Below are 72,089 nucleotides of genomic sequence, written 5' to 3' on the forward strand. Positions count from 1 at the left end.
TCCAAAACAACCGTGAAGCTAAAGGTTATAGTGCCAACAAACAAAGACAACTTCCCACAAAGACAAGTGGGAAAAAGGGCTACCTAAGTATGGTTCTCAATCAGAGACAACTGATAGACAGCTGTCCTGATTGAGAACCCTACCCGGCCAAAATATAGAAATACAAATAATAGAACATTGAATACCCAAATCACACCCTGACCAAACCAAAATAGAGACATAAACAGGATCTCTAAGGTCAGGGCATGACAGGGTCACTTAGAAATGTACTTGTTTTAGAAAGAAAAGCACATTTTTTGTCCATTAAAATTGATCGGAAATACAGTGTAGACATTGTTAATGTTGTAAATGACTATTGTAGATGGAAATGGCATGTTTTTAATGGAATATCTACATAGGGAGTACAGAGGCCCATTATCAGCAACCATCACTCCTGTGTTCCAATGGCACGTTGTGTTAGCTAATTGTAACGGTTTTCTTGTGTCGAAGGAGAGGCGGACCAATACGCAGCGTGGTTGAAGTTCATGGTTTTTTAATAAGAAAAACTATACATGAAGAAACTACAAAACAATAACTGTGAAAACCCGAAACCAGTCCCGTGTGGTAGAAACACTGACACAGGAAACAATCACCCACAAAACCCAACACCAAACAGGCTACCTAAATATGGTTCCCAATCAGAGACAATGACTAACACCTGCCTCTGATTGAGAACCATATCAGGCCCAAACATAGAAATAGACAAACTAGACACACAACATAGAATGCCCACTCAGATCACACCCTGACCAAACAAAACATAGAAACATACAAAGCAAACTATGGTCAGGGTGTGACACTAATCCAAGTTTATCATTTTAAAAGGCTAATTGATCATTAGAAAATAATTTTGCAATTATGCTAGCACAGCTGAAAACAGTTACAGATACAACTGGCCTTCTTTAGACTAGTTGAGTATCTGGAGCATCAGCATTTGTGGTTTCGATTACAGGCTCAAAATGGCAAAAAACAAAGACCTTTCTTCTGAAACTTGTCAGTCTATTCTAGTTCTGAAAAATGAAGGCTATTATTCCATGCAAGAAATTGCCAAGAAAATTACGATCTTGTACAATGCCGTGTTCTACTCCCTTCACAGAACAGCGCAAACTGTCTCTAACCAGAATAGAAAGAGGAGTGGCCCTGCTGCACAACTGAGCAAGAGGACAAGTACATTAGAGTGTCTAGTTTGAGAAACAGACGCCTCACAAGTCCTCAACTGGTAGCTTCATTAAATAGTACCCGCAAAACACCAGTCTCAACGTCAACAGTGAAGAGCGACTCCAGGATACTGGCTTTCTAGGCAGAGTTCCTCTGTCCAGTGTCTGTGTTCTTTTGCCCATCTTAATCTTTTATTTTTATTGGCCCGTCTGAGATATGGCTTTTTCTTTGCAGCTCTGTCTGGAAGGCCAGCATCCCGGAGTCCCCTCTTCACTGTTGACGTTGAGACTGGTATTTTGCAGGAGCAAGACGTCAGTGTCCGTGGCGTGGCTGGTTTTCCCTTTGTAACCCGTGATTGTCTGGAGTCCCTGTCACATACGTCTCATGTCTGAGCCAATGAATTGCGACTCCACTTTGTCTCCATACTGACGTTTTGCCTGGTTGATTGCCTTACGGAGGGAATAACTGGACTGTTTGTTTTTCGGCCATATTCCCAGTCACCTTGCCGTGGTTAAATGAGGTGCTTCTCGCTTTCGGTTTTGTACGAATGCTGCCATCTCCTATACACTTCCTGATGAACTCAGTCACCGTGCGAGTGTATATGTCAATGTTAATCCCAGAGCCAACCCGGAACATATCCCAGTCCGCATGACCAAAACAATCTTGAAGCATGGATTCCGATTGGTCAGACCAGCGTTGAATAGACCTTAGCATGGGTACTTCCTGTTTAAGTTTCTGCCTATAGGAAGGGAGGACTTTAGTTCCTGTACATTACCACAATCACACCATGAGTAGTTAATCATGAAACATACACCTCTGCCTTTTTTCTTCCTGGAGAGTTCTTTATTTCTGTCTGCGCGATGTGTTGTGAATCCAGCTGGCTGTATGGACAGGGACAGTATATTTGGAGAGAGCCAGGATTACGTGAAATAGAGTATGTTACAGTCCCTGATGTCTCTCTTGAAGGAGATCCTCGCCCTGAGCTCGTCTACGTTATTGTCCAGTGACTGAACATTAGCGAGTAATGTACTTGTAAGTGGTGGATGGTGTGCATGCCTCCTTACTCGGACTAAAAGTCCACTCCGAATACCCCTTCTCGGCAGAGTCTTGGAGCAGCCTCTGGGATAAGTTCAATTGCCTTGGGGGGGGTGTACGAACAAAGGATAGAATTCCGGAAAGTTGTATTTCTGGTCAAAATACTGGTGAATTACCACCGCTCTGATATCCAAAAGTTATTTCCGGCTGTATGTAATAATGCAAAAAACGATCTGGGCTAATAATGTAAGAGATAACACACAAAAAAAACGAAATACCGCAAAGTTGCTTAGGAGCGGAGCGGCCATGTCTGCTCAGTTAGTGGACCGTTTGAACATCTACAGATCATCTTTAGGACACAGTCTAAAAAAAAAAGTGGTATTCGGTGTTGGAAGAGAAGATATTTAAGGTAGGTCTCAAACCACACACACGCATTTTAATTATAAAACAACATACACGCGTGTATAAAACAATAGAATTCAGCGCAATAAACAAAAAAAATAAACATTTTAGAAAATAAATCAAATTCAACCACATAGAGGTTCTCAACACACACACACACACACACACACACACACACACACACACACACACACACACACACACACACACACACACAAACACACACACACATACACACACACACACACACACACACACACACACACAATATATATATATATATACGGGTTGATGAATGACCAGTAGGAGGGGCAGTCTGAGGACTACCAAAAGACCAATGGGGAGTTTGTGTGACTAAAAGTGAAACTGGATAGAGCCTATAAGGACAGGGAGGTAGTGTAATCACAAAGCAGAGCTAATAGCAGGGTAGGAACCATCACACAACAGGGAAATCCTTACTTACATAGCATCAATAACAGACAAAATCTACACTTCACACACTTCCCTTCTCCAGAAGCCATCCTCACTCACGCATACACACACATATATATCTTCAGACACACAGCTTGAGTCCAGTCCAGACCCCTCAGTACAGCTCAGGTTATCGGTGACCAGTCATGATGCCTACCGTGGGCATTGCCAAGATCCTCTTCTGTGTTCTGTTCCTCTACAGCTGCTGCCGAGGTAAGTCCTCTCAGTTACTGGACGGCTTGGTTACTTAATCATCATGACGGGATGTAGATATGTCTTTATTAGTGGGTTTATTACTTTACAACAACATAAACAGATACTCACGAGGCACACACTCACAGACAGACAGACAGACAGACAGACAGACAGACAGACAGACAGACAGACTGTAAAAATATAGTTGATTCAATTAATTATTATTTAGCAACTGGTTCCCGTCTTTTTTTTGTTTACTTAACTTTTCGATCAAAGTGTTACCTGAACATAACATTTTTAGTTGGCCTGAACTTTAGTTGGCCTGAACTTTAGTTGGCCCGAGCTCCTATTTGGAAAAGGTAGATTAGGGACATTCAAATAGTGCTTATAACATACAACATTTTCAGATTACATATTTGACACACGTTGACTTTGTGCATGTAACATTAACCTAATAAAAATGAGGTTTGTGCAGTAGGTCTAATACATTATCACATCATATTGGCTATATGTCTGGCCTGCCAATACTGTTCTTCTCTGACCATATTATATTTCAAAACTCGAGCTTTGATAACAAAATAGATCAGTTGGTGTAGCACTTGCGAAGCACAGCCGAGCATAAATTTAAATAATTAGCTTTTTTATTTTTGCTGGACTGATGGTACCTACATCTGATGGGCATGGTGGGTTCAATGCCGCGTTCAAAACAACTGGGAACTTGGAAATCTTAAGAGTTCCGACTGGGGAAAAAAATCGCTTTTCCAACTCGGAATTCCAAGTTAGGAACTTGCGCCTCTTTGTAGATCTCCAACTTTTTGACCTGAAGACCAAGGGCATCATGACTTGACCTCATATTTCCCAGAGTTCCCAGAGTTCCCAGAGACTGAGCAGAGAGAGGTGAGACTGACTAGAGAGAGGTGAGACTGACCAGAGAGAGGTGAGACTGACCAGAGAGAGATGAGACTGACCAGAGAGAGGTGAGACTGACCAGAGAGAGGTGAGACTGACCAGAGAGAGCTGAGACTGACCAGAGAGAGGTGAGACTGACCAGAGAGAGGTGAGACTGACCAGAGAGAGGTGAGACTGACCAGAGAGAGGTGAGACTGACCAGAGAGAGGTGAGACTGACCAGAGAGAGGGGACAATGTCGTCCACCTGATGACTAAAGTCGAGTCACACCACATCTGCTTTCAGACACAAATTCATGTTGTTCCTCTGAACAGAGAAAGTATAATATCCCTCCCTATTAAAATAGACAGGACGAGATGCTAATAATGATAGAAACACAGCGATGTCCATACACTTGGCTACTCATTCATTACAGTGTGAGTGGAAGTAGAGAGAAACAATGTTGAATAAAAACTTAAAAACTTAAACTCAGCAGCTCTTTGCTGTATTCTTTGACAGTCTCTCTCTCGCTAGATTTTTTATTACAGTGCAGGCACACACACACACACACACACACACACACACACACACACACACACACACACACACACACACACACACACACACACACACACACAAAAATACTTTGTCATCATGTGAGCTCCTTGAATCGTCAACTCATGTTATCACCTCTCCCACCAGGAAACTAAATGTTGGCACTCAGTGAATAGAATTCTGTTAACAGAAAAGGAGTGTGTGTGTGTGTGTGTGTGTGTGCGCGCCTGCAAACGTTTGTGTGTGTGTGTGTGTGTGAACGAGCTATTACCTAACACTACCATATAGTTTGACCGTCTAGTGTCTGTAGTGTTGTTAAATTACAGGGGAATTCCCAGACAGATAAAAGAGATAAACATGCATCATTTAACTATAGTGTCAAGTCAGCATGAACACTACTGATTTCTCTCGCTCTCGCTCTCTTAAAGTCTCGCTCTCTCCCTCCACTTCCTATCCTTGTCCATGTCTCTCTCCTCTCTCCCTCTCTTTCTCCCTCTCACTCACTTTCTTTCTCCCTCTCTGTGTTTGTGTATGCTCAGCTACATCCACAATAGTGTGTTGGACAGAAATAACCATGATAAATCATTGGACATGGTTCATTTCCCACAACTAAAACGACATCAATCCTGAGAAACTTAAGCCATCCCTAATCAGAGACAGTAAAGGGAGTATTATATTTCAGATCAGATTACACAATTTAAAACTGTTTTACCATATTTCTGTTTAGAGATACCTCAAAAAAGGGGACACTCAATCACTACCACAAAGACACACATTGGCAAACACACCCGCGGTCCCGCGCACACGCACACACGCACGCACACACACGCACACACTGATCTCTGTAAAGGTGTGGCCCTGTTCCCCTCAGGTTCCCTCCCCCCGTTTCCTACATCTGTTTCTCTCTCTTTCTCACACATCGTTTTTCAACCTCCATCTTTCTATTCCTCCCCTCTCTTTCTGTATTCAATAAAATGCTATCTTGTCTAATTTTCAATGGTTGCACAGTTAAACAATAGTTATTTTCTCACTTTTTGGTGTGATGCATTGTTGCTCTGTCCCAGGAACGGAAATGGTTGACTTTTCAAAACCAATGGTCAAACTCCCACGATGTGTCAATTGCCCCACGTTTGAAACCGGGACGATGCGTTGGTACACTTGTTTATTGCAGGAATGAAGGCCTCATCTGAAGATCTCAAGCCATAGTGGTTTGCTAGTTTCGGAGAAATTCCCCAAACTTTGATGAGAGATACCAATCTTTGAAATGCGCTTGATATAAAGACAACCTGGAACATGCCCCGAATTTTTGTGTTGACACTTACATCATGTCACAGTGCATTGTGAAGAATCAGGATGGATGTGGCTATGATACGTGTGTAAAGGCCAGAAGGAAGAGATTGCACAAAATAAACATTGCTCACAAGATAAAAAATGGTGACAGAGGAGAAAGGGTACATTCTCAATGCAATTTGTCTCACTTTTGGTTACAGAAGTTCTGCTGCAAAGCTAATGTTTGCTAGCACCTCTGTCCTACCTAGCTAGCTAAGAAACGTTAGCTAGCTAACTAGCTGTAGGTAAAATCTAAAACATATTTTTGAATGTAGAAATTCTGCTAGATGATTTAGCACGAGATCATCTTTGGCATTATGTAGTTAGCTAGCGAAGTAGATCATGTTTGCTGGCTAGTTTAGATTAGTACGCTAGCTAGCTAGTTATCTAACCTTTGAACTCAGGTATTGTCTTTAGCTAGGTAACGTTAGCTGGTAATTTAGCTAGCTAGCATCCTTTGTCAGCACAGTAGTAGTTCCAATTTTAAGACTAACTTACTATCTAGCTAGCTAACAGGCTGGGATAACTAGCTAACCCCTTTAATCAGTGGTAGCTGGCTATTAGTGTTAGCAAGTAATGTTAAACACTAGCTAGCTAGCTATTATTATTATTAGCTAGCAGTGGATAACATAACTAGCTAAGCCTAAATCATGATAGCAGAGATATCTGTAGCTAGAGTGTCTACGCTAAATTGACATACATTCTACATTTAACCCAACCCCTCTGAATCGGAGAGGTGCAGGGGGGTTGCCTTAATTGACTTCCACATCTCCAGTGTCCAGGGAACAGTAAATATATCAACATTTAGCTAGCTGAATGACAGATTTTTACCTTGTCAGCTCAAGGATTTGATCTAGCAACCTTTCTGGCCCAACGCTCTAACCACTAGGCTACCTGCCGCCCCTTCTAGGCTACCTGCCGCCCCTTCTAGGCTACCTGCCTCCCCTTGAGAAAAAACACAGAAGGGGACCATGAGACCCAATGTTGTATTTTAAATAGTTAAGCTGTGGTCAATTTCTATTCTGACTTGTAATGGTAAAAATGAGAAAAAAACACATCCCCCTGTTTATCTGAATTAGCTAGACTAGTCACTATACCAATGAGTCACTGAAATTACAATTATTTTCCCAATGTATCATTCTATTGAATTACATTTAGTTCTTACTCTTGTTTTGTATGTTTTAGGAGATGATATGCTGTTTTAAATGTTTGAAACTCATTCATAAACGTCCAGAATATTTCCACTTTCTTTTAAGATATATTTTTAGAAGTTATAAATATTGATAGGCCTAACTCAGGAATAAATGGTCAGTAGGTTTCCACTTTATTTAAAGGTATATTTTCAGCAGTTATAAATGTTGGTAACTCATTTGTTAATGGTCAGTGGATTGCCACTTTAGAATAAGGTATACGTTTAGCACTTATAAATGTTGATAACTCAGTTATAAATGTTCATAGGTCTGTCACTTTAGGATATGGTAAATTTTTAGCAGTTATACATCATTTATAAATGATCTGAGAGTTCACTCAGAGTGTAGACATACGTAAGGGCAGTATTGGGTACTCATCACTACATACAGTACATGACAGAAGATTCAACACTTTGTTACGGTGACCATATTACCATCTAGTGGAAGCCATAGGAACTGCAATCTTTATTTTATTTTATTTCACCTTTATTTAACCAGGTAGGCTAGTTGAGAACACCTTTATTTAACCAGGTAGGCTAGTTGAGAACACCTTTATTTAACCAGGTAGGCTAGTTGAGAACGAGTTCTCATTTACAATTGCGACCTGGCCAAGATAAAGCAAAGCAGTTCGACACATACAACGACACAGAGTTACACATGGAGTAAAACAAACATACAGTCAATAATACAGTATAAACAAGTCTATATACGATGTGAGCAAATGAGGTGAGATAAGGGAGGTAAAGGCAAAAAAGGCCATGGTGGCAAAGTAAATACAATATAGCAAGTAAAACACTGGAATGGTAGATTTGCAATGGAAGAATGTGCAAAGTAGAAATAAAAATAATGGGGTGCAAAGGAGCAAAATAAATAAATAAATTAAATACAGTAGGGAAAGAGGTAGTTGTTTGGGCTAAATTATAGGTGGGCTATGTACAGGTGCAGTCATCTGTGAGCTGCTCTGACAGTTGGTGCTTAAAGCTAGTGAGGGAGATAAGTGTTTCCAGTTTCAGAGATTTTTGTAGTTCGTTCCAGTCATTGGCAGCAGAGAACTGGAAGGAGAGGCGGCCAAAGAAATAATTGGTTTTGGGGGTGACTAGAGAGATAGGTTCCTCATCAGTGGCTTGTAGACTGTAGATGTTCTATAGGTTCCTCGTCAGTGGCTTGTAGACTGTAGAGGTTCTAAAGGTTCCTCATCAGTGGCTTGTAGACTGCGTGGAAGGCAGGAGATGCTAAACATGTTTACGTTAACTAATTACAATAACATGACTGCCACAGCCCTGGGTATCAATAACATGACTGCCACAGCCCTGGGTATCAATAACATGACTGCCACAGCCCTGGGTATCAATAACATGACTGCCACATCCCTGGGTATCAATAACATGACTGCCACAGCCCTGGGTATCAATAACATGACTGCCACAGCCCTGGGTATCAATAACATGACTGCCACAGCCCTGGGTATCAATAACATGACTGCCACAGCCCTGGGTATCAATAACATGACTGCCACAGCCCTGGGTATCAATAACATGACTGCCACAGCCCTGGGTATCAATAACAAGGATGACTCCGCCGTTGTTTCACCATCCAGTGATATTACGGTTGCCATTTCACAACAGAGCGTTCACCATACTTGGACTATCACAGAGAAGTGGTTAAGTGTGTTGATATAATCTGGTAAGGAATTAGGAATGATGATTGAATCGTGTTCTGGATGTAGACGCATCATGAAAACCAACCTCTTCTATTCCTGGGACAGAGCACCAATTACATCACACCTAAAAGGGAGAAAATAACTATTGTTCAACGGTGCAACTATTGAAAATAAGGATGCATGATGATACACAAAGGGTTCAATATTATAAGCGTTTGTAAGTTATAAAATGGTTAGTAACTGGACAGAAATATTGGCTTACTATTTGGCAAACACTGACCAGTTATTGAACTATTTTTACCAATGATTTATAACCATTTATTAATGGTTTATAATGCATTTACAAATGATCAAATAATCGATTTTAAAAAATTATAATAACCCCTTTATAAGCCCTTTACAAATGAAATCTTATTGTAAAAAGTGTTACCCATCATTTGTTGTTGAGGCAATTATCTGCTGACTGTTTGATTGTTTTAAACTTTTATTTTGAAGGTTCAATGTTTGTTTTTTTACCTTCTCTTTCTCTTCTCTCTCAGTGACTCAGGGCCAGATGGTGATGGACTGCTGTCTGACGGTCAGTCAGAGAGCGATACCTAGACACGTTGTCATAGGTTACCAGCCTCAGGTCAGAGGTCAAGGCTGCTCCATCAGCGCTGTGGTGTAAGTGAAAAACGTGCATTTCATTGGTTTGGATTTACAACGACCACCCACTGTGGAGTTGAGAGGATTGTATAGGTATTACTGCATTGTCGGAACTAGAAGCACAAGCATTTCGCCAACACTCGCATTAACATCTGCTAACCATGTGTATGTGACAAATGCAATTTGATTTGATTTGGTATAAGAAATATGGTGAAAACTCCACATGCCTTTTAAGAAAGTGAGGGCTGTTATTATACTTAACAAAAACATAAATTCAACATGGAACAATTTAAAAGATTTTACTGACTTACAGTTCATAGCAGGAAACCAGTCAATTGAAATAAATTCATTAGGCCCTAATCTATGGATGGGCCTAGGAGCCATAGGTGGGACTAGGAGGGCATTGGCCCACCCACTTAGGAGCCTGGTCCAGCCAATCAGAATTAGTTTTTCCCCACAAAAGGGCTTAATTACAGACAGAAAAACTCCTCAGCACCCACCTCGCCCCTCCTCAGACGATCCCACAGGCGAAGAAGCCGGATTTGGAGGTATCGGGCTGGCATGGTTACACGTGGTCTGCGGTGGTTGGTTGGATGTACTGCAAAATTCTCTAATATTACATTGGAGGAGGCTTATGGTAGAGAAATGAACATTCAATTCTCTGGCGACTGCTCTGTTGAACATTACTGCAGTCAGCATGCCAATTGGACGCTCCCTCAAAACTTGAGAGATCTGTGGCATTGTGTTGTGTGACAAAACTGCACATTTTAAAGTGGCCTTTTATTGTCCCCAGCACAAGGTGCACCTATGCAACGGTCATCCTGTTTAATCAGCTTATTGATGGATTATCTTGGCAAAGGAGAAATTCTTACTAACAGGAATATAAACAAATTTGAGAGAAATAAGCTTTTTTGTGCGTATGGAACATTTCTGGGACCTTTTATTTCAACACACGAAAAATGGCACCAACACTTTACATGTTGCGTTTATATATTGTTCAGTATATCTTGCTTATACCTTACCCTGTCTACTTACATAATGCTAATCAATTAAGGCGTTGTATTGTCTAGTCCGTACAGTACGTGGTAGGTCTATAGCAGCAACTTTTCTGAAGCATTGTCTAGTAGTGGTAGCACTGCCGACAAGACTACACATGCCCCCCCAGTAGCCATAGCAACGGTAGTTTGTGGGTACTGGAGGGGATTTGCTGAAGATGTCTATATATCTGTGCACTACTACAGGACTAGAAAAGTGCACCTACGTTTGTGAAAACATTTCAAACTTAAGAGTTTGATCATTATCTGTACAAAACAATTAATCTGATAATACTTATATAATACTTATATATAAGAATACTTGCTTGATATATGTTTTTCCAGGTTCTTGAAATACTTTGGCAAATGCAAACTATTTCTATGTGAAAACTAAAATGGTCTATTCCTTCCTTTTCCATTTTAGTAGACTCCCTCATATCCAGAGAAACTGCATACATGTTCATACTGGTCCCTCTTTAGGAACCGAATCGACAATCCTAGCGTTGCAAGCACCATGCCCTCTCTATCAACTGAGCCACATCATCACTAACAACTTGGTGTCTCATTGTCTCATTGTACTCAATTACTGGATTGGTCATTGTTTTTATCGTCACGGTGATGGAAAGACTACAGGTACAAACCTAGATGACTAGCCTACAGTTGAAGTCGGAAGTTAACATATACCTTAGCCAAATACATTTAAACTCAGTTTTTCACCATTTCTGACATTTAATCCTAGTAAACATTCCCTGTCTTAGGTCAGTTAGGATCACCACTTTATTTTAAGAATGTGAAATGTCAGAATAATAGTAGAGTAAATGATTTATTTCAGCTATTATTTCTTTCATCACATTTCCAGTGTGTCAGAAGTTTACATACACTCAATTAGTGTTTGGTAGCATTGCCTTTAAATTGTTTAACTCGGGTCAAATGTTTCGGGTAGCCTTCCACAAGCTTCCCACAATAAGTTGGGGGAATTTTGTCCCATTCCTCCTGACAGAGCTGGTGTAACTGAGTCAGGTTTGTAGGCATCCTTGCTCGCACACACTTTTTCAGTTCTGCCCACACATTTTCAATAGGATTAAGGTCAGGGCTTTGTGATGGCCACTCCAATACAGTGACTTCGTTGTCCTTAAGCCATTTTGCCACAACTTTGGAAGTATTCTTGGGGTCATTGACCATTTGGAATACCCATTTGCGACCAAGCTTTAACTTTCTGACTGATGTCTTGAGATGTTGCTTCAATATATCCACATAATTTTCTTTCCTCATGATGCCATCTATTTTGTGAAGTGCACCAGTTCCTCTTGCAGCAAAGCACCCCCACAACATGATGCTGCCACCCCCGTGCTTCACGGTTGGGATGGTGTTTTTCGGCTTGCAAGCATCCCCCTTTTTCCTCCAAACATAACGATGGTCGTTATGGCCAAACAATTCTATTTTTGTTTCATCAGACCAGAGGACATTTCTCCAAAAGTACGATCTTTGTCCCCATGTGCAGTTGCAAACCGTAATCTGGGTTTTTTATGGCAATTTTGGAGCAGTGGCTTCTTCCTTGCTGAGCGGCCTTTCAGGTTATGTCGCTATCGGACTCGTTTTACTGTGGATATTCAGTGCTGTGAAAAAGCATTTGCCCCCTTCCTGATTTATTTTTTCTTTCTTCACATCTGTCACACTTAAATGTTCCAGATCATCAAACTAATTTAAATATTACACAAAGATAACCCAAGTAAACACAAAATGCAGTTTTTAACCCAGTCAGAGGTGGACTTGCTGGTGTGTTTTGGATCATTGTCCTGCTGCAGAACCCAAGTGCGCTTCAGCTTGAGGTCATGAACTGATGGCCGGACAATCTCCTTCAGGATTTTTTGGTAGAGAGCAGAATTCCTGGTTCCATCGATCACAGCAAGTCGTCCAGGTCCTGAAGCAGCAAAGCATCCCCAGACCATCACACCACCACCACCATATTGGACTGTTGGTATGATGTTCTTTATCTGAAATGCTGTGTTACTTTTACGGCAGATGTAACCGGGCGCACATCTTCCAAAAAGTTCAACGTTTGTCTCATCAGTCCACAGAATATTTTCCCAAAAGTCTTGGGGATCATCAAGATGTTTTTTGCCAAAAGTGAGACAAGCCTTTATTTTTTATTTTTAGTCAGCAGTGGTTTTCGCCTTGGAACTCTGCCATGGATGCCATTTTTGCCCAGTCTCTTTCTTACGGTTGAATACTTATGGTTGAATTCTCATGAATACTGACCTTAACTGAGGCAAGTGATGCCTGCCGTTCTTTAGATGTTGTTATGGGTTCTTTTGTGACCTCTTGGATGTCGCGGCATGATGTCTTGCAGTAATGGCCTGGCAGTAATCAGGCCTGGGTGTGGCTCGTGAAATTGAACTCAGCTTTCCAAAAAATTTGATTAACCACAGTAAATTCACGATTTAACAATGGGGGGCAATTACTTTGTAACATAGGGCCACGAAGGTTCGGATAGCTTTTTTTCCTTTAATAAACTAAATGATCACTTAAAAACTGCATTTTGTGTTTTCTTGGGTTATCTTTGTGTAATATAAACATTTGTTTGATGATCTGAAACATTTAAGTGTGACAAATGTAAAAAATACTTTATACTTATACTTTTGTACCTGAAATTGCTCCCAATGATGAACCAGACTTGTGGAGGTCTACAACTTTTTTTCTGAGGTCTTGGCTGATTTATTTGGATTTTCCCATGATGTCACGCAAAGATGCGCTGAGTTTTTAAGGTATGCCTTGAAATACATCCACAGGTACACCTCCAATTGACTCAAATTATGTCAATTAGCCTATTAGAAGCTTCTACAGCCATGACATCATTTTCTGGAATTTTCCAAGCTGTTTAAAGGCACAGTCAACTTAGTGTATGTAAACTTCTGACCCACTGGATTGTGATATATTGAAATAATCTGTCTGTAAACAATTGTTGGAAAAATGACTTGTGTCATGCACAAAGTAGATGTCCTAACCGACTTGCCAAAACTATATTTTGTTTTTGTTGACTTCAACCTAAGTGTATGTAAACTTCCGACATCAACTGTATGTACAATACAGTAATGACATTTACATTAAGTGGTTTGTAAGCAGTGACGGTCAGTGAGGGAGGACAATTATTTTTCCATGAGCATTACCTTATTTCGAAAACAGCATATTAGATGACTCTCATTCATTTAATTCACTAAATTCTCCTTCATTTTGGAAGATATTAATTTGTTCAACCATTGTCTTTCTCTCTTTTTGAGTCAACTAGCTAGCTGTAGTTTATGCTTTCAGTACTAGATTCGTTTTCTGATCCTTTGATTGGGTGGACAACATGTAAATTCATGCTGCAAAGGGCTTTGATAGCTTGGAAGACGTTCTCCGGAGGTTGCCTTAATTACGGTGCAAGTCTATGGATGGGGGTGAGAACCATGAGCCTCCTAGGTTTTGAATTGAAGTCAATGTACCCAGAGGAGGATGGAAGCTAGCTGTCCTCCGGCCACACTATAGTGCTACCCTACAGAGTTCTGTTGATGCTACTGTAGACTTTAATTGCAAAATAGTGTTTTAATCAATTAAATGGTGAAATGTGATTATATTTAGTATAGTTTCATCCACAAAGGAAAACTTTTTAAATGTTTTACTTAAAAAAAAAAAATGAAATTCACTGAGGAGGATGGTCCTCCCCTTCGTCCTCTGAGGAGCCTCCACTGTTTGTATGGATGGTAAGAGTGGTGAGCAAGCTTGCAAGTTCAAACCCCCGAGCTGACAAGGTACAAATCTGTCATTCTGCCCCTGAACAGGCAGTTAACCCACTGTTCCTAGGCCGTTATTGAAAATGAGAATTTGTTCTTAACTAACTTCCCTAGTTAAATGAAGGTAAAATAAAAAAATAAAAAATTATAATAATGATGCTCAAAAAGTGGTTGTTTTCCATATTATTTGATCGATAAATATATTTAATTTGAGGTAGATGTCTTGTGTCTTTGCCCATAACTTTACACCTTTTAGATGTAAATGTTTGAGGACAGGGTTTTGTTCTGTCTGGATCCCATTAGAATGACAATAGCAGAGAAAGGGACAGGGTTGTGTTCTTTCTGGATTCCATTAGAATGACAATAGCAGAGAAAGGGACAGGGTTTTGTTCTTTCTGGATTCCATTAGAATGACATCACAGAGAAAGGGACAGGGTTGTGTTCTTTCTGGATTCCATTAGAATGACATCACAGAGAAAGGGACAGGGTTGTGTTCTTTCTGGATTCCATTAGAATGACATCACAGAGAAAGAGAGAGGGTTTTGTTCTTTCTGGATTCCATTAGAATGACATCACAGAGAAAGGGACAGGGTTTTGTTCTTTCTGGATTCCATTAGAATGACATCACAGAGAAAGGGAGAGGGTTTTATTCTTTCTGGATTCCATTAGAATGACATCACAGAGAAAGAGAGAGGGTTTTGTTCTTTCTGGATTCTATTAGAATGACATCACAGAGAAAGGGACAGGGTTTGTTCTTTCTGGATTACATTAGAATGACAATAGCAGAGAAATAGACAGGGTTTTGTTCTTTCTGGATTACATTAGAATGACATCACAGAGAAAGGGAGAGGGCAACAACTCTTACAATTACAACTATTAAATCCTGCAAGACACTGTTCTTAATTATACAGCTACCTTTTCTTTTGTCGAAGCAGAGATGATGAAAAACCGTTTTTGCCCATGCTACAGACAACTATATCGGTCTGCTAATACTAGTAAAGGCCCAGTGGACTACTTTTGGAAAAATATACATTTTTCTAAAAATACATTTTTTAAAACAATTCAGATTTTTCAGGGGGTGCTGCCGGCACCCTCAGCACCCCTACTTCCCACGGCTATGCCAGTAGCAGGAGTTTGATCCCAGCATATTCCTTACTCTCCATACCTCCCTGTAACCTTTCTCCCCTCTCATTCCTTACTCTGTACCTCCTTGTAACCTGTCTCCCCTCTCATTCCTTACTGCAGCTTCACTACCAGGAGGGGACTCAAGCTGTGTGCTCCCACTGACCCCACCTGGGTTACAGACCTGATGAATCTCATGGACCGCCTCATCAAGAAATGCCACGAAACCAACTTCAAGGTAACTTCCTTACAAGCAATGAGTATGTAGATTACATAGATTACAGTGTATAGTAGATATAGTACTGTGAAGATCACATACCGGGAATATCTGCATTGTGTCCCGCCACCCACCACCCGCCAATCCCCTCCTTTACGCTACTGCTACTCTCTGTTTATCATACATGCATAGTCACGTACATAGGTCTACTACACCTGTTGTATTCAGCATTTCACTGTAAGGTCTACTACACCTGTTGTATTCAGCATTTCACTGTAAGGTCTACTACACCTGTTGTATTCAGCATTTCACTGTGAGGTCTACTACACCTGTTGTATTCAGCATTTCACTGTAAGGTCTACTACACCTGTTGTATTCAGCATTTCACTGTAAGGGCTACTACACCTGTTGTATTCAGCATTTCACTGTAAGGTCTACTACACCTGTTGTATTCAACATTTCACTGTAAGGTCTACTACATCTGTTGTATTCGGCACACGTGACAAATAAACTTTGATTTGATTTGACATAGATTGCAGTATAGAGTAGCCGTCTTCATCGACCTGGCCAAGGCTTTCGACTCTGTCAATCACCGCATTCTTATCGGCAGACTCAACAGCCTTGATTTCTCAAATGACTGCCTGGCCTGGTTCACCAACTACTTCTCAGACAGAGTTCAGTGTGTCAAATCGGAGGGCCTGTTGTCCGGACCTCTGGCAGTCTCTATGGGGGTGCCACAGGGTTCAATTCTCGGGCCGACTCTTTTCTCTGTATATATCAACAATGTCGCTCTTGCTGTTGGTGATTCCCTGATCCACCTCTAGGCAGACGACACCATTCTGTATACATCTGGCCCTTCTTTGGACACTGTGTTAACTAACCTCCAAACGAGCTTCAATGCCATACAACACTCCTTCCGTGGCCTCCAACTGCTCCTAAACGCTAGTAAAACCAAATGCATGCTTTTCAACCGTTCGCTGCCTGCACCCGCCCGCCCGACTAGCATCACTACTCTGGACGGTTCTGCCTTAGAATATGTGGACAACTACAAATACCTAGGTGTCTGGCTAGAATGTAAATTCTACTTCCAGACTCAAATTAAACATCTCCAATCCAAAATTAAAACTAGAATTGGCTTCTTATTTCGAAACAAAGCCTCCTTCACTCACGCCGCCAAACATAACCTCGTAAAACTGACTATCCTACCGATCCTCGACTTCAGCGATGTCATTTACAAAATAGCTTCCAACACTCTACTCAGCAAACTGGATGCAGTCTATCACAGTGCCATCCGTTTTGTCACCAAAGCCCCTTATACCACCCACCAATGCGACCTGTATGCTCTATCGGCTGGCCCTCGCTACATATTCGTCGCCAGAACCACTGGCTCCAGGACATCTATAAGTCTATGCTAGGTAAAGCGCCGCCTTATCTCAGCTCACTGGTCACGATAACAACACCCACCTGTAGCACGCGCTCCAGCAGGTATATCTCACTGGTCATCCCCAAAGCCAACACCTACTTTGGCTGCCATTCCTTCCAGTTCTCTGCTGCCAATGACTGGAACGAATTGCAAAAATCGCTGAAGCTGGAGACTTATATTTCCCTCACTAACTTTAAACATCAGCTATCTGAGCAGCTAACCGATCGCTGCAGCTGTACATAGCCCATCTGTAAATAGCCCACCCAATCTACCTACCTCATCCCCATATTGTTTTTATTTACTTTTCTGCACACCAGTATCTCTACTTGCACGTCATCATCTGCTCATTTATCACTCCAGTGTTAATCTGCTAAATTGTAATTACTTCTACTACTACTATGGCCTATTTATTGCCTACCTCCTCACGCCATTTGCACACACTGTATATAGACTTTCTTTCTTTTCTTCTATTGTGTTATTGACTGTACGCTTGTTTATTCTCTGTGTAACTCTGTGTTGTTGTTTGTGTTGTACTGCTATGCTTTATCTTGGCCAGGTCACAGTTGTAAATGAGAACTTGTTCTCAACTAATTTACCTGGTTAAAGGTGAAATAATAAATAAATATTGTATAGTACTGGGTAGATTACATAGATTATAGTATATAGTACTGGGTAGATTACATAGATTATAGTATATAGTACTGGGTAGATTACATAGATTATAGTATATAGTAGATATAGTACTGGGTAGATTACATAGATTATAGTATATAGTACTGGGTAGATTACATAGATTATAGTATATAGTACTGGGTAGATTACATAGATTATAGTATATAGTACTGGGTAGATTACATAGATTATAGTATATAGTAGATATAGTACTGGGTAGATTACATAGATTATAGTATATAGTACTGGGTAGATTACATAGATTATAGTATATAGTACTGGGTAGATTACATAGATTATAGTATATAGTAGATATAGTACTGGGTAGATTACATAGATTATAGTATATAGTACTGGGTAGATTACATAGATTATAGTATATAGTACTGGGTAGATTACATAGATTATAGTATATAGTAGATATAGTACTGGGTAGATTACATAGATTATAGTATATAGTACTGGGTAGATTACATAGATTATAGTATATAGTAGATATAGTACTGGGTAGATTACATAGATTATAGTATATAGTACTGGGTAGATTACATAGATTATAGTATATAGTACTGGGTAGATTACATAGATTATAGTATATAGTACTGGGTAGATTACATAGATTACAGTATATAGTACTGGGTAGATTACATAGATTATAGTATATAGTACTGGGTAGATTACATAGATTATAGTATATAGTACTGGGTAGATTACATAGATTATAGTATATAGTACTGGGTAGATTACATAGATTATAGTATATAGTAGCTATAGTACTGGGTAGATTACATAGATTACAGTATATAGTACTGGGTAGATTACATAGATTATAGTATATAGTAGATATAGTACTGGGTAGATTACATAGATTATAGTATATAGTATATATAGTACTGGGTAGATTACATAGATTATAGTATATAGTAGATATAGTACTGGGTAGATTACATAGATTATAGTATATAGTAGATATAGTACTGGGTAGATTACATAGATTATAGTATATAGTACTGGGTAGATTACATAGATTATAGTATATAGTATATATAGTACTGGGTAGATTACATAGATTATAGTATATAGTAGATATAGTACTGGGTAGATTACATAGATTATAGTATATAGTAGATATAGTACTGGGTAGATTACATAGATTATAGTATATAGTACTGGGAAGATTACATAGATTATAGTATATAGTAGATATAGTACTGGGTAGATTACATAGATTATAGTATATAGTAGATATAGTACTGGGTAGATTACATAGATTATAGTATATAGTACTGGGTAGATTACATAGATTATAGTATATAGTAGATATAGTACTGGGTAGATTACATAGATTATAGTATATAGTACTGGGTAGATTACATAGATTATAGTATATAGTAGATATAGTACTGGGTAGATTACATAGATTATAGTATATAGTATATATAGTACTGGGTAGATTACATAGATTATAGTATATAGTACTGGGTAGATTACATAGATTATAGTATATAGTAGATATAGTACTGGGTAGATTACATAGATTATAGTATATAGTATATATAGTACTGGGTAGATTACATAGATTATAGTATATAGTAGATATAATACTGGGTAGATTACATAGATTATAGTATATAGTATATATAGTACTGGGTAGATTACATAGATTATAGTATATAGTAGATATAGTACTGGGTAGATTACATAGATTATAGTATATAGTAGATATAATACTGGGTAGATTACATAGATTATAGTATATAGTAGATATAGTACTGGGTAGATTACATAGATTATAGTATATAGTAGATATAGTACTGGGTAGATTACATAGATTATAGTATATAGTAGATATAGTACTGGGTAGATTACATAGATTATAGTATATAGTACTGGGAAGATTACATAGATTATAGTATATAGTAGATATAGTACTGGGTAGATTACAGTATATAGTAGGTTTAGTACTGGGTAGATAACATGCTAAATTAGTCAGAATTATGATTTGGCGGTTGGCTTAATCTCTTGCAAATCCTCCAGGGGTTTTTAGCTGCAACCATTGAACCACAATGTTGTTGAGTGTTGAGTCACAAAACGAAGAAGGAAAAAAAAAACCGATGTGATTCAGCAGTTACTAAACCACTAAACTTTGGAATTCAAAAGAAACTTACTTTAGCTAGTGACCTAACTCTAAGTGTGTCTGTGTGTTTGCAGGCTAAACACTGTAAGAAGCTGATGCACAAGAGTCCCTAAGGTCCCTGTCAGAGCCCCTCCTACCACCACCACCACCACCACCACCTCCACCCCCCCCCTGGTCAAAACAACCATGACAGAGCCTGAGAAGAACCTTCCAAGTGGGTGAAGAACAGGGTGGGAGAAGTAAAACAACGACAAAAAAAGACAAATGTGATTCCTCTTACCACTAATGCACTTTTTTATTAAGTTTCCTTCTGTCTTCAGTCTTTTGTTTATCCAATAGACCATCTTGCTTAAGATACCATGCTGTTTCTCATGTAGAAGACGCTTTTTTTGTTATGTTTATGTGACAAAATATCAAATGATAATATTCAAAAAAAAAAGAGTAGACTGGCTTTGACCCTTGACCCCACATTTGAACTGACCCTTATTAAAGCTACAGTCTGTGATTTGAAAAGCAACAAAATGGCAGAAGTAATTGAAACGACCAGATTCCTAGATCCCAGACTGATTTGGTCAATCAAATAGCACTTTATTTGTCACATGCTTCGTGAACAGCTGTGTTCCAACAGTGAAATTCTTACTAACACGTCATATTCCAACAACGCAGGATAAAGATAGAAAAATATATATATAATATAAAATTAGAATCAGAAATCAGAATAAATCAGGGGTTAGAGGTCAGGGGTCAAGGTGCTGGCAGCTGGTTAGAACACCCATCTGCCTAATCGATACGTACATCTCAGAGAATTAAATATACAATGTATATGACACATTCTTATTTTTCGTGGACCTTTTGTTTTTTTCAATAAAGACTTTGCCAAATCAATATTCTGAGTGAACGTATTGCTGTTTATTTTGAGGACGATCGTGTATGGGCCAGATTCCCAGACACAGTGTATGGGTGTATTCCCAGACACAGTGTATTTTCAAGCTCTGTCAAATGGGTTGTTAGTCATAGCTTGACAATCATTTTTAGGTCTTGTGATAGATTTTCAAGCAGATTTAAGTAAAAACTGTAACCCGGCCATTCACAGGAACATTCACTGTCTTCTTGGTAAGCAACTTCAGTGTTTTAGGTTATTGTCCTGCTGAAAGGTGCACCCAGTGTCTGGTGGAAAGTAGACTGAACAAGGTTTTCCTTTAGGATTTTGAAGTTCCTTTTTTTTATCCTGAAAAACGCCCCAGTCCTTAATGATTACAAGCATACCCATGACATGATGCAGCCACCACAATGCTTGAAAATATGGAGAGTGGTATTCAGTAATGTGTTGAATTGGATTTACCTCACATATAACACTTTGTTTTAAAGTCACCGCGTATGTTTCCTTCCTCTCCGGCAACTGAGTTAGGAAGGACGCCTGTATCTTTGTAGTGACTGGGTGTATTGAAACACCATCCAAAGTGTAATTAATAACTTCACCATGCTAAAAGGGATAGTTTATGTCTGCTTTTTTTTTTTACCCATCTCCCAATAGGTGCCTTTCTTTGCGAGGCACTGTAAAACATCGCTGGTCTTTTTGGTTTAATTTGTGTTTGAAATTCACTGCTCGACTGAGGGACCTTACAGATAATTGTATGTGTGGGGTACAGAGATGAGATAGTCATTAAAAAAATCATGTTAAACACTATTATTACACACAGAGTGAGTCCAAACAACTTATGTGACTTGTTAAGCACATTTTTACTCCTGAACTTATTTAGGCTTGTCATAACAAAGGGGTTGAATACTTATTGTCTCAAGACATTTCAGCTTTTAATTTTTAATGAATGTGGAATAACGTAATTCCACTGACATTATGTGGTATTGCGTGTAGGCCAATGACAACAAATCTCAATTTAATTAATTTTAATTCAGGTTGTAACACAACAAAATGTGGAAAAAGTCAAGCGGTGTGAATTCTTTCTGAAGGCAATGTATATATTATTAATTTATAAGTCCAAAAATGATTGTAGAAACCACAGATGTCCCATTTAAGTCAACGAGTCCTGTAACGATGTACACTGAGAGTTGGGAAGCTCAGGGAGTGAGTGTTTTAATAAATAAAAGTAACAATGAACACGAAAAACAAACAACACCCGACATGAAAACAGAGTCAATAACAGCTGAGGAAAGAACCAAGGGGAGTGACAGATATAAGGAATATAATCAAGGAGGTGATGGAGTCCAGGTGAGTGTCATGAGACGCTGGTGCGCGAGACGATGGTGATAGTTGTGCGGGATAATCAGCAGCCTGATGACCGAGAGGACCGAGAGGCCGGAGAGGGAGTGTAAGTGAAAGTACCCCTTCCCCGACGCGCGGCTCCGTCCGCAGGACGCTGTCAAAGGGGACGAACCTTCTACTTGTGTTCTACTTGTAGCCCTGGTTGTCCTGAAAAGAACATGGTAAAAAACGTCATTGTGAGGCTAAATGTTAAATGAAAAGCCGATTTTTGCATTTAAAAAATGTATAAAGTCCGAGGCGCTGCGTGCATATGGTTTGTTCGCCTGTCTGTAAATCAATGTGCGTTGTTTCTCCGGAGGGATTGGATAACGTGCACTGCAGCTGTGCTCCAGATGACTTGACTACTGCCAGCCTTGATTAGAATGTGCCAAGAAGCAGTCCCGTGTGGGCACGATTAAAATCTAAACCCAAATCTCCAAATTGAAAGATACTAACTTTATGACCAAAAGGGTTCCTATTTACACTTTGTAGTACATTTTACCACTAGAATATGATGGACCGTTTTCAACCAGAGAATTTTGTTTTGGGGTTCCGCTCCCCTTTAATAAAACAGGTGGTGTGAATAGATACCAGCAAGAATTGCTTCTGGTTAAATCCCTGGTCTGTTGACTACCGGCTCTCCTAGTGTTTTGATGCTGTGTGCCTAATGAACACCACCCTGATTCTGATCCAACAAATTTCATACGACATTATTAAGAGGATTGGGATATGAAAGTTGACTGTTATTCTGACAGTTGGACATAAATTCCTCAGCACATGGCCATGTCCGTGGGATAAATTGCAGAACTATAAAGGAGAGGCTCCTGTCATCAGGTCTTCAGTCATTCTAGATATACCAACTGCCATAGAGGTCGAAGCTGTTACCATAACAGCAGTTGAACTTGGCAACCTATCAACTCATTCACAGGCAGACAGAAACACTTTACATTTTCCACAGTGCATTCTGGGAATCTTCAGATCTCTTGAAATTTTCAACATTTAGTCAGCTTACAGCCTTATTCTAAAATGGATTTCATTAATTATTTATCTCCTCAATCTACACATAATAGCCCATAATAACAAATCTAAAAAAGGTACTTAGAAAATTTTGCAAATGTTTAAAAAAACAGAAATACCTTATTTACATAAGAATTCAGACCCTGTTTCCATGGATCATTCTTGAGATGGTTCTACGACTTGATTGGAGTCCACCTGTGGTAAATTGATTGATTGGACATTATTTGGAAATGCACACACCTGTCTATATAAAAGGTCCCACAGTTGACAGTGCATTTCAGAGCAAAAACCAAGCCATGAGGTCGAAGGAATTGTCTGCAGAGCTCAGAGATAGGATTGTGTCGAGGCACAGATCTGGTGAAGGGTACCAAAAAATGTCTGCAGCATTGAAGGTCCCTAAGATCACAGTGGCCTCCATCATTCCACCAAGACTCTTCCTAGAGCTGGCCGCTCGGCCAAACTGAGCAATAGGGGGAGAAGTGCTTGGTCAGGGAGATGACCAAGAACACGAGGTCACTCTGACAGAGATCCAGAGTTCCTCTGTGGAGATGGGTGAACCTTCCAGATCTCTGCAGCACTCCACCAATCAGGTCTTTATGGTAGAGTGGCCAGACGGAAGCCACTCCTCAGTAAAAGGCACATGACAGCCGGCTTGGAGTTTGCCAAAAGGCACCTAAAGGACTCTCAGACCATGAGAAACAAGATTCTCTGTTCTGATGAAACCAAGATTGAACTCTTTGGCCTGAATGCCAAGGGTCAAGTCTTGAGGAAATCTGGCACCATCCCTACGGTGAAGCATAGTGGGGGCAGAATCATGCTGTGGGGATGTTTTTATGCGGCAGGGACTGGGAGACTAGTCAGGATCAAGGGAAAGATGAACGGAGCAAAGTAGAGAGAGATCTTTGATGAAAACCTGCTCCAGAGTGCTCAGGACCTCAGACTGGGGCGAAGGTTCACCTTCCAACAGGACAACGACCCGAAGCACACAGCCAAGACAACGCAGGAGTGGCTTCGGGACAAGTCTCTGAATGTCCTTGAGTGGCCCAGCTAGAGCCTGGACTTGAACCCGATCGAACATCTCTGAAGAGACCTGAAAATAGCTGTTCAGCGACGCTCCCCATCCAACCTGACAGAGCTTGAGAAGATCTGCAGAGAAGAATTGGAGAAACTTAACAAATAGAGGTGTGCCAAGCTTGTAGCATCATTACCCAAGAAGACTCAAGGCTTTAATCATTGCCAAAGGTGCTTCAACAAAGTACTGAGTAATGGGTGTGAATACTTATTTAAATGTAATATATCTGTTTTTTGTTTGTAATACATTTGCAAAAATGTCTTAAAACCTGTTTTGACGTGGTCATTATGGGGTATTGTGTGTAGATGGATGAGGGGAAAACAACAATTTCATCCACTTTAGAATATGGCTGTAATGTTTCAAAATGGGGAAAAAGTCAAGGGGCCTGAATCCTTTCCAAGTGCACTGTATATCAGTCTTCAAATTGCACGACTGATGTGAAGAGTTTCACTCCTAAACATTGATCACTGGCGTCAGGCCATCTCGCGGATTCAGCCGTAACTTGTCCTGACTCTTCCAAAGGCTTCATGTAATGAATAATATAATGTGCCAGTATGTGTTTCCCATACAGAGTCCCCAACCCTGCTCCCCAAGACACTTGTTCCAACAGCTGCAGCCGAAGGGAGGGATTCACGGTTTATATTTATGTTCTCCGTTATGGACTTTCCTTTTCTTGTCCTTGACTTTGTCTTCCTACAATCTGTGCTGTTTACATTTGTAGTGTGTCAAGTTATTACTATAAATTATCGATCGTGGCGCTTGTCCGTTGTTGGACATAATGTGTCATTTAAGAAGAGCTGACTTTTTTTTGTTACGACCTTTTGTTTGTCTGAGAGAGAGACAGAGAGAGAGAGAGAGAGAGCCAGAGACAGAGAGAGAGAGACAGAGAGACAGAGAGAGAGAGAGCCAGAGACAGAGACAGAGAGAGAGACAGAGAGACAGACAGAGAGAGAGAGCGAGAGAGCCAGAGACAGAGAGAGAGAGAGAGAGCCAGAGACAGAGAGAGAGCCAGAGACAGAGAGAGAGCCAGAGACAGAGACAGAGACAGAGACAGAGAGAGAGAGAGAGAGAGAGAGAGAGAGAGAGACAGAGAGATACAGAGAGAGAGACAGAGAGAGAGACAGAGAGAGAGAGAGAGAGAGAGAGAGAGAGAGAGACAGAGAGATACAGAGAGAGAGACAGAGAGAGAGACAGAGAGAGAGACAGAGAGAGAGAGAGAGAGAGACAGAGAGAGAGAGCTTGGAAGAACTCTGTTTAGTCTATAACAGTTCAGTATAATGTTCATCATTTGACATTTAAAACGACGTATTTGAAAGTCTTCAAATGAAGCTGTCCAATAAGAAGCAGGTATTTGACTGGTCCGTCGAATGGCCATATCATGTATAAGTCGGTTTCTTATATATCCTCAGGTGCACGTCTCAAGTGGCAGCAGATCTGCCACCAAGCAATAAAGCAATACTGTGTGGAAGCGGCGTGTATTTCTGGCACACTGGTTTCTGAACATGGCCATATTGGGCGTCTGTCGCTTGTTGATCTGTTGCTAAACTCTAGTGGAAAATGGAACTACTTCTTGTAAATCTACCATTTATGCCTCTTAGTACGTTTGTCCAAAGATCTGTAATGCACAATACAGTAGCTCCCCGTTTGGTCAAATTGTTTATCCTCGTAAATGTATGAGATTAATATTAAATGTACCCCTCCATTGAATTCACTGTGCTGAAAAGTGAAGACCTCATCAACTATACTCTGGGCCACAGAGAGAGATCCGATACAGGCCAGCACATTATTTAGACCTTATTAGTCGACCACAAGGTCCTTACATTGCTGACATTGGGCACCATAATAGATGTACAGTTCGGGGGGACCCATGCCACAGCATGTGACATTTCACATCCAGATTTAGATTTTTACTGTGTGTGACATTTTAATGGCTTGAATCATGTTACGAATCCCTATGTCAGCTAAGGCATCGGGGTGTCTCAGGCAAACTCTTGTCTGTGTTGATTAAAAAAGGGCTGTTAAACAGAGTACATTTGGGGTGTTTAACTTGGTCGTTAATTAAAACTATTAATCTCAAGAGGTTGAATAAAATAGAAATTATACTTGGCAAGTGCCAGTAATGTGTCAATAAAGTAAGAGGTGTGATCATTACAGGGTTGAGGTTTTCATCCTAAATCAGCCATGAATCCCCTTGTGACAGGTGGAACGGAAGCCTGCAACAGGGAGGGGAAATGAAACGCAAGTTTGAATTTGTTTTGAAATGGTTAATACATTTCTTCTATGGGTAACAGGGGTTGACGTGTTACGCTCGATGTGCTCAGTTTTCTACCAGAAAACACCAGAAAATGGTCAAGAAGACTAGAACCAGCTCACCTGCTTCTAAACTACGAGTTGACTGTTAGATGTTCAATGTTTCTCTTGAAAACATCATTTAAAAAAAAAAAATATTTTCAACATATTAAAATGACACTTCAGTTCACGTTCACCTAACAATGAGGTACAAACATAAATGAATCACTAATCATATGAAATAAATAATAATATTCAGAAATGAATCACTAATCATATGAAATAAATAATAATATTCAGAAATGAATCACTAATCATATGAAATAAATAATAATATTCAGAAATGAATCACTAATCATATGAAATAAATAATAATATTCAGAAATGAATCACTAATCATATGAAATAAATAATAATATTCAGAAATTAATTAACATAACGAGGGCTTTACAATGATGGTAAAAAACTCGAAGAAATGTTGGGGTTTAAACGGGTTCAAATCTTCCCTGAAAGTCGGATAAACACGAGGACTACATGGCGAACGCCGACAGTCGTTTAAAGCACTCTTAAAATGTTTTGGATTAAGAGTTACTGTCTGACTCTCATAAGGTCCTGCCAAAATATGTCAAATATTTACAATGACAGTTTTAATGCTTAATGACATTTGGCAGTTAACAGATGTCTCGTCCTTAATTGTTGTTAGTCATATATCATGTAAGACCTAAGGCACATTAAAATAACTTGAATGACATAAACTCTTAGTCTGCGTGGTGCGAATGTTCTCTTAATCCACAAACGCTCCGAGTAAATAGCGTCTTCTCTAATAACAGTGATATCAGTGGCCGAAATAGGCTGTTGTGGAAACGGTGGGAGATCTACTGAACAATAAACCTTGGCTGCAGTGAAGACGAGCACGGTCCAGAGAAATGAAAAGATCTCAACAGATGATCAGCCTCTTGCTCAACGAGTGCGTCCAGATTCTCCCCTTATGGGGCTTCTTGTACTGATGTGCTGGCCACTGCAGCTGGATAATAAAACAAGATGTATTCAGTGAGGTGAAATGTATTGACTAGAGCCGAAACAATTCTCTATTCTACCTGACAGACAGTCATATCTGTTCTACACAATACATTTCTATGTTGAACGTTCTGTAAGGTTTCATTCACCCTGTTGAACATTCATTTAGCTGCACCATAATAGACACAAAATATATTTTAAATGCTGAGGTTTGAAAACAGAAAATATTTGATACACGTTGAAGGCTGTGAATGAAATGTCTGACTTGGAAGAAAAAAAATAACTTGCTAAATTACCTGCGTTTAGAAATGATTTTAAGCAATGTCTCTGCTGATTGTGGCTCCTTCAAAAGTTGTTTTCTTAAAAAAAAGGCATTTAAATGTAAAGGAATCTGTTACTTCATTGTAACTATACCCTATTAGTTCTATATCCGTTTTATTGAAACCAGCTCAGCTGCTAAGTGGTTTACTTCAGTGAAATATAAAAGTTTATTAAGGCAGCTTTCTTGCTGTCAGCAATATAAAAGTTGAAGGCAGCTTTCTTGCTGTTAGCAATATAAAAGTTGAAGGCAGCTTTCTTGCTGTCAGCAATATAAAAGTTGAAGGCAGCTTTCTTGCTGTCAGCAATATAAAAGTTGAAGGCAGCTTTCTTGCTGTCAGCAATATAAAAGTTGAAGGCAGCTTTCTTGCTGTCAGCAATATAAAAGTTGAAGGCAGCTTTCTTGCTGTCAGCAATATAAAAGTTGAAGGCAGCTTTCTTGCTGTCAGCAATATAAAAGTTGAAGGCAGCTTTCTTGCTGTCAGTAATATGAGTGGAGAATATGATTGAAATACTGTACTGGTGTTAGAATCCTAAGAGGTCTTAACAATCCTACTGGACCAAATGAAATGATTGGCTAATAAAAGGGTCTCTCTCCAGCATCTTCAAAACATCCTAATGTAGATACGTCACTACACGTTAGATTTCAACCTTTTACGAGCTGTAATTGAAAGCCTTTGTGTATCTGTTCTATTGAATATGGGTGATAAATTAAACTAAGCACAGCACGAGGTCAAGTCCGTCCCAAGCACGAGGTCAAGTCCGTCCCGAGCACGAGGTCAAGTCCGTCCCAAGCACGAGGTCAAGTCCGTCCCAAGCACGAGGTCAAGTCCGTCCCAAGCCTGAGGTCAAGTCCGTCCCAAGCACGAGGTCAAGTCCGTCCCAAGCACGAGGTCAAGTCCGTCCCAAGCCTGAGGTCAAGTCCGTCCCAAGCACGAGGTCAAGTCCGTCCCAAGCACGAGGTCAAGTCCGTCCCGAGCACGAGGTCAAGTCCGTCCCGAGCACGAGGTCAAGTCCGTCCCAAGCACGAGGTCAAGTCCGTCCCAAGCACGAGGTCAAGTCCGTCCCAAGCACGAGGTCAAGTCCGTCCCAAGCACGAGGTCAAGTCCGTCCCAAGCACGAGGTCAAGTCCGTCCCAAGCACGAGGTCAAGTCCGTCCCGAGCACGAGGTCAAGTCCGTCCCGAGCACGAGGTCAAGTCCGTCCCGAGCACGAGGTCAAGTCCGTCCCGAGCACGAGGTCAAGTCCGTCCCGAGCACGAGGTCAAGTCCGTCCCGAGCACGAGGTCAAGTCCGTCCCGAGCACGAGGTCAAGTCCGTCCCAAGCACGAGGTCAAGTCCGTCCCAAGCACGAGGTCAAGTCCGTCCCAAGCACGAGGTCAAGTCCGTCCCAAGCACGAGGTCAAGTCCGTCCCAAGCACGAGGTCAAGTCCGTCCCAAGCACGAGGTCAAGTCCGTCCCAAGCACGAGGTGAAGAGAGAGCTCCGATGTTTTTATAAGCAAAAGAATAACAACAACAAAAAAAAAATATATATATATATATATATATATAAGGTCATTGATAAAGATTAGTGCCACTAAAACCTAAGTAAATAAGGTCAGATTAGATTTCATTTAAACTATTTTAGTGGTAGTGGGGCAATATTTTAGGGACATTGGTAGTAACATTGGAATCAATTTGATGAATCAAACTTTTGATATTGTCCTAACTATTAATAATGACATTTCTCATTTGTGTAAATTCAGTAAAATTCAATTCAGACCAATATTCCATGAATAAGTCATATACTGGCAGTGTGACGCTCCTGGATGTTGGTGACGCTGGTGATACACAAGACACATAGGTCCCGGGGGGAGGTCTCTCATCCAATCCTTTTTCCTTCACCAAGACTGGTCCATAATTAACTTCTGCTTGGTTGGCACTTCCAGCCAGATATAAGGAGGCTGAGGACCCAGTATCCACAAGTCAGATACCTTCTTCCTCTGTGGTAAGACTCTCTCCAACCTCTTTAGAGGTTATACATTTGTCACATCTTTACATTCAGAATCTGAGGCAGTAGCTGCACGGTTTGAATTGAGTACTGAATTTGATTTTTTACTTGTTTTATGGATTATTAAAAAAATATGAATTCAAGTGTCATTGATTTAAAATGTTTATTAAAAAACAAAGGTGTTTAATTTAACTTTACATTTGTTTTACTTAAAATATTTTATTTGTGGTTAAACATGTTGCTCCTCTGCTTGTTTGTAAGTTAGGGGCTGGTCTAGAATGTTTTCAGGGGTATTTATTTGAATTCTTGACAGAATATGTCGTAAAGTGAGTTGCCACCTTGAAAATTAAATTGACCCGTTGCACCTGTAGTTGAAATGGACATGGCCGTAATGATTGAGTCGAAGGGTGACGTTTTCTAGCACTTCGGGGGCTAAATGATAGGACTTTAGACTTGTGCGTATTCACCACACCCTGATGTTTCACAGGTTCCTCCAAGAAGTACAAATTCATCTGTAGGAGGGGAAAAACAAGGTGAGGAATGGTTTGAGTCTTCACATTTAAAAGTGATGAAAATATTCTGTGAGATACCTTTCACCTTACTCTGTTCACGGTGGGGGAAGCACCACAGAATCAATCACGTGTCTTGTTTCGCCTCTTTCCTAGTAATCCGTCACCATGAGTACGGACGCTGAGATGCAAATCTACGGCAAGGCTGCCATATACCTCCGTAAGCCTGAGAAGGAGAGGATGGAGGCACAAGCCGCACCCTTTGACTCAAAGAACGCTTGTTATGTGTCAGACGTCAAAGAGCTGTACCTTAAGGGTTTGGTCACTGACAGGGCCGACGGAAAGTGTACTGTGACAGTCACCAATCCCGACGGCACCAAGCAGGTAAGGCTGATTTGAAAAGTATTCAAGTTACATTTTGTGCAATTACTTTATTTATTGAAGAAAAAAAAAACATCAGCATGACAAGGAAAAAATCTGTAACAAAATATAGATTAAAAATCATTGCTTTGTTTTTTGTGTAAACAGAATATAACCTTCAAACATAATTTTTATCGTTGCTCTTTAAAACTTGAATCGATTATTTTCTCACAAATATAAGTCAAGAATCACTATGTACTCTGCGTACACCAATCATTAGGAACACCTTACCTATATTGAGTAATAACAGCCTCAATTAGTTGGGGCATGGGACTCTACAAGGTGTCGAAAGCGTTCCACGGGGATGCTTGGCCATTTTGACTCCAATGCTTCCCACAAATTGGCTGGATGTCTTTAGGCTGGTAAAATATTCTTGATACACAAGGGAAACTTGTCGAGCTTGAAAAAAATCTAGCAGCGTTGTAGTTCCTGACACAAACCGGTGTGCCTGGCACCTACTACCATACCCCGTTCAATTCAACTTAAATATTTAGTCCTTTATCCTCTGGTCCCGTCTGGTTCAGTTGGTAGAGCGTAGCGTTTTCAACGCCAGGGTTGTGGGTTCAATTCCCACAGGGGACCAGTATGAAAATGTATAAACTCACTACTGGAAATTGCTTTGGATAGGAGTGTCTGGCAAATTAATGGTACAAAATCCATGTGTCAAGGGTTAAGAATCCTTCTCTAACCTGTCTCCTCCCCTTCATCTACACTGATTGAAGTGGATTTAACAAGTTACCTTAATAAGGGATCATAGCTTTCACCTGGTCAGTCTATGTCAAGGATGGGAAGCTGGCAGCCCGCACCCCCATCAAAGTTACCCATCCCTGGTATATATCATGGAAAGAGCAGGTGTTCTTAATGTTTTGTATAGTCAGTGGGTGGAGGTGAGTATTTAAAAAAAGCATTCAGTCAAGTCCAGTTTGATCTGTGTGTAATGTAGATTTCTGACTGTTTCAGGAAGGAAAAGAGTTCAAGGAAGCAGACGTCTACCAGATGAACCCCCCTAAGTACGACAAGATTGAGGACATGGCCATGATGACCTACCTGAATGAAGCCTCTGTGTTGTATAACCTCAAAGAGCGTTATGCAGCATGGATGATCTATGTAAGAAACCTGCATAAACATCCACAATTACATGAACATAAAATAATACACACATACAGTACTACACATTAACACATTCAGTACTACACACATACAGTACTACACATTAACACATACAGTACTACACATTAACACATACAGTTACTACACATTAACACATACAGTACTACACATTAACACATACAGTACTACACACATACAGTACTACACATTAACACATACAGTACTACACATTAACACATACAGTACTACACATTAAAACATACAGTACTACACATTAACACATACAGTTACTACACATTAACACATACAGTACTACACATTAACACATACAGTACTACACATTAACACATACAGTACTACACACTAACACATACAGTTACTACACATTAACACATACAGTACTACACATTAACACATACAGTACTACACATTAACACATACAGTTACTACACATTAACACATACAGTACTACACATTAACACATACAGTACTACACATTAACACATACAGTACTACACATTAACACATACAGTACTACACATTACCACATACAGTTACTACACATTAACACATACAGTACTACACATTAACACATACAGTACTACACATTAACACATACAGTACTACACATTAACACATACAGTACTACACATTAACACATACAGTACTACACATTAACACATACAGTACTACACACTAACACATACAGTTACTACACATTAACACATACAGTACTACACATTAACACATACAGTACTACACATTAACACATACAGTACTACACATTAACACATACAGTACTACACATTAACACATACAGTACTACACATTAACACATACAGTACTACACATTAACACATACAGTTACTACACATTAACACATACAGTACTACACATTAACACATACAATACTACACATTAACACATACAGTACTACACATTAACACATACAGTACTACACATTAACACATACAGTACTACACATTAACACATACAGTACTACACATACCAATATTGCAGACCCACATAATCAAAGTACACCCACATCCTCACATGAATCCAGGTGAAAGTCAATCAGATTTTGTTAATCCCCTAATTTAATTTGATCACTTTCATCCAGACCTACTCTGGGCTCTTCTGTGCCACGGTGAACCCCTACAAGTGGCTTCCTGTGTACGACATGGAGGTTGTTAACGCCTACAGAGGGAAGAAGAGGATGGAGGCTCCACCCCATATCTTCTCCGTCTCTGACAACGCCTTTCAGTTCATGCAGATTGGTACGAGCTCTCATGGATGGATGGACGGATGGATGGATGGATGGATGATGGATGGTTGGATGGATGGATGGACGGATGGATGGATGGATGGATGGACGGATGGATGGATGGATGGACGGATGGATGGATGGACGGATGGATGGATGGATGGATGGATGGACGGACGGATGGATGGATGGATGGATGGATGGACAGACGGATGGATGGATGGACGGATGGATGAAAGTAAAACTATGCTTTAGAGAGGTACACACTTAAAACAAATGGTTCTATTCAGGGTTATTTGGCTTGTAACCATAGCGGATCCCTATTTGGTGCTATGTAGAACCCTTTCTTGAGGGTTCTATAAAGAACCATACTCATACGGTTGTAAATGGAACCTTTGTGGTTCTACAACATCAAAAAGGGTTCCGCTATCATTACAACCCTTTTTGGTTCCGTATAGAAACGGTTCTTTATAGAACCTTAATGGAGAACGGTTCTACAAAGAACCTTTTGAACAACGATAAGGATTCTTTTTTTCTGATTAGTCGTAATATGTTCTGTAGGTTTTATTCTGTAGGTTTTATTATTAGTTAATTGACAAGATAAATCAGGTGTGTTATAATTGACAAGATAAATCAGGTGTGTTAGCTCTGGAACGAAGAGGCTTCCTATGGAGAGAATTTTAAAAAACACTGATTTTAGTTCTCAAAAAAACGCAAGACCACACACTAGTCTTTCACAAGACACAAGCACTGGCCATAATAATCATTTGATGAGTTCTTATATTTGCCCATATATATATATATATATTATTATTATTATTATTATATTTTCACCTACATCCATCCAATACAAGTGTATGAAATAGAAAAGTGTTTTTTGCACATCCAAACACCCTCGGAGAGTGGGGTCATGGCCAGCGTCAGCCATTATCAAAGGTAAACCTGGAGCAATTTTAACCTTGTTAGCGCAAAGATTGAAAAGAGCAACCTTTCGGGTTCCTGGATCAACACTCTAACCACTAGGCTCCCTACATTGTGATGGCAGTACACAACAGATTAGATCAACTGGAAGGACAGTCTCACTATTCTAATGAGCCGCCGTCCCTACATTTGAATTTTCACTAAAAAAAGGAAAAAACCTTTTCTCAACTGCAAAGAACCATTGAAGAGCTCAAAGGGTTCTCCGAGTCATTATGGTTCCACATAGAACCATCACCCTTCCCAAAGAACCCTTGAGGAACCCTCTTTTCTAAGTGTGTATCTCGTGTTTTCTAGTCTAGGTCAGAACAGTTTGCTGGAAATATCTGAGCATTCAGTAGCCTTGAATGGAGAATGTTCCATACTGAAATTCATGATGATGCTATGAATGCTATAATGTACCCATAATGCTGCTTGGGTATGATAAGCAATATGTATTTTGGTTTCAGATAACGAGAACCAGTCCGTCCTGATTACGTAAGTTGTTTACTAAAATGTCAATTGACAAATGGTTTCTATTGTAATATGTTTGGTGACTTGGTGTGAAAAACGTACATGACATTGTGGATTAGGCTTTGTGTAATAATGAGTAGATGAAATATTTGTTCATTATTTATGTTAGAAAACAGGTCAACAGTGTTATTGTTCAATGCTATTTCTTAGTGAAAGCCAATTTTGCACTCAAACATGTAACTAAAACCCCTCTTTCTCTGTCATATAAACCAGTGGAGAATCCGGTGCAGGAAAGACTGTCAACACCAAGCGTGTCATTCAGTACTTTGCCACCATTGCAGTGTCTGGCGCCAAGAAGGAAGTAGACCCCAGCAAAATGCAGGTAGGTTGTGCTTATGTTTATCTTTTTAACACATTTCAGTTTGGTTGGGTGTCAAAACCTGTTTCAAGGAAAATGAATGTTAAAAAAAAAATCTAGAAAAACAAAGTTTACCACTTTACCAGTTTCTGAGCAACTTGTGTTTGTCTCGATCAGGGGTCTCTTGAGGATCAGATCATTGCTGCTAACCCTCTGCTGGAGGCTTACGGTAATGCCAAGACAGTGAGGAATGACAACTCATCTCGCTTTGTAAGTATAAATGGCACACTGTGGAAGTTATCTTATATTGGAAACATTTATTTCAGTAGTTCTCTAGTTCTCTGGTTTCAGTAGTTCTCAACAAACTGTTAATCTATTAAAGTAAGATGGTACATGTATTTAGTTGACCTATCTCTAACCTCCATGTTCTACTACAGGGTAAATTCATCAGGATTCACTTCCAAGGAGGAAAACTGGCTAAAGCTGACATTGAGACCTGTGAGTTGGTTTTCCTTGTTTCTCAATGCTTTTCTAAATTCACAGAGATACTTTTTTGGAGATCATATCATCACAATTATTTGTATCTCATGTTCTCTCTGTGTCTGTGTCTGTGTCTCTCTCTCTCTCTCTCTCTCTCTCTCTCTCTCTCTCTCTCTCTCTCTCTCTCTCTCTGTCTCTCTCTCTCTCTGTCTCTCTCTCTGTCTCTCTCTCTCTCTCACAGACCTGCTAGAGAAGTCCAGGGTGTCCTTCCAGCTGCCCGATGAGAGAGGCTACCACATCTTCTTCCAGATGATGACCAACCACAAACCTGAGATAGTTGGTACGTCAAAGCAGAGGTTCAGGAGAAATTATTCCCACCTCCATCTGTGGAACATGTAAAATAAGATAAAAAATACTATTACAATGAGTACATCCAAGGTAACAAGACATCTAGACACGGGTCAGGTCATTGGGGGAAGATCAAGACATCTAGACACGGGTCAGGTCTTTGGGGTAAGATCAAGACATCTAGACACGGGTCAGGTCTTTGGGGGAAGATCAAGACATCTAGACACGGGTCAGGTCTTTGGGGGAAGATCAAGACATCTAGACACGGGTCAGGTCTTTGGGGGAAGATCAAGACATCTAGACACGGGTCAGGTCTTTGGGGGAAGATCAAGACATCTAGACACGGGTCAGGTCTTTGGGGGAAGATCAAGACATCTAGACACGGGTCAGGTCTTTGAGGGAAGATCAAGACATCTAGACACGGGTCAGGTCTTTGGGGTAAGATCAAGACATCTAGACACGGGTCAGGTCTTTGGGGGAAGATCAAGACATCTAGACACGGGTCAGGTCTTTGGGGGAAGATCAAGACATCTAGACACGGGTCAGGTCTTTGGGGGAAGATCAAGACATCTAGACACGGGTCAGGTCTTTGGGGGAAGATCAAGACATCTAGACACGGGTCAGGTCTTTGGGGGAAGATCAAGACATCTGGACACGGGTCAGGTCTTTGGGGGAAGTATTGCACGGTGCTGCATCAGTCCAGGAACCTTTTATAATGCTATTTGTTATATCCTACATGTATCATTGAGTCCCACTTATTGAGTAAAGGAGGGAGAGATACTGTGAAGGTAGGACAGAAGAATTCTGAGCGATTTAACTGACAGGCCGTTCTCTGTTGTCCACAGAAATGTCACTCATCACCACCAACCCCTACGACTTCCCCATGTGCAGTCAGGGACAGATCACTGTGGCCAGCATCAACGACAAGGAAGAGCTGGATGCCACAGACGTGAGTTATACAAAGGGTTAACCAAACTCTACATATGGAATGGGTAGGACCACCATACACACTGAATACATTGTGCAATTCCAACTAAATGCCTTGTGTTAGTTAGGCATGTGCCTCGACGCACTCTTCATGCCTTCAGACTTCACCTTGAGGCACATACATGTAAAACATCAACAAGAGAGTGCCACTAAGTGCCCTGTGGAACAATGTAAAACTCCTTTTGTGCTGCCATCTACTAGTGTGTTGGCCAAGCGTAATGATATGGAGCTGAGAAGCCAGTGAAATCTATCAATCCCATTTGTTCTGGAGTGAGCTGGAACTGAGCAATCTGCTGTTCACTTCATCACTGTTGTACTTCCTGTCTAATGCCAGGATGCCATTACAATCCTGGGCTTCACTAATGAGGAGAAGGTGGGCATCTACAAGCTGACAGGAGCTGTACTGCACCATGGAAACTTGAAATTCAAGCAGAAGCAGCGTGAGGAGCAGGCCGAGCCAGACGGCACAGAGGGTGAGTCCCACTCATAGATATACAATATGTAGAGCATTAGTCCCATTCCCAGTCCCCAACATAGAAATAGAACATGTTAAACAGACAGTGCCACATGAAAGTCAGGTAGGAGATCATTTTTGGAGACCAAATTTCAACCTCCAGAAATGATTTCAAATGGAAATGGGTGACAATCAAAACTTAACCCACAAAAGAGTTGACCAAACTGTTTTGTTAGTGTGACATCAGAAACATCTTGTGTGCCTGAGTCTGTTGTTGTTGGTTTTCGCTACAGTGGCTGATAAAATCGCCTACCTGCTGGGCCTGAACTCAGCTGAGATGCTGAAGGCTCTGTGCTACCCCAGAGTGAAGGTCGGCAACGAGTATGTGACTAAGGGACAGACCGTGCCTCAGGTAAAGGCAGTCAAACACAGCATCTACCATTTTCTCACCACCGCAATTATTTTGGGGACGAGTGCATAGCTTGTTTTGAATAGTGATGTTATTTTTCCCAAGCTCTCATCACCTTGTCACTAGACAAGGTCAATATTGCATGTATTCATTTGAGGTATTATCATTTCAGGTTAATAACTCAGTCTCGGCTCTGGCCAAGTCCATCTATGAGAGGATGTTCCTGTGGATGGTCATCCGTATCAACGAGATGTTGGACACCAAGAATCCAAGGCAGTTCTATATCGGCGTGTTGGACATTGCCGGGTTTGAGATCTTTGATGTGAGTATGAGACCAGAACAAGACAATTTGTTGTGACAGAGGGATTACAGCCTTGTATAATGATGAAATGATCCCTTCTGAAATTCCTTCAACAGTACAACAGCATGGAGCAGCTGTGCATCAACTTCACCAATGAGAAACTGCAACAGTTTTTCAACCACACCATGTTCGTCCTGGAACAAGAGGAGTACAAGAAGGAGGGAATCGTCTGGGCCTTCATTGACTTCGGCATGGACTTGGCTGCCTGCATTGAGCTTATTGAGAAGGTAAACTGTCTGAGGAATATAATGGACCACAACAGCAAAGCTGATAGGGATTGCTGTGAGAGATATTATCACTGGGGTATAACGTATTTGACTGTTGATAACTCAATATGTTTCATTTTATTTGCCCCTAAGTGAATATAATCCTATAATAGCATGTTTTCTAAAGGAACGAATGTGATCCTAAATGTAAATATCACTAATTTGATATACGTCTCTTTTCGTAAAGCCATTGGGCATCTTCTCCATCCTTGAAGAGGAGTGCATGTTCCCCAAGTCTTCAGACACTACCTTCAAGGACAAGCTGTACTCCCAGCATCTTGGCAAAACCAAGGCGTTTGAGAAGCCCAAGCCTGCCAAAGGCAAGGCAGAGGCCCACTTCTCCCTGGTGCACTACGCCGGCACTGTGGACTACAACATCACTGGCTGGCTGGAGAAGAACAAGGATCCCCTGAACGATTCAGTTATTCAGCTGTACGGGAAGTCATCAGTCAAACTGTTGGTCGCCCTGTATCCCACAGCTCCACCTGAGGGTAAGACTAGCATCACGACAAAATATTTATTTAAGCACTAGTTACAAACTCAGACCCACATTTTCTTTTAGTCTTGGAACGTAATCACAATTTCTCAGGTTTATTCACTGGGTACATTTAATTGGTGTTATCTCTTTGGCACCATTTGCATTAAGATGAGTGGTGAAGTTAACCCCCCAGATTGTCTCATTTATAATTAGTGTGCTTGCTGAAGACAACACCACACATAGATTTCTAACAATACTCTTATGATTGTTATTCTATTTATTCCTCCCGCTACAGGAAATGGACTTGTCTAGTTATCTTTTACTTTGCCCATTTGAACAGATAATACCAAGAAGGGAGGCAAGAAGAAGGGTGGCTCCATGCAGACGGTGTCGTCCCAGTTCAGGGTGAGCTTCTGAAATGTGGATATTCAGTCCTTCTAAAAAGTGCATTGATTATCATGAATGATTTCTGAGAAAATGCTTTGTAACCCTCTTATAGGAGAACTTACATAAGCTGATGACCAACTTGAGGAGCACTCATCCTCACTTTGTGCGCTGCCTGATCCCCAATGAGTCAAAGACTCCAGGTACTATACATGTTGAGTTAAATATGACATCTTATCAGTTCAGTATCAGTAACCTTAACCAACTCATCTTTAACCTGTTTAAGATAATTTTAAAGAGACTCGGCTTGTGTTACCAGGTCTGATGGAGAACTTCCTGGTTATCCACCAGCTCAGGTGTAATGGTGTTCTGGAGGGTATCAGGATCTGCAGGAAGGGCTTCCCCAGCAGAATCATCTACGCTGACTTCAAGCAGAGGTACACAACACACAAACACTAATAAACACATGCAAGCATGGACACGCACACACAGAAAGATCTGCTCCAAGGGTTTTAACAGCATCAGAGTAGTCTTACCTTTTATGTAATATAATTTACCTATTACAACTTAACAGATTTTGTTTTAACATTTCTCCTCATTCAGGTACAAAGTACTGAATGCCAGCGTCATCCCCGAGGGCCAGTTCATGGACAACAAGAAGGCTTCTGAGAAGCTGCTTGGGTCCATTGATGTGAATCACGATGACTACAAGTTTGGACACACCAAGGTCAGTCACATACAACCTGCAAAAGCGGACAACAAAACTTCAGTGATCATTTCACCATTCAACATCTCTCCAGTTCATCCTTTTTCCCCGTTATTTTCTTAATTTAAAGTGGCAATCAGCAGTTGAAACAATTACATAGTGAGTCATTTATCTGTTATATTCTTCAAGAATCAATGGGTACAGCTACTTCATTTATCAGTCCCAAAAAATAGATGTGGAAATTGCAGAGTGCCCCTTTAAGTAATGGGAAAGGCTGTAAAAACATTGTAGTGTTGTTTTCTTCAAAGTCGTACATCACAAGCACGGAAGAGAAATGCGTACCTTTATTTAACTAGGCAAGTCAGTTAAGAACAAATTCTTATTTTCAATGACGGCCTGGGAACAGTGGGTTAACTGCCTGTTCAGGGGCAGAATGACAAATTTGTACCTTGTCAGCTCGGGGGTTTGAACTTCCAACCTTCCGGTTACTAGTCCAACGCTCTAACCACTAGCCCCTAACCCCTGCCGCCCCATAGAAAGCATTGTGTTAGAGAGGGATGGGGGCAGTTTTCTGTGTCTGTGTTCACTAACTCTCTACGACTCTACAATAACAACTTAGAAACAACCTATCACGTGGTTTGTTTGTAAGCATCGCAATGTTCATGTTGTTCAAATCAATCTAGTGGAGTTGTTCCTCTTCCTTTGATTCCTTTTGTTATCTGTGGTTTCATAATGGACCATGGTAACCTGTGTCTCAGGTGTTCTTCAAAGCCGGTCTGCTGGGTGTCTTGGAGGAGATGAGAGACGAGAAGCTGGCCTCTCTGGTCGGCATGGTCCAGGCTCTCAGCCGTGGATTCCTCATGAGGAGAGAGTTCACCAAGATGATGGAGAGGAGGTGAGGGAGAGTAGACATGCAAAGCTTTCTGTCAAGCAGCTGTATCTCATGCATTGTGATTTATTTTTTTTATTTTTACCTTTATTTAACCAGGCAAGTCAGTTAAGAACAAATTCTTATTTTCAATGACGGCCTGGGAACAGTGGGTTAACTGCCTGTTCAGGGGCAGAACGACAGATTTGTACCTTGTCAGCTCGGGGGTTTGAACTCGCAACCTTCCGGTTACTAGTCCAACGCTCTAACCACTAGGCTACCCTGCCGCCCCCATGCATTGTGATTACATAGTGAATATGATGTGAGTTGATCTGAATGAGGAAATACGTCTTATAATGTTCTATTAAAGCTGTAGTTTGGGATTTGGAAAGCTGTTGAATTGTCATTTTAAATGTGCGATATTTGCCCATTCATTGTTGAAGAATATAAAATGCCTCCCTCATGAGCTTAACATGAGCTGTCAGTCCTCACATCTAAAGAGCTGTCTATGAATTCAAGAGGGGTTACTTTTCCCCTAGCCCTATTTCTTAGCTGTACACAAAAGTTTTGTTAGGGGGCGGAGGGGGGGGGGGGGGGGGTGGGGGGGGTGCTCCATTTTGTGGTTCTTTGAATACCAGAATGTAGCTTCATTAAACATGTCACTCTGTCTTTTCTGTCGACCAGAGATTCCGTCTTCTCCATCCAGTACAACATCCGTTCATTCATGAATGTGAAAACCTGGCCATGGATGAAGTTGTACTTCAAGATCAAGCCCCTGCTGCAGAGCGCTGAGACGGAGAAGGAGCTGGCCAACATGAAGGAGAACTATGAGAAGATGACGTCGGACCTGGCCAAGGCTCTGGCCACCAAGAAGCATTTGGAGGAGAAGTTAGTGGCCCTGGTGCAGGAGAGGGCAGACCTGGCGCTTCAAGTCTCATCTGTGAGTGAGCAACGACCGTCATGACGGCGCATTTACACACACATGATCACAGGCACGAACACACACACACACACAATCACACTGTGACATATGTGGCTAAGTCGGGTATTTCTATATCCTATGTTACCTAGGCTACATATTTTTCATGCATTTCCATTGATTTGCTCTGACCTCTTTGGCTAAATTACGTCCATCTGTTGATACACAAAGTGAAGCCGCAGATGTTTTTCTGTTGTTCTGAAACCAGGATTCAGAGAATCTGAATGATGCTGAGGAAAGGTGTGAGGGGCTCATCAAGAGCAAGATCCAGCTGGAGGCCAAACTCAAAGAGACGACCGAGAGGCTGGAGGACGAGGAGGAGATGAATGCTGAGTTGACTGCCAAGAAGAGGAAGCTGGAGGATGAGTGCTCTGAGCTGAAGAAGGACATTGATGACCTGGAGCTCACCTTGGCCAAAGTGGAGAAGGAGAAGCACGCCACCGAAAACAAGGTATCATAGACAGTCCAACAAAACAATAATCCAAACAATAACCAACTCAAAATGTAGCTAAACAGAAATTGAATTCAAGTTGTTTTGTGGGTGCAGGGAAAATCAAGACCCAAAATAATGGAATGTCAGTTTCGGGTTACTCCCCACATCCATTGCATGTTCTTCTCCCCCCTCGTTTATGACTTCCCCTTAGTACTCCGGAGTACACTGCCATCTAGTGTTGAATCTATAGGAAAGTATTTGTTGATATTTCTAATCTGAATTAAATGAATTAAATATATATCTAACTCAATCTCTCCTTTATAGTGATATGACCAATGACTAATTTTGGCTGGTGCTGTTTTCAGGTTAAAAACCTGACAGAGGAGATGGCGTCTATGGATGAGAGTGTTGCCAAGCTGACCAAGGAGAAGAAAGCCCTCCAAGAGGCCCACCAGCAGACACTGGACGACCTGCAGGCAGAGGAGGACAAAGTCAACACTCTGACCAAGTCCAAGACCAAGCTGGAACAGCAAGTGGACGACGTGAGTGGAGTTTGACATTTTGGCCATGATAGTATGCAAGATGATATTATCTACAGTTGTTTAGATTTTGAACAATATGTGTGTGTTTTTATCTTGTAGCTTGAGGGTTCTCTGGAGCAAGAGAAGAAGCTCCGTATGGACCTTGAGAGAGCCAAGAGAAAGCTGGAGGGAGATCTGAAACTGGCCCAGGAGTCCATAATGGACCTGGAGAATGACAAGCAGCAGTCTGATGAGAAAATCAAGAAGTAAACACAAACAAATGTTTACAGTATCACTGCCATATTGATCATAATGGTTGTTCTTGACATATTCTTGTAATTATCAATTAGCATTTGCACGTGATTCTTAAAAGCAAAGTGAATGGTAGGATATTCTCCCTTTACACTATCAAACCAACTCCGCAATCGACGTGTTTGTGTTTCTCAGGAAGGACTTTGAGACCACTCAGCTCCTCAGCAAGATAGAGGATGAGCAGTCTCTGGGAGCTCAGCTGCAGAAGAAGATCAAGGAACTCCAGGTACAGTACAGGATCTAAGCTCCAGTACAGGAAAGAACACACCTGAATCATTTCCTTAGAAGATGTATTCTGATAGCACACATTCTTCCTTGTGGCTTCTGATGGCTCAGTAGGTTGGAAGATGGTGCTTCTTACCATTATGGTTTTGGTTTGACACATGGGACACTGTCTACTTAATATATTAGTGGAACTGACTCTCTGTTAACACATTTATACAAAATATACAAACTCTTATTCTTTCATGTTTCAACTGTATTGTAGTGTTCATCCCACCTGCTCCTGTTCCCTGTTCTAGGCCCGTATTGAGGAGCTGGAGGAGGAAATTGAGGCTGAGCGTGCTGCCAGGGCTAAGGTTGAGAAGCAGAGGGCCGATCTCTCCAGGGAACTTGAGGAGATCAGCGAGAGGCTGGAGGAGGCCGGAGGCGCCACTGCTGCTCAGATTGAGATGAACAAGAAGCGCGAGGCTGAGTTCCAGAAGCTGCGTCGTGATCTTGAAGAGTCCACTTTGCAGCATGAGGCCACAGCCGCCGCTCTGCGCAAGAAGCAGGCCGACAGTGTGGCTGAGCTCGGGGAGCAGATCGACAACCTTCAACGTGTCAAGCAGAAGCTGGAGAAAGAGAAGAGTGAGTACAAGATGGAGATTGATGACCTCTCCAGCAACATGGAGGCCGTCGCCAAGGCTAAGGTGAGTAGTGATGTTTTAGTCAAGCAGTGTTGAGGAAGGTCAACTTCATTAATATTCAAGTGAACTGAAGTTGACAAGAGTCCCATGTATAAAGTAATGTTGGGACTTGTTTCACTAACAGGGCAATCTGGAGAAGATGTGCCGTACTCTTGAGGACCAGCTGAGCGAGCTCAAGACTAAGAATGATGAGAATGTTCGCCAGGTCAACGACATCAGCGGACAGAGGGCCAGACTCCTGACAGAAAATGGTACCGTCAACAATGAACGACAAACCAACATAGTGTACAATAACGTGTTGGAGGCTGCATCTATATAGTCCAGTCCACATACTGTAGATTCTACAGTCCTATTCACCACCTAACATTGCCCTACGATACCTCAAAATACGTTGTTAATTGTAGTGAACAGAGATCCCATTAACAAGATGTCCCTCTATCCCTGCAGGTGAGTTTGGACGCCAGCTGGAGGAGAAGGAAGCCCTGGTGTCTCAGTTGACAAGAGGCAAACAGGCCTTCACCCAGCAGGTTGAGGAGATGAAGAGACTGATTGAGGAGGAGGTCAAGGTAAGGAATCCAAAATGGACACCACCGACTACAGAGTTTAGAGCCAAATCTTCAAATAGATTGTGACTATGCCACCCTCAGACTTCTACTGCAATTTGTTTTACTCTTCTGGTCTTTATCTTTCTCTCTTTGTCTCTCACAGGCTAAAAACGCACTGGCCCACGGTGTCCAGTCTGCCCGCCATGACTGTGATCTCCTGAGAGAGCAGTTTGAAGAGGAGCAGGAGGCCAAGGCAGAGCTGCAGCGCGGCATGTCCAAGGCCAACAGCGAGGTGGCTCAGTGGAGGACTAAGTATGAAACTGATGCCATCCAGCGCACAGAAGAGCTGGAGGAGGCCAAGTGAGTCACACACAACAGCAAAAACTCAAAAATGGGGTGTGGATGGAGAGGGTGGTAGGGGGCTCTGAGAAAATGTTACATCAATATGTGTTGTAGCATTTGTAGCATTTATTGTAGCATTTGTAGCATTTATTGTAGCATTTGTAGCATTTATTATAGCATTTGTAGCATTTATTGTAGCATTTGTAGCATTTATTGTAGCATTTGTAGCATTTATTATAGCATTTGTAGCATTTATTGTAGCATTTGTAGCATTTATTGTAGCATTTGTTTTCAACAAATTGGTCACAATAAAAACCACCCTCTTTATCGTCCAACAGGAAGAAGCTGGCCCAGCGTCTGCAGGAGGCTGAGGAGACCATTGAGGCGACCAACTCTAAGTGCGCCTCCCTGGAGAAGACCAAGCAGAGGCTGCAGGGAGAGGTGGAGGACCTCATGATTGACGTTGAGAGAGCCAACGCAATGGCCGCCAACCTTGACAAGAAGCAGAGGAACTTTGACAAGGTGAAAATGCATTTTCTGTCTGCTACATGTGATCAATTGTAGTAAAATGTTTGTTTATTTCTGATTCAAAACTCTTCATTATTGACTTCTAATGAAAATCCCATGGATTTCCCTAGGTTCTGGCAGAGTGGAAGCAGAAGTACGAGGAGGGCCAGGCTGAGCTGGAAGGAGCTCAGAAGGAAGCTCGCTCTATGAGCACTGAACTCTTCAAGATGAAGAACTCCTACGAGGAGGCTCTGGATCATCTGGAGACTCTGAAGAGAGAGAACAAGAACCTGCAACGTGAGATTTTGAAAAAAGTTCTATTGAGTTCATCTTTGACTAGGGTTTTGAAAATGGAAGGAACCGTAATCATCAAAAATGACTTTTACACCATCTCCGTGTTTTCATGTACACTTAAAAATATTATGATTTAGTAATCGGTATTCCTTTGAACAACTCAAGGAAGTGCAGGGCAATTAGAGTTACAAGACCGTATGAAGTGCTGCTCTTTAATTGCCTGTTGTTATGATTTAATGTCAACTTGAGAGCATTGGTGATTTCCACTGAAAATCTAAAGTCTAAACTGCTCCTCTGTTGGTGTGTGTGCAGAGGAGATCTCTGACCTGACTGAGCAGATTGGAGAGACTGGCAAGAGCATCCATGAGCTGGAGAAGGCCAAGAAGACCGTGGAGACAGAGAAGTCTGAGATCCAGACCGCTCTGGAGGAGGCTGAGGTACAAACTACAACTGTATGATGGGAAAAGGAGTGTTACACTAGCCCAGGGCTTTTAAAACCTTTTCAGCTCGAGACTCAAATGAGAAGTTGACCATCCTCCCATGACCCAAATTAAGAGTAAACTGTATATTTAATTAATTGTGTTATACACATCCAAGTGTAATAAACACAATTCGCTTGACTGTTTCTCTTTGTCCAGGGCACACTGGAGCACGAGGAATCCAAGATTCTGCGTGTGCAGCTGGAGCTGAACCAGATTAAGGGCGAGGTGGACAGGAAGATCGCTGAGAAGGACGAAGAGATGGAGCAGATCAAGAGGAACAGCCAGAGGGTGGTTGACTCCATGCAGAGCACCCTGGACTCTGAGGTCAGGAGCAGGAATGACGCCCTGAGGGTGAAGAAGAAGATGGAGGGAGACCTGAACGAGATGGAGATCCAGCTGAGCCACGCCAACAGGCAGGCCGCTGAGTCCCAGAAACAGCTGAGGAACATCCAGGGACAGTTCAAGGTAAAGGGACTGGGACATCAGGCTCAACAACCTGAACATGGGGAGGTATTTGTTTGTGAATCTGTAGAAAATAATTGAAGAGTGGATTCATATATTGTAGAAAGGTAGGGAAACTGGGGAAGTTCTTACCAATTTACATTTCTATGAATGATCCTATACTTTCCAATGAGTCCTAATGAACCTATGTCATTGTGAATCCCAGGATGCCCAAATGCACCTTGATGACGCCGTCCGTGCCTCAGAGGACATGAAGGAGCAGGCAGCCATGGTGGAGCGCAGAAACGGCCTGATGGTGGCTGAAATTGAGGAGCTGAGAGTTGCTCTGGAGCAGACAGAGAGAGGCCGCAAAGTGGCTGAGACTGAGCTGGTAGACGCCAGCGAGCGCGTCGGACTGTTGCACTCCCAGGTATGGGTCAAAAGCCATTTCTAATGAAACGCGACCAAGCATCTGGAATTCGACAGTGCTGCCTTTTAGATTTTCAGCATTTCTGCCCTGTGACTTTGTAAGGTCTCTTGAGCGTCAAAACAAATTGTCTCGTTTCCTCTTCCAGAACACCAGCCTTCTGAACTCCAAGAAGAAGCTGGAGACTGACCTGGTGCAGGTGCAGGGAGAGGTGGACGACATTGTCCAGGAGGCCAGGAACGCAGAGGAGAAGGCCAAAAAGGCCATCACTGATGTGAGTCCTTATGATCGATTGAGTAATGTCAAATTTGATTTGTCCTAAAGGGCCAATGGTAGCTGGGCTGGTTAACCACAACAAGGATCTCAGAGGGAAGTTATGATTGGTGTAGTGTTGGGAATCCCAGATGTAGGGCAACAGCACTAAGTCTGGGAATTGTGTCAGATTTTCTTGGCCAATATGGGGAAGGTGCTCTTCAGACAGGTAAATCTACCAACAAATCGTGAGTTTGGCCAGGCGGGGCCTAAAAATAATCTCAATGGAACCATGACAAAGGCAGACCCACAATACGGACACAGATAGCTAGGCTAATAAAAGCCACAGCCAGTCATTATTATTATTACTATTATCATCATGACACATGCAAACTACTTATGTGTACTTGCAAAATACACTAACTGGAAATATGCTTCATATAGCTAGCAACTGTAAATGTTCGGCAGGGTTCTGGACAGATTTTTACAGCGCCCCACTACGCCCTTTCCTCTCTGTCAAGCTGTCAGTTGTTTTAGTGAACCCATGCATGCTGGAACGTTGGTTACCCATCTGTCTGGGAGGCAACACAACTGTCTAGAGAGACTATGATTGGTGCCAGTTGGTGCATAAATTCAACAAACGACCATTCCAGGCGGCCATGATGGCCGAGGAGCTGAAGAAGGAGCAGGACACCAGCTCTCACCTGGAGAGGATGAAGAAGAACCTGGAGGTCACAGTCAAGGACCTGCAGCACCGTCTGGATGAGGCTGAGAATCTGGCCATGAAGGGAGGCAAGAAGCAGCTCCAGAAACTGGAGTCCAGGGTGAGTTAACAGCAGGGTGGATTGAAAGTCTGAATGATGGACATTTATTTCATTATAATAAAATACATACTGTAGGTCCATTGAGTTATGACATTTCTGTCAATAATGCACCTAGACAATGAAAAGCTGTTCTCATTACAGACCATAATATTCATTACAGACCATAATATTCATTACAGACCATAATATTCATTACAGACCATAATACTCATTACAGACCATAATATTCATTACAGACCATAATATTCATTACAGACCATAATATTCATTACAGACCATAATACTCATTACAGACCATAATATTCATTACAGACCATAATATTCATTACAGACCATAATATTCTAAACGTTAAACTACATAGAAACAGACAACGATTGTGCCTCTTTGACTTAGAATAATATACCTGTTTTGAAAAGATTTGTCCCGTCTGATTTCGAATGCCTACGTTAATTTCTTCCATAAAAGGTGCGTGAGCTGGAGACTGAGGTGGAGGCCGAGCAGAGAAGAGGTGTAGACGCGGTCAAGGGAGTCCGCAAGTATGAGCGCAGAGTCAAGGAGCTCACTTACCAGGTAAGAGAAAGTGTCTTCTTCACAAACTTGACACTAACACAGACAGGTTCGAGTGTAAAAACTATGTGGCATTGACTCTTTGATCTTCTCCCACAGACTGAGGAGGATAAGAAGAACGTTGGCAGACTTCAGGACCTGGTAGATAAGCTGCAGATGAAAGTCAAGGCCTATAAGAGGCAGGCTGAGGAAGCGGTGAGTCATATGTAACAGTATAACTTTAGACCGTCCCCTCGCCCCTACCCGGGCGCGAACCAGGGACCCTCTGCACATATCAACAACAGTTTAACCCCTCAGTAGACATTACAAAACTTAATGTGCCTATAGTTTAGTGCAAGTGCTAATACACATCAGTCCACAATGACTCAACTGAAGAACTTATGTACTTTTCTGAGTGCCTCCCATACATCTCTATGCCTATGTGTTGTTAGCAACTTAAAGGAGAGGGGGTTGAATATTCATTTGCTGTGCCGGGGGGCCGGGGGCCGGGGGGTCGGGGGGCCTGGGGCCTGGGAGCCAGGGGCCTGGGGGCCGGGGGCCTATTTGAATGCTGATGTTCTGCTCTCCTATTTCCCCTAACCCAGGAGGAAGCATCCAACCAGCACATGTCTAAGTTCAGGAAGGTTCAGCACGAGCTGGAGGAGGCTGAGGAGCGTGCTGACATCGCTGAGACTCAGGTCAACAAGCTCAGAGCCAAGAGCCGTGACAGTGGAAAGGTACAGAGATGCTGCTGAACCTACAACTGATTCACACCTGATTCACACCTGATTCACACCTGATTCACACCTGATTCATGTTCAAACATGACCACATCAACACCACCTATGATTCATCCTTCACTGAGGTCAATACTGACCTTTTACACTCACTCAAATGTATTGAACATCTCCAAGAAGCACATCAGGGCAACAACAAAAAAGATTCCTTCAAACTAAGTTGGTACTTCAAAAATGGAAAATTAAAGCTTAGCATTGAGCCTTAAATGCTTGGTCCATCATGCTTTATAGTGTTATATATTTAGCATGTTTATAATTGATACTGACCCGTTCTTGTCTTTCTTCTTACAGGGCAAAGAAGCTGCTGAATAAACGAAGATCAAACTATTGAAGATGAAAGTCTTTTCATTTTCCTGTGTTGCATAAAATATGATTTTCATGGTAAAATGTTGAGCATTGATTAAAAACACTTAGGCCTACGTACACTTCCTTTGTGACTGTGGACTTATTACTCAGATAACAGCTTTTTTCATACTAGATATTGTGCTTTAATTAAAGGAGCAATCTGGGATTCCAACAACAATACAGCGGTCACTTATTTTGGTAAACAGCCGAGGTATGAGGCTGGAAAAAACTCTCACATTCATACAGAGCTGAATGGATGAATGGACTGACCATTCATAACATCAAGAAAACAGTTTGAACCCTTTACCGTTTCGGGGGAAAAAGAAAACAAGGCAACAGTAAACATGTTATCCCCTACATTCGGTTCCAGAAGAGTAGCGGTTTAAGTGTTTTTCACAAAATTCCAAATGGCGTAATATCTATAATGGCGGACCATATGGGGCCCTGAGGCAAATGTGTCACATTGTGAGGAGAGGGACCGACAGTATGTACAGAATTTCATAACATTAGGTCAAACGGGGTGAGGGCTGTGAACTGTTCAAAGTTAGCATTTTCAATTTCTTATAGCGCCACCACCTGGCCAAGACGCATCATTCACCCAAATCGTCAAAATCGGGCCACTGCTGTCTGGAGACATCGTGTGTGACTAACGTTGTACGAATGTTGGAACGTACTAACGGACAGAGTCAGATTCATAGTCCCCTCCCCGATTTCATCGTGGGGGGACGAAAATAAGAGAAACACGTTCATCTCCCGTGGACAGACTGCGTAAACAAAAATGGTAGTCGAGCATCTGACCAAATGTCGGTGAGATTTTATTTCTGGGTTATTATCAGAGATCACACATAATTGGAAAAGGTGATTTCCAGCAGACTTACACTTACAGTTGGCCTAGTGTTGGGCCAGTAACCCACGGCTGCCAGTTTGAACCCCTGAGCAGACTTACACTTACAGTTGGCCTAGTGTTGGGCCAGTAACCCAAGGCTGCCAGTTTGAACCCCTGAGCAGACAAGGTGAAAAGTATCTGTCGTTCTTCCCTTGAGCAACGCAGATAACGCCACACAACAACACTCCCCGGGTGCCCATTTGTGGGCCATCAGTTGATTGACAGACGTAGGCCTTAATTAATTAATTTATTATTAGTTATTTATTTTATTTGTCACATGCGGCGAATACAACAGGTGTAGTCCTTACCGTGAAATGCTGAATACAACAGGTGTAGTCCTTACCGTGAAATGCTGAATACAACAGGTGTAGTAGACCTCACAGTGAAATGCTGAATACAACAGGTGTAGTAGACCTTACAGTGAAATGCTGAATACAACAGGTGTAGTAGACCTTACAGTGAAATGCTGAATACAACAGGTGTAGTAGACCTTACAGTATAAATGCTGAATACAACAGGTGTATTAGACCTCACAGTGAAATGCTGAATACAACAGGTGTAGTAGACCTTACAGTGAAATGCTGAATACAACAGGTGTAGTAGACCTTACAGTGAAATGCTGAATACAACAGGTGTAGTAGACCTTACAGTGAAATGCTGAATACAACAGGTGTAGTAGACCTCACAGTGAAATGCTGAATACAACAGGTGTAGTAGACCTCACAGTGAAATGCTTACTTACAAGCCTTTAAACCAACAATGCAGTTTTAAGAAAATATTTACTAAAACTATATGTCAAAAATAAAAAATGTAAAAAAGTAACACAATAAAATAAAAATAACGTGACTATATACAGGGTGTACCGGTACCGAGTCAATGTGTGGGGGTACAGGTCAGTCAAGGTAATTTGTACATGTAGGTAAGGGTAAAGTGACTATGCATAGATAATAAACAGCGAGTAGCAGCAGTGTAAAAACAAAGGTGGTGGTGGTGGGGGGGGGGGGTCAATGTAAATAGTCCAGGTGGCCATTTAATTAATTGTTCAGCAGTCTTATGGCTTGGGGGGTAGAAGCTGTTAAGGACCATTGTGGACCTAGATGCTCCCGTACCGCTTGCCGTGCTGTAGCAGAGGGAACAGTCAGAACACTTGGGTGACTGGAGTCTTTGACAATTTTACGGGCATTCCTCTGACGCTGCCTGTTTATATAGGTCCTGGATTGCAGGAAGCTTGGTCCCAGTGATGTACTGGGCGGTACGCACTACCCTCTGTAGGTCTTTCTCACATCGGGTACGGAAAGCGTGATCACACAGTCGTCCGGAACAGCTGGTGCTCTCATGCATGCTTCAGTGTTGCTTGCCTCGATGCGAGCATAAAAGGAATTTAGCCAGGATGGTAGGCTCGCGTCACTGGGCAGCTCGCGGCCGGGTTTCCCTTTGTAGTCTGTAATAGTTTGCAAGCCCTGCCACATCCGACGAGTGTCAGAGTCGGTGTAGTAGGATTCAATCTTAGTCCTGTATTGACGCTTTGCCTGTTTGATGGTTTGTATAGTGGCATAGTGGGATTTCTTATAATGATTAGTGTTCCGTTCCTTGATAGCGGCAGGTCTAGCCTTTAGCTCAGTGTGGATGTTGCCTGTAATCCATGGTTTTTGGTAGGGATATGTACGTTCACTGTGGGGACAACTTCGTCGATGCATCGGTGACTGAGGTGGTGTACTCCTCAATGACATTGGATGAATCCCGGAACATATTCCAGTCTGTGCTAGCAAAACAGTCCTGTAGCGTAGCATCCACGTCATCTGACCACTTATGTATTGAGTGAGTCAATGGTATTTCCTGCTTTAGTTTTTGCTTGTAAGCAGGAATCAGGATAGAATTATGGTCAGATTTGCCAAATGGAGGGAGGGGGAGAGCTTTGTACGTGTGGAGTAAAGGTGGTCTAGAGTTTTTTTTCATCTGGTTGCACATGTGACATGCTGGTAGAAATGAGGTAGAACTGATTTAAGTTTTCCTGCATTAAAGTTCCCGGCCACTAGGAGTGCCACTTCTGGATGAGCATTTTCTTGTTTGCTTATGGCCTCATACAGTTCGTTGAGTGCAGTCTTAGTGCCAGCGTCGGTTTGTGGTGGTAAATAGACGGCTATGAAAATTATAGATGAAAACTAATTTGGTAGATAGCAGTAGCAGCAGCGTATGTGATGAGTCAAAAATAATTAGTGCAATAGGGTTGGTCAATCCAGATAGTAGCTGTTTGGTTAACTATTTATCAGTCTTATGGCCTGGGGGAGTAGAATCTGTTCAGGGTCTCGTTGGTTACAGACTTGGTGCATCGGTACTGCTTGCCGTGCGCCAGCAGAGAGAACAGTCTATGACTTGGGTGGCTGGAGTCATTGACCATTTTTAGGGCCTTCGTCTGACACTGTCTTGTACAGAGGTCCTGGATGGCAAGGAGCTCGGCCCTCTGGGAGCTCGACCAATCCATTATAACCCATTTATTAATAGTTTATAATGCATTTACAAATTATTAAAGACATGCTCCGGTACTTTGACCACTAAGAAAGTATTTGTTAAACCTCCCGCTGTGGGCTGGATATGATAATGTGTAGTTCCTGCATGCATAATCTACGAGCAGAATTACTGCCACGATATCCCTAGTTTGAAAGCGACTGTTTTCTTGAAGCTTTGCTGCGCCATTTTCACTACATTTTCTCCGACATGGGCCAGACCTTTAGCAATTCGAGTTCTAGCCAATGAGCTTCAGCACTTCGTATTTGAGTGACAGCTAGCAAGAGGCCTGCCCAGCGTTATCCAATGAGGTCGCAGCAGAGAGATTGAAAAAGCAATGGTGGTGCACATATCTTTTAACGCCGTCAATGTCTGTGACGTAGCATACCATTTTCGGGGACCTCTTTTGGCTTGTGAGTGATACTTTCAGAACTACTGGCTAAAAAGTATACACAAGTACCAGATAATCTCTTTAAATAACCAATAACAATTGTTGATGCAGGTTTAGGGTACTTCCTAATTGGCCCATTCTCTACATACTGTAGTGTCCTATTGGGCCTGGTCATGTATTATTTTATGTTCACCCTTTCCTGTTAAAATAGTGTGTGTGTGTGTGTGTGTGTGTGTGTGTGTGTGTGTGTGTGTGTGTGTGTGTGTGTGTGTGTGTGTGTATGTGTGCAGCTCTATGGGAACAGATTCCATGGTTTTGATGACCTCTCGACTAAATTGTCTGTTTTCTGTTCTTCTTGTCTATACCTGTGACGAGAGAGAGAGACAGGGAACAGCGAAAGAGAGTGAGAGATTGAGATAGACAGGGAACAGAGAGTGAGAGACCGAGAGAGACAGAGAAATCAGAAATGAAAGCTAAAATCGTTACCAGAACCGTTACCAGGCTGCAACAGCCTGACAGTGAAACAAAAGAGAAGTTAAAGAAAACAACATGAGTACATCTCACACACGCACGCACGCACGCACACACACACACACACACACACACACGTGATTAAAGCGCACCCTCTTTCTCTGATCCAAACCCAATAGGGCCTGTGAGGGGTGTATGGGAGTATGACATCATCATCATGCATGAGAGAAACACAAGGGCCTGTGAGGGCACACACACACACACACACAATATGCTACCTATTCACACAACGTTAAGAACACTGTTACCACCTTTAGGAGGAAGAGGAAGAGGAAGAAGGGGGAGCAGATCAGGAAATACACTTCAGATATCAGAGGAAACAGGCATGTCATAGTTTACTGTGGTTTACTTAAGTGATAATGCCCGAGAAGCCAGTGTTTGGAGGATATATTGACACGGGTGTTGTTTGGCCCGAGTCGAGGGCCGCCAAACTGTGCCAATATATCCTTCATAAACCGGCTTCTCGGGCATTATCACTTTTATACGGGTTACCAACCTATTCAAATAACGATTGACATATTTTCATTAAAAACGTATTTTGATTAATTTATTCATACCATTTTATCCTTCCACAAGATATAGTCCCGACACAAATCTGGGGTTGCTACCTAAACCAGCTGGGCGTTTATTCCATCGGTTGGGTTGCTAGAGACTTAGTCGTTTTAAATGCTTCATTGCCATACTGCCTGGCAACGTTCTTATCCCTTGCTTGCTAGCTAGCCAACTACGGCTAACTTACAGTCAAGTCAAAAAGTGCAGCCAGAATTTCAGCAATGTAGCTGCACTTGCATTTGTTTAATATATTTGGATACATCCCATAACGATGAGCTAATGAGGCGCGATTTCCCTTCGGCACAGAACATGTGCTCTCTCGTCAGGACACTGTTGTTCAGAGGAGCTAGACAACAACACATCTAACACAATCACTTCAATCTGGAGCTGGAAACACCTCAAACTAGCTGCACTTAATTTCGTTTTACATTTCTTTGTATATATCCATAAAAATGATGCCAGCTGATTCATGATTTCGACTGGCTGAGAAACGCTGTCTGCCTGCCTGTTTGTCTCATCCCGACTCTTACTATCAGACAGCAATAAATAGACAGATAAAGTTTGAATATTGAAATAATGTTGTAAATGTCGGAGAAACAGACAGCAAGGTTTATAAAAAAAATCTCCGGTGTTGAAAACGAAATCTTAGTCTAAAAGAGATGTGAGATAAAGTCTCAATGATTTTTATAGTGGAGATCCAGTTAATAAATTGCCTGGCTGGGCTGATGAGACAGTGGATTGGGCAGTCAGATGGAGCAATAGAGTAAATAAACATTTTAACGCCATAGAGTTAGCAGGTAACTGGAATGCGGTTTTAACCAAACAGCATTCAGGATTAGACCCAGCCGTTGTATAATTTGTAGAGTTTTAGGAAATGTAGATTTTCACACGGTCCATTAAATGTTATGAAATGCCCTCAATGAAACACATATGCATTAACGCATATGAACACACACACACGCGCACAAACGCATGTGAACACACACACACACGTAGAATCTGATCATCGCACAAGTGCAAATTCTTCTGAATAATCTTACCAATTTTCACAGTAACACATTCAACATGAATCACAGTTTGAGAGATAAGAGGAACCAGTTAAAAGGTCTTCCACTTCCCTTCCCTTTAACTTCCAGTGCATCAACAGTTATGTCTCTCAGACGTCTCCAGCCCAATTGCATTTGAAACCCCACAACCACATGTTAGTAAAACCTTATGACTTGTCATACCAGTTGTCTCCAAATACAGTGTGGAACAATAGCCCCACCTGGTGGGGAAGGGAGAAAAAACATTTTTTATTTATTTAAGCTCATCTGGAAAAAGTAGCAGGACATTTATGTAAATAATGAACGTAAAAAAAAATAATTGTGAATCATGAGAGAAGCAGTACTACAGTGTGACGTCATCTATAAATACGGGTGGATTCTTCTCCAAACGCTGACGAAGACTGCGGCCAAAACGCGTGCGTTTGTTCTGACCGTCTACTGCTAGAAAAATAGGTTAAAACGTAAAACATATTTCAGTGACTGCAGGTTTTTTCTCTGTATATATCAATGTCTCTCTTGCTGCTGGTGATTCTCTGATCCACCTCTACGCAGACGTCACCATTCTGTATACATACCCACCACTGCGACCCGTATGCTCTCGATGGCTGGCCCTCGCTACATATTTGTCGCCAAACCCACTGGCTCCAGGTCATCTATAAGTCTCTGCTAGGCAAAGCCCCACCTTATCCACCTTATCCACCACCTCAGCTTACTGGTCACCATAGCAACACCCACTCATAGAACGCGCTCCAGCAGGTATATTTCACTTGTCATCCCCAAAGCCAACACCTACTTTGGACGCCTTTCCTTCCAGTTGTCTGCTGCCAATGACTGGAACAAATTGCAAAAAATCACTGAAGCTGGAGACTCATATCTCCCTCATTAACTTTAAGCATCAGCTGTCAGAGCAGCTTACCGATCACTGCACCTGTACATAGCCCATCTGTAACTTGCCCACCCAACTACCTCATCCCCATATTGCTATTTTTGTTGTTGTTGCTCTTATGCACCCCTGTATCTCTACTTGCACATCATCATCTGCACATCTATCACTCCCAGTGTTCATGCTAAATTGTAATTATTTCACCACTATGGCCTATTTATTGCCTTACCTTCCTAATCTTACTACATTTGCACACATTGTACATAGATTTTTCTATTCTGTTATTAACTGTACTTTTGTTTATTCCATGTGTAACTCTGTGTTGTTGTTTTTGTTGCACTGCTTTGCTTTATCTTGGCCAGGTCGCAGTTGTAATTGAGAACTTGTTCTCAACTGGCCTACCTGGTTAAATAAACCTCTTTGGGATAGGGGGCAGCATTTTCACTTTTGGATAAATAGCGTGCCCAATTTCAACTTCCTGCTACTCATGCCAAGAATATAAGATATGCATATTATTAGTAGATTTGGATAGAAAACACTCTGTTTCTAAAACTGTTTGAATCATGTCTGTGAGTATAACAGAACTTATGTAGCAGGCAAAACCCATTCAGATCTTTTTTTTTGTTGAGGTCACTGTCTATTCAATGAGTTTTCTAAATCACCAGTCTTCGGAAATCGGTTGAGGTTATTCCTTTGTGTAATGAAGAAGTAGTACGGCCATCTTGAATCAGTGTAACGTTATGTGTACTGTTTGAGAGTTGCGCAAGACTAGAAAGCATGCTTGAGTTTGTTGTCGTCCTGTATTGAAAACAGATGGACGCATCTTCAATTTGATCGATTATTAACGTTTAAAAATACCTAAAGTTGTATTACAAAAGTAGTTTGAAATGTTTTGGCAAAGTTTACAGGTAACTTTTGAGATATTTTGTAGTGACGTTGCGCAAATTGGAAGCTGCTTTTTTCTGGATCAAACACGCCAATTAAATGGACATTTTGGATATATATGGACGGAATTAATCAAACAAAAGGACCATTTGTGATGTTTATGGGACATATTGGAGTGCCAACAAAAGAAGCTCGTCAAAGGTAAGGCGTGTTTTATATTTTATTTATGCGTTTTGTGTAGCGCCTGCAGGGTTGAAATATGCTACTCTCTCTTTGTTTACTGTTGTGCTATCATCAGATAATAGCATCTTATGCTTTCGCCGAAAAGCCTTTTTGAAATCTGACACGTTGGCTGGATTCACAACGAGTGTAGCTTTAATTTGGTATCTTACATGTGTGATTTAATGAAAGTTATATTTTTCTAGTATTTTATTTGAATTTGGCTCTCTGCATTTTCCATGGCTATTGGCCAAGTGGGACGCGACTGTCCCACCTATCCCAGAGAGGTTTAAATAAAGGTGAAATTAAATATACCAAAAAAATGTAAAAATACCAAGAAGACAGTGAATTTTCCTGAGTGGCCAATTTACAGTTTGACTTAAATCAAGTTGAAAGTCTACAGTAAGACCTGACAATGGTTGTCTAGCAATGATGAACGAGTAATTTGACAGAGCTTGAAGAATTTAGAAATTAATAATGGGTAAATGTTGCACAATCCGGGTGTAGAAATTTCCTTAGAGACTTACACATAAATAAAATAATTGTAAAAAATTACTCAGGGGTGTGTTAACGTATATATATTAGATATTTATATTTAATTTTCAATCAATTTGCAAAGAGAGGAAGAGGGAGAGGGAGAGAGAGAGAGAGAGAGAGAGAGAGAGAGAGAGGGGGAGAGAGACAGGGAGAGAGAGAGAGAAAGAGAGAGAGGAAGAGGGAGAGAGAGAGAGAGGGAGAGAGGAAGAGGGAGAGAGAAAGAGGGAGAGAGAGAGAGAGAGGGAGAGGGAGAGGGAGAGGGTGAGAGGGAGAGAGAAAGAGGGAGAGAGAGAGAGAGAGAGAGAGGGAGAGGAAGAGAGAGGGAGAGAGGGAGAGGAAATGGCGTCACACCAAACTGGAAGTCTTCCGACTAGCTTGGAAAGACAGTACCGTGCAGTATCGAAGAGCCCTCACTACTGCTCGATCATCCTATTTTTCCAACTTAAACTCCTCAATGACATTGGATGAATCCCGGAACATATTCCAGTCTGTGCTAGCAAAACAGTCCTGTAGCGTAGCATCCACGTCATCTGACCACTTATATATTGAGTGAGTCAATGGTATTTCCTGCTTTAGTTTTTGCTTGTAAGCAGGAATCAGGATAGAATTATGGTCAGATTTGCCAAATGGAGGGAGGGGGAGAGCTTTGTACGTGTGGAGTAAAGGTGGTCTAGAGTTTTTTTTCATCTGGTTGCACATGTGACATGCTGGTAGAAATGAGGTAGAACTGATTTAAGTTTTCCTGCATTAAAGTTCCCGGCCACTAGGAGCGCCACTTCTGGATGAGCATTTTCTTGTTTGCTTATGGCCTCATACAGTTCGTTGAGTGCAGTCTTAGTGCCAGCGTCGGTTTGTGGTGGTAAATAGACGGCTATGAAAATTATAGATGAAAACTAATTTGGTAGATAGCAGTAGCAGCAGCGTATGTGATGAGTCAAAAATAATTAGTGCAATAGGGTTGGTCAATCCAGATAGTAGCTGTTTGGTTAACTATTTATCAGTCTTATGGCCTGGGGGAGTAGAATCTGTTCAGGGTCTCGTTGGTTACAGACTTGGTGCATCGGTACTGCTTGCCGTGCGCCAGCAGAGAGAACAGTCTATGACTTGGGTGGCTGGAGTCATTGACCATTTTTAGGGCCTTCGTCTGACACTGTCTTGTACAGAGGTCCTGGATGGCAAGGAGCTCGGCCCTCTGGGAGCTCGACCAATCCATTATAACCCATTTATTAATAGTTTATAATGCATTTACAAATTATTAAAGACATGCTCCGGTACTTTGACCACTAAGAAAGTATTTGTTAAATCTCCCGCTGTGGGCTGGATATGATAATGTGTAGTTCCTGCATGCATAATCTACGAGCAGAATTACTGCCACGATATCCCTAGTTTGAAAGCGACTGTTTTCTTGAAGCTTTGCTGCGCCATTTTCACTACATTTTCTCCGACATGGGCCAGACCTTTAGCAATTCGAGTTCTAGCCAATGAGCTTCAGCACTTCGTATTTGAGTGACAGCTAGCAAGAGGCCTGCCCAGCGTTATCCAATGAGGTCGCAGCAGAGAGATTGAAAAAGCAATGGTGGTGCACATATCTTTTAACGCCGTCAATGTCTGTGACGTAGCATACCATTTTCGGGGACCTCTTTTGGCTTGTGAGTGATACTTTCAGAACTACTGGCTAAAAAGTATACAAAAGTACCGGATAATCTCTTTAAAAAACCAATAACAATTGTTGATGCAGGTTTAGGGTACTTCCTAATTGGCCCATTCTCTACATACTGTAGTGTCCTATTGGGCCTGGTCATGTATTATTTTATGTTCACCCTTTCCTGTTAAAATAGTGTGTGTGTGTGTGTGTGTGTGTGTGTGTGTGTGTGTGTGTGTGTGTGTGTGTGTGTGTGTGTGTGTGTGTGTGTGTGTGTGTATGTGTGCAGCTCTATGGGAACAGATTCCATGGTTTTGATGACCTCTCGACTAAATTGTCTGTTTTCTGTTCTTCTTGTCTATACCTGTGACGAGAGAGAGAGACAGGGAACAGCGAAAGAGAGTGAGAGATTGAGATAGACAGGGAACAGAGAGTGAGAGACCGAGAGAGACAGAGAAATCAGAAATGAAAGCTAAAATCGTTACCAGAACCGTTACCAGGCTGCAACAGCCTGACAGTGAAACAAAAGAGAAGTTAAAGAAAACAACATGAGTACATCTCACACACGCACGCACGCACGCACACACACACACACACACACACACACGTGATTAAAGCGCACCCTCTTTCTCTGATCCAAACCCAATAGGGCCTGTGAGGGGTGTATGGGAGTATGACATCATCATCATGCATGAGAGAAACACAAGGGCCTGTGAGGGCACACACACACACACACACAATATGCTACCTATTCACACAACGTTAAGAACACTGTTACCACCTTTAGGAGGAAGAGGAAGAGGAAGAAGGGGGAGCAGATCAGGAAATACACTTCAGATATCAGAGGAAACAGGCATGTCATAGTTTACTGTGGTTTACTTAAGTGATAATGCCCGAGAAGCCAGTGTTTGGAGGATATATTGACACGGGTGTTGTTTGGCCCGAGTCGAGGGCCGCCAAACTGTGCCAATATATCCTTCATAAACCGGCTTCTCGGGCATTATCACTTTTATACGGGTTACCAACCTATTCAAATAACGATTGACATATTTTCATTAAAAACTTATTTTGATTAATTTATTCATACCATTTTATCCTTCCACAAGATATAGTCCCGACACAAATCTGGGGTTGCTACCTAAACCAGCTGGGCGTTTATTCCATCGGTTGGGTTGCTAGCTGCACTTGCATTTGTTTAATATATTTGGATACATCCCATAACGATGAGCTAATGAGGCGCGATTTCCCTTCGGCACAGAACATGTGCTCTCTCGTCAGGACACTGTTGTTCAGAGGAGCTAGACAACAACACATCTAACACAATCACTTCAATCTGAAGCTGGAAACACCTCAAACTAGCTGCACTTAATTTCGTTTTACATTTCTTTGTATATATCCATAAAAATGATGCCAGCTGATTCATGATTTCGACTGGCTGAGAAACGCTGTCTGCCTGCCTGTTTGTCTCATCCCGACTCTTACTATCAGACAGCAATAAATAGACAGATAAAGTTTGAATATTGAAATAATGTTGTAAATGTCGGAGAAACAGACAGCAAGGTTTATAAAAAAAATCTCCGGTGTTGAAAACTAAATCTTAGTCTAAAAGAGATGTGAGATAAAGTCTCGATGATTTTTATAGTGGAGATCAAGTGTATAAATTGCCTGGCTGGGCTGATGAGACAGTGGATTGGGCAGTCAGATGGAACAATAGAGTAAATAGACATTTTAACGCCATAGAGTTAGCAGGTGACTGGAATGCGGTTTTAACCAATCAGCATTCAGGATTAGACCCAGCCGTTGTATAATTTGTAGAGTTTTAGGAAATGTAGATTTTCTCACGGTCCATTAAATGTTATGAAATGCCCTCAATGAAACACATATGCATTAACGCACATGAACACACACACACACGCACAAACGCATGTGAACACACACACACACGTAGAATCTGATCATCGCACAAGTGCAAATTCTTCTGAATAATCTTACCAATTTTCACAGTAACACATTCAACATGAATCACAGTTTGAGAGATAAGAGGAACCAGTTAAGAGGTCTTCCACTTCCCTTCCCTTTAACTTCCAATGCATCAACAGTTATGTCTCTCAGACGTCTCCAGCCCAATTGCATTTGAAACCCCACAACCACATGTTAGTAAAACCTTATGACTTGTCATACCAGTTGTCTCCAAATACAGTGTGGAACAATAGCCCCACCTGGTGGGGAAGGGAGAAAAAACATTTTTTATTTATTTAAGCTCATCTGGAAAAAATAGCAGAACATTTATGTAAATAATGAACGTAAAAAAAAATAATTGTGAATCATGAGAGAAGCAGTACTACAGTGTGACGTCATCTATAAATACGGGTGGATTCTTCTCCAAACGCTGACGAAGACTGCGGCCAAAACGCGTGCGTTTGTTCTGACCGTCTACTGCTAGAAAAATAGGTTAAAACGTAAAACATATTTCAGTGACTGCAGCTTTTTTCTCTGTATATATCAATGATGTCTCTCTTGCTGCTGGTGATTCTCTGATCCACCTCTACGCAGACGTCACCATTCTGTATACATACCCACCACTGCGACCCGTATGCTCTCGATGGCTGGCCCTCGCTACATATTTGTCGCCAAACCCACTGGCTCCAGGTCATCTATAAGTCTCTGCTAGGTAAAGCCTCACCTTATCTCAGCTCACTGGTCACCATAGCAACACCCACTCATAGAACGCGCTCCAGCAGGTATATTTCACTTGTCATCCCCAAAGCCAACACCTACTTTGGACGCCTTTCCTTCCAGTTGTCTGCTGCCAATGACTGGAACAAATTGCAAAAAATCACTGAAGCTGGAGACTCATATCTCCCTCATTAACTTTAAGCATCAGCTGTCAGAGCAGCTTACCGATCACTGCACCTGTACATAGCCCATCTGTAACTTGCCCACCCAACTACCTCATCCCCATATTGCTATTTTTGTTGTTGTTGCTCTTATGCACCCCTGTATCTCTACTTGCACATCATCATCTGCACATCTATCACTCCCAGTGTTCATGCTAAATTGTAATTATTTCACCACTATGGCCTATTTATTGCCTTACCTTCCTAATCTTACTACATTTGCACACATTGTACATAGATTTTTCTATTCTGTTATTAACTGTACTTTTGTTTATTCCATGTGTAACTCTGTGTTGTTGTTTTTGTTGCACTGCTTTGCTTTATCTTGGCCAGGTCACAGTTGTAATTGAGAACTTGTTCTCAACTGGCCTACCTGGTTAAATAAACCTCTTTGGGATAGGGGGCAGCATTTTCACTTTTGGATAAATAGCGTGCCCAATTTCAACTTCCTGCTACTCATGCCAAGAATATAAGATATGCATATTATTAGTAGATTTGGATAGAAAACACTCTGTTTCTAAAACTGTTTGAATCATGTCTGTGAGTATAACAGAACTTATGTAGCAGGCAAAACCCAGAGAACTAACTTTTTTTTGAAGTCACTGTCTATTCAATGGGTTTTCATTGGGAAACTAGATTTCTAAGGGACTTGTTTGCAGTTCCTACCGCTTCCACTGGATGTCAACAGTCTTCTGAATTTGTTGAGGTTATTCCTTTGTGTAATGAAGAAGTACGGCCATTTTGGATCAGTGTATCGTTATGTGTACTGTTTGAGAGTTGCGCAAGACTAGAAAGCATGCTTGAGTTTGTTGTGTTCCTGTATTGAAAACAATTTGATCGATTATTAACGTTTAAAAATACCTAAAGTTGTATTACAAAAGTAGTTTGAAATGTTTTGGCAAAGTTTACAGGTAACTTTTGAGATATTTTGTAGTGACATTGCGCAAATTGGAAGCTGTTTTTTTCTGGATCAAACGCGCCAAATAAATGGACATTTTGGATATATATGGACGGAATTAATGGAACAAAAGGACCATTTGTGATGTTTATGGGACATATTGGAGTGCCAACAAAAGAAGCTCGTCAAAGGTAAGGCATGATTTATATTTTATTTCTGCGTTTTGTGTGGTGCCTGCAGGGTTGAAATATGCTGCTCTCTCTTTGTTTACTGTTGTGCTATCATCAGATAATAGCTTCTTATGCTTTCGCCAAAAAGCCTTGAAATCTGACATGTTGGCTGGGTTCACAACGAGTGTAGCTTTAATTTGGTATCTTACATGTGTGATTTAATGAAAGTTTGATTTTTATAGTACATTATTTGGTTTAGGCCATGCTTTAGGCTCCTCCGATTCCCCTCTAGGATCTCGTCAGGCATACAGTGCCTTGCGAAAGTATTCGGCCCCCTTGAACTTTGCGACCTTTTGCCACATTTCAGGCTTCAAACATGAAGATATAAAACTGTATTTTTTGTGAAGAATCAACAACAAGTGGGACACAATCATGAAGTGGAACGACATTTATTGGATATTTCAAACTTTTTTAACAAATCAAAAACTGAAAAATTGGGCGTGCAAAATTATGTCTCTATCAGTTTTGCACATCGAGAGACTGAATTTTTTTCCCATTCCTCCTTGTAAAACAGCTCGAGCTCAGTGAGGTTGGATGGAGAGCATTTGTGAACAGCAGTTTTCAGTTCTTTCCACAGATTCTCGATTGGATTCAGGTCTGGACTTTGAGGGAGAGAGGGAGAGAGAAAGAGAGAGAGAGAGAGAGAGAGAGAGACAGAGAGAGAGAGAGAGAGAGAGAGAGAGAGAGAGATAGAGAGAGAGAGAGAGAGAGGGAGAGGAAGAGATGGAGAGAGGGAGAGGAAGACAGGGAGAGAGAGAGAGGGAGACAGAGAGACAGAGAGACAGAGAGAGAGAGAGAGAGAGAGAGAGAGAGAGAGAGAGAGAGAGAGAGAGAGAGAGAGGGAGAGGAAGAGATGGAGAGAGGGAGAGGAAGACAGGGAGAGAGAGAGAGGGAGAGGAAGACAGGGAGAGAGAGAGAGGGAGAGAGAGAGGGAGAGAGGAAGAGGGAGAGAGAGAGAGAAAGAGAGGAAGAGAGAGGGAGAGAGGGAGAGGGAGAAGGAGAGGTAGAGAGAGGTAGAGAGGGAGAGGGGGAGAGAGAGAGAGGGAGGGAGGGAGAGGAAGAGACAGAGAGACAAAGAGAGAGGGAGAGAGAGAGAGAGGGAGAGAGAGAGGGAGAGGAAGAGAGGGAGAGGAAGAGAGAGGGAGAGAGGGAGAGGGAGAAGGAGAGGAAGAGAGAGGGAGAGAGGGAGAGAGAAAGAGAGAGAGAGAGAGAGGGAGACAGAGAGACATGGAGAGAGAGAGAGGAAGAGAGGGAGAGAGGGAGAGAGAGAGAGGGAGAGAGAGAGGGAGAGATGAAGAGGGAGAGAGAGAGAGAAAGAGAGGAAGAGAGACGGAGAGAGGGAGAGGGAGAATGAGAGGAAGAGAGAGGGAGAGAGGGAGAGAGGAAGAGGGAGAGAGAGAGAGAGGGAGAGGAAGAGAGAGGGAGAGAGGGAGAGGGAGAAGGAGAGGAAGAGAGAGGGAGAGAGGGAGAGAGGAAGAGGGGGAGAGAGAGAGAGGGAGGGAGGGAGAGGAAGAGACAGAGAGACAAAGAGAGAGAGAGAGAGAGAGAGAGGGAGAGAGAGAGCGAGAGAGGGAGAGGAAGAGAGGGAGAGAGGGAGAGGAAGAGAGGGAGAGAGAGGGAGAGGGAGAGAGGAAGAGGGAGAGGAAGAGAGGGAGAGAAGGAGAGGAAGAGACGGAGAGAGGGAGAGGGAGTGGAAGAGAGATAATCTTTTAGTTTATTCTACTCCCAGAAACAGCTAGCTATTATGAAGAAGGGAAAAAGGGGATCTGCACCATTTGACCCAGTTCTCTGTATCTCCTCACTCCGTTATGTCCCCATTAAAACCTCCAGTTCATATCCATATACTGTCCCCTGTCTGATGGCCCAGCAGCAGCAACTGAGGAGGATGAAGAGCAAACTGTGCCTGAAAGACTAACAGAAACCTCATCCTGCATATTTGACACACCTTTTCCTGCATCTTTCCTGCATCTTTCCCGCATCTTTCCTGCATCTTTCCTGCATCTTTCCTGCATCTTTCCCGCATATTTTCTGCCCATCTGACAGCTTTCCTGCCACCCATTCATCTTTTCTCGAGTTATGGAGATAGATACAGTGTCCTCAGAAAGATTTCAAGCCCCTTGACTTATTGCAGATTTTGTTGTGTTACAGCCTGAATTAAAAAATTTATTAAATATACAGTATGTTTTTTACTCACAATACTACACACAATACCCCGTAATGACAACGTGAAAACATGTTTTTAGAAATCTTTGCTAATTTATTGAAAATGAAATACAGAAATATCTAATTTACACAAAATCTTTAAAAACACCAGCAAATCAGCTCCAAGTGATTTTAAGTTATGAAATGTGTTCAAAAGAATTCCCACGCATAACAGAGAGATATAGGGAGCTCTAAAAGTATCGGGACAGTGGCATATTTGTTGTTGTTTTGGCTCTGTACACATCGTGAATAATTATGAGTGAGAAGGTTACAAATGCACAAATATCATACCCTCAAGACATGCTAACCTCTCATCGTTACAATAACAGGGAGGGGTTAGCATGTTATATCATACCCCCAAGACATGCTAACCTCTCATCGTTACAATAACAGGGGAGGTCAGAATTTTTGGGGGTGGAATGAGTCATCACAAGTCATTCCCTAATCATGGTAGCATCAACATTAATGTAGAACTGTTTAGAAATATATTAAATTCTTATTTACAATAAAAGTGACACCAAAATGACACAACACATTGATTTCTAAATGGGCACAACATAATTTGAAACACAAACAGCAAATTAATCCAACAAGTTTGTAGAGTCACAAGCTTGATGTAGTCATTGAGTGCTATGAATATGGGACCAAACACTTCTGTTTTTCTACTTTAATGCACATAAGGGAATGTGTCCCAATACTTTTGGTCCCCTAAAATGAGGAGAATATGTACAAAAAAGTGCTGTAATCTCGAAACCGTTCACCCGATATGGATGAAAATACCCTTTAATTAAAGCTGACAGTCTGCAATGTATTATTTCAAAACCAAAGTGCTGGAGAACCAAAACAACAATAATAACGTGTCACTGTCCCAACACTTCTGGAGCTCACTGAATATGTGGTCATATACAAATATAAGCAAGGTTTTGAAATTGTTACATTTTAGTCAAATATTATATATTTTTGGACTTCTTGCAGTCAATTTGCAGTCTACAAATAATTTGTAATTATATTCTGGCCCCCTGACCATCCACTCAAGGAAAAATCAGCCTGTGGCTGAATCTAGTTGATGATCCCTTCTATAGAAATTGTATAGAATCAGCTTGATCCCCTCCGTCGAAGATTCTTGGACCTTCTTTTTTGATATTTTCAGTGGTATTGTTAACAAACACGCCCCCATGAAGATAATGAGAATTATAAACAGGTTCAGCCCCTGGTTTGACAGTGATCTTGCAGAGTTACTCCACCTCAAGAATTGCATTTGGCGAAAAGCTCGGCACACGCATACTCAGGTTAACTGGCTCTCGTTCAGGCAAATGAGAAATAAGTGCACTCAGGCTATCTGGAAGGTCAAAGTCTGTTACCTTAATTAAGGAGCACTACTCTCTCTGTGGGTCTCACCCCAAGAAGTTCTGGAGAGGACAAAAATCAGTTAACCACCTAACTGAGGAACTCAATTTAACCTTGCGCAATACCCTAGATGCAGTTGCACCCCTAAAAACTAAAAACATTTGTCATAAGAAACTAGCTCCCTGGTATACAGAAAATACTCTGAAAATGCTCTGAAGTAAGCTTCCAGAAAATTGGAACGGAAATGGCGTCACACCAAACTGGAAGTCTTCCGACTAGCTTGGAAAGACAGTACCGTGCAGTATCGAAGAGCCCTCACTACTGCTCGATCATCCTATTTTTCCAACTTAATTGAGGAAAATAACAATCCAAAATGTATTTTTGATACTGTCGCAAAGCTAACTAAAAAGCAGCATTCCCCAAGTGAGGATGGCTTTCACTTCAGCAGTAATAAATTAATTAACTTATTTGAGGAAAAGATCATGATCATTAGAAAACAAATAACATACTCCTCTTTAAATCTGTATTCCTTCAAAGCTCAGTTGACCTGAGTCTGCACAACTCTGCCAGGACCTAGGATCAAGAGGGACAATGATGAAAATAATCATGGCCTCTAAACCTTCAAGCTGTTTACTGAACTGTGTTCCAACTAAACTACTGAAAGAGCTGCTTCCTGTGCTTATAATAAACGTCTCTCTATCCACCGGATGTGTACCAAACTCACTAAAAGTCGCAGTAATAAAGCCTCTCTTGAAAAAGCCAAACCTTGACCCAGAAAATATAAAAAACTATTGACCTATATCGAATCTTCCATTCCTCTCAAAAAAAATTGAAAAAGCTGTTGCACAGCAACTCACTGCCTTCCTGAAGACAAACAATGTATACGAAATGCTTCAGTCTGGTTTTAGACCCCATCATAACACTGAGACTGCACTTGTGAAGGTGGTTACCTTTTAATGGCATCAGAACGAGGCTCTGCATCTGTCCTCGTGCTCCTAGACCTTAGTGCTGCTTTTGATACCATCAATCACCACATTCTTTGGAATGATTGGAAACCCAAATTGGTCTACACTGACAAGTTCTGGCCTGGTTTAGATCTTATCTGTCAGAAAGATATCAGTTTGTCTCTGTGAATGGTTTGTCCTCTGACAAATCAACTGTAAATATCCGTGTTCCACAAGGTTCCATTTTAGGACCACTATTGTTTTCACTATATATTTTACCTCTTGGGGATGTCATTCGAAAACATAATGTTAACTTTCACTGCTATGTCTACACGTACGCCACGGTCACAAGACGCAGGCCTCCTAATTGTCCCTAGAATTTCTAAGCAAACGGCTGGAGGCAGGGCTTTCTCCTATCGAGCTCCATTTTATGGAATGGTCTGCCTACCCATGTGAGAGACGCAGACTCGGTCTCAACCTTTAAGTCTTTACTGAAGACTCCTCTCTTCAGTGGGTCATATGATTGAGTGTAGTCTGGCCCAGGAGTGTGAAGGAGAACTGAAAGTCTCTGGAGCAACGTACTGCCCTTGCTGTCTCTGCCTGACTGGTTCCCCTCTCTCCACTGGGATTCTCAGCCTCTAACCCTATTACAGGTGCTGAGTCACTGGCTTACTGGTGCTCTTTCATGCCGTCCCTAGGAAGGGTGCGTCACTTGAGAGGATTGAGTTACTGACGTGATCTTCCTGTCTAGGTTGTGCCGTGGCGGAGATCTTTGGGGGCTATACTTGGCCTTGTCTCAGGATGGTAAGTTGGTGGTTGAAGAAATCCCTCTAGTGGTGTGGGGGCTGTGCTTTGGCAAAGTGGGTGGGGTTATATCCTTCCTGTTTGGCCCTGTCCGGGGGTATCATCGGATGGGGCCACAGTGTCTCCTGACCCCTCTAGTTTCAGCCTCCAGTATGTGTCGGGGGACTAGGGTCAGTTTGTTATATCTGGAGTACTTCTCCTGTCTTATCCCGTGTCCTGTGTGAATTTAAGTATGCTCTCTATAATTCTCTCTTTCTTTCTTTCTTTCTTTCTTTCTTTCTTTCTTTCTTTCTTTCTCTCTCTCGGAGGACCTGAGCCCTAGGACCATGCCTCAGGACTACCTGGCATGATGACTACTTGCTGTCCCCAGGCCACCTGGCCGTGCTGCTGCTGCTCCAGTTTCAACTGTTTCGCCTGCGGCTATGGAATCTTGACCTGTTCACCGGACTTGCTACCTGTCCCAGACCTGCTGTTTTCAACTCTCTAGAGACAGCAGGAGAGGTAGAGATACTCTTAATGATCGGCTATGAAAAGCCAACTGACATTTACTCCTGAGGTGCTGACTTGCTGCACCCTCGAAAACTACTGTGATTATTATTATTTGACCATGCTGGTCATTTCTGAACATTTGAACATCTTGGCCATGTTCTCTAATAATCTCCACCCGGCACAGCCAGAAGAGGACTGGCCACCCCACATAGCCTGGTTCCTCTCTAGGTTTCTTCCTAGGTTTTGGCCTTTCTAGGGTTGTTCTTCCTAGCCACCGTGCATCTACACCTGCATTGCTTGCTGTTTGGGGTTTTAGGCTGGGTTTCTGTACAGCACTTTGAGATATCAGCTGATGTACGAAGGGCTATATAATAATACATTTGATTTGATTTGAAAAAGGTTAAAGACCTGGAGAATAAACCCTCTTCCTCACAGCTGCCCATGTCCCTTAATGTTGATGATGCGGTTGTTATTGACAATAAGCACATGGCTGAGCTCTTTAATAAGTCAGGATTCCTATTTGACTCAGCCATGCCTCCTTGCCCGTCCAACATTTCCTCATCTCCCACCCTTTGTAATGGGACTATCCCTGATGCTCCTCCCACTTTTTAGCCCTGCCCCGCTACAAAGTTTCTCCCTGCAGGCGGTCATTGAGTCCGAGGTGCAAAAGGAGCTCCTGAAACATGACCCCCCAAAAAAACATCTGGGTCAGATGGTTTAGACCCTTTCTTCTTTAAGGTTGCTGCACCTATCATCGCCAAGCCTTTCCCTGACCTTTAACCCTCTCACGGGAGGTGCCCATTGCTTGGAAGGCAGCCACTGTTCGTCCTTTATTTAAAAGGGGGAGATCAAGCTGATCCAAACTGTTATAGGCTATTTCTACTTTGCCCTGGTTTATCAAAAGTGTTTGAAAAACCTGTCAATAATCAACTGACTGGCTTTCTTGATGTCTATAGTATTCTTTCTGGTATGCAATCTGGTTTCCGCTCAGGTTATGGATGTGTCACTGCAACCTTAAAGGTTCTCAATTATGTCATCATTGCCCTTGATTCTAAGCAATGTTGTGCTGCTATTTTTATTGACTTGACTAAAGCTTTTGATATGGTAGACCATTCCATTATTGTGGGCCAGCTAATCAGTATTGGTGTCTCTGAGGGGTCTTTGGCCTGCTTTGCTAACTACCTCTCTCAAAGAGTGCAGTGTATAAAGTCAGACAATCTGCTGTCTCAGTCACTGCCTGTCACCAAGGGAGTACCCCAAGGCTTGATCCTAGGCCCATGCTGTTCTCAATTTACATCAACAACATAGCTCAGGCAGTAGGGAGCTCTCGCATGCATTTATATGCATATGATACAGTCTTATACTCAGCTGGCCGCTCCCCAGAATTTGTGTTAAATGCTCTACAACAAAGCTTTCTTAGTGTCCAACAAGCTTTCTCTGCCCTTAACCTTCTTCTGAACACCTCCAAAACAAAGGTAATGTGGTTTGGTAAGAAGAATGCCCCTCCTCCCACAGATGTTATTACTACCTCTGAGGGTTTAGAGCTTGAGGTAGTCACCTCATACAAGTACTTGGGAGTATGGCTAGACGGTACACTGTCCTTCTCTCAGCACATATCAAAGCTGCAGGCTAAAGTTAAATCTAGATGTGGATTCCTCTATCATAATCGCTCCTCTTTCACCCCAGCTTCCAAACTAACCCTGATTCAGATGACCATCCTACGCATGCTAGATTATGGATACATAATTTATAGATCAGCAGGTAAGGATGCTCTCGAGCGGCGAGATGTTCTTTACCATTCGGCCTTCAGATTTGCCTCCAATGCTCCTTATAGGACACATCACTGCACTCTATGCTCCTCTGTAAACTGGTCATCTCTGTATGCCTGTCCCAAGACCCACTGGTTGATGTTTATTTATAAAATACTCTTAGGCCTCACGAGCTGCACCAAACACTCAAACTGGACAGTTTTATCACTATCTCTTCATTCAAAGACTAAATCATGGACACTCTTACCGGCAGTTGTGGCTGCTTTGTGAGATGTATTGTTGTCTCTACCTTCTTGCCCTTTGTGCTGTTGTCTGTGCCCAATAATGTTTGTACCATGTTTTGTGCTGCTACCATGTTGTGTTGCTACCATGCTGTGTTGTCATGTTGTTTTGCTACCATGCTGTGTTGTAATTTTGTGTTGCTACCATGCTGTGTTGTTGTCTTAAGTCTCTCTTTATGTATTGTTGTCTCTCTTGGGTATGTGCTTATCAGCTTTGATTAGTCTTGGGTATGAGCTTATCAGCTTTGATTAGTCTTGGGTATGTGCTTATCAGCTTTGATTAGTCTTGGGTATGTGCTTATCAGCTTTGATTAGTCTTGGGTATGTGCTTATCAGCTTTGATTAGTCTTGGGTATGTGCTTATCAGCTTTGATTAGTCTTTGGTATGTGCTAATCAGCTTTGATTAGTCTTTGGTATGTGCTAATCAGCTTTGCACATCTGGATTTGGGGATTTTCTC

At 41.7% G+C, this 72,089-nt stretch overlaps 2 protein-coding genes across 2 annotated transcripts; both read left to right on the forward strand.

Annotated features, from left to right (window-relative positions):
• Window positions 1-2,935: 2,935 nt before the first annotated feature.
• Window positions 2,936-20,826, forward strand: ccl19a.1 (C-C motif chemokine ligand 19a, tandem duplicate 1). The gene is made up of 4 exons (XM_021605155.3): window positions 2,936-3,318; window positions 9,461-9,584; window positions 15,616-15,730; window positions 20,016-20,826. Exons 1-4 carry the CDS (start codon window positions 3,252-3,254, stop codon window positions 20,052-20,054), a joined length of 345 nt encoding a protein of 114 aa, XP_021460830.3. The 5' UTR covers window positions 2,936-3,251; the 3' UTR covers window positions 20,055-20,826.
• Window positions 20,827-29,658: 8,832 nt separating this feature from the next.
• LOC110525076 (myosin heavy chain, fast skeletal muscle-like) lies at window positions 29,659-49,772 on the forward strand. The gene is made up of 41 exons (XM_090236889.1): window positions 29,659-29,900; window positions 30,391-30,436; window positions 30,569-30,796; window positions 31,793-31,939; window positions 33,063-33,219; window positions 34,634-34,661; window positions 34,911-35,019; window positions 35,173-35,265; window positions 35,433-35,493; window positions 35,717-35,815; window positions 36,669-36,772; window positions 37,145-37,283; window positions 37,558-37,676; window positions 37,846-37,995; window positions 38,091-38,261; window positions 38,488-38,791; window positions 39,119-39,183; window positions 39,278-39,365; window positions 39,482-39,599; window positions 39,766-39,889; window positions 40,627-40,763; window positions 41,421-41,676; window positions 41,924-42,166; window positions 42,514-42,690; window positions 42,790-42,935; window positions 43,117-43,207; window positions 43,503-43,892; window positions 44,014-44,140; window positions 44,337-44,455; window positions 44,598-44,794; window positions 45,115-45,298; window positions 45,415-45,580; window positions 45,890-46,014; window positions 46,216-46,524; window positions 46,727-46,930; window positions 47,076-47,201; window positions 47,833-48,003; window positions 48,470-48,574; window positions 48,671-48,766; window positions 49,156-49,287; window positions 49,639-49,772. Exons 3-41 carry the CDS (start codon window positions 30,581-30,583, stop codon window positions 49,657-49,659), a joined length of 5,814 nt encoding a protein of 1,937 aa, XP_090093015.1. The 5' UTR covers window positions 29,659-29,900; window positions 30,391-30,436; window positions 30,569-30,580; the 3' UTR covers window positions 49,660-49,772.
• Window positions 49,773-72,089: the final 22,317 nt, after the last annotated feature.

Source organism: Oncorhynchus mykiss, chromosome 6 (genome assembly GCF_057628025.1).
Source record: "Oncorhynchus mykiss isolate SJ-2025 chromosome 6, ASM5762802v1, whole genome shotgun sequence".
NCBI lineage: Eukaryota > Metazoa > Chordata > Actinopteri > Salmoniformes > Salmonidae > Oncorhynchus > Oncorhynchus mykiss.

What these genes read in the sequence shown, in the direction of transcription:
- ccl19a.1 (XM_021605155.3), top strand. Translation starts at nt 3,252, where the DNA reads ATGATGCCTACCGTGGGCATTGCCAAGATCCTCTTCTGTGTTCTGTTC. An exon ending in TGCTCCATCAGCGCTGTGGT is followed by an intron (nt 9,585 to 15,615) that starts GTAAGTGAAAAA and finishes TCCTTACTGCAG; the next exon opens with CTTCACTACCAGGAGGGGAC. An exon ending in GCCACGAAACCAACTTCAAG is followed by an intron (nt 15,731 to 20,015) that starts GTAACTTCCTTA and finishes GTGTGTTTGCAG; the next exon opens with GCTAAACACTGTAAGAAGCT.
- LOC110525076 (XM_090236889.1), top strand. Translation starts at nt 30,581, where the DNA reads ATGAGTACGGACGCTGAGATGCAAATCTACGGCAAGGCTGCCATATAC. An exon ending in ATCCCGACGGCACCAAGCAG is followed by an intron (nt 30,797 to 31,792) that starts GTAAGGCTGATT and finishes TGACTGTTTCAG; the next exon opens with GAAGGAAAAGAGTTCAAGGA. An exon ending in CAATGAGTCAAAGACTCCAG is followed by an intron (nt 39,366 to 39,481) that starts GTACTATACATG and finishes TTGTGTTACCAG; the next exon opens with GTCTGATGGAGAACTTCCTG.